The following is a 60,948-nucleotide window of genomic DNA, read 5'->3' as shown; positions in this document are numbered from 1 at the left end:
AAATTTAGTGAAAATCCAATGTTGTAAAAATTTAAATTTCAAACGCTCATAAAAATTTAATTTGAACTTCTGGTGGACATTTTTTTGTGATAAAGATTGACAAACTTGTAAGGAATCTTGTATTACATTTTCAAATCTTAGATCTGAAAAGAAAATTTTTTATGAATTTCTAGCTTAAAATAATTTGCGAATTTTTGTGATTTTTACGTATTTTGTCAAAATCCAAACTTTGAATGCTTTAAAAAAAAAAAAAATTGTGATTATTTATTTCCATTTTTTTCAACTGCTATCGTTAAGAGCCCCGTATTAAATGTTCAAGCTCTTCTACCCAACAAATACATTTTATCGATATTAATTTAAAAAATAATAATAATGATCGAAAATTGCTTATGCCTATAAATAATTCAACTTAGTCGAAATTTTCTGAAAATTGCATGGTGGATAGAATATACTTACAAAAACATTCGGTGAAAATGTTTTAAAGTTACATCAAAAACAAAAATCGATCTTGTCGAAAATTGATTGTGCGTAAAAATTCTCGTTTTACCTATACTTTATTTTTAATGTCACCCCTATATGTTGCTATAGAGTGGCTCACGCATACATTTAATTTAAATTTCTGCAAATTAAATATATTTTGTTTATTTAAGTGGTAGACTTTGGTTATAGACAGCTAGACAGGTAAAAAAATAGTTAGCTTTTATATTATGATTGGTATTGGTAATAACTTATAATGTTCTGTATTGTATTAACTATATTTTATCATTTAAGCAAATACACTATATAGCCATTAAACATTATATACATTACATTATGTGTAACTACATTTGAGTAACAACTATTAAAATTATAACGTGGGTTTATACGTATTTTCATAGGTATTCATTCTGGTTGGTTGTACGATAATATGCCAAGTGAGATATAAAATTTGTTTCATAGAATTAGGTTCACTCAAATTCTCTATTGATTTTACCGAAATTCTTTTACGGAATAGATTAAAATAAAATGGGTGTTATTTAGCGTTATCATTTTCCGTGAAATACAAATTGTACTTAGGTATTATATTATACAAGTCAATTTTAAATTTTTATCATCTATTTTAAAGTTACATAGGTAGGTGTCTGTATTTGTTAGTGCGATTTACCTAGGTATAGGCTATACCTAATACCTATGTATAATGTACAGCGGTTTATAATAAATTATATTGGACGCGCACCAAATATTGACATTTAATGCTGAACAGTGAACATATTAAAAATGTTAATATTTACCCTATTTAACCTATAATACACATTAACACGTTGGTGTATTACGTGCGTGATGCCGGGTGTGATTTTGAAAACACTAAACAAACTGCAGTATGACAAGCGACCGTGTAGGTTATAGAACCCGATTAGAGGCTACAATAACATAGTCATATTATAATATTATATACTAGAAATAACATACCTACACCATCAAGTCTATAATCGATCCTACTCACAGAAGTTTACATGTAACAATGGTTAGGTAGATTTATATAATATAATAATATATTATATACAACTCCGGTCTCCGGGCTCCGTGGCATTGTACAACTCTCGCGTGTGATCAATCACAACAAATTATCAACAAAATTTAAATTTCAAAGTATAGGGAGGACGTGTAGCCTTGTGCCCTTGTGTAGTATAATACATTACATATACAAGGTGTTTCAGAAAGATTCGACAAAAAAAAAAAATTAAGCTAATTAAACGTATGACGAAAAAATTGTTAATATGAAGAGTATAAATAATTTAAGAAATATACTCATTATATTAGCAAATTTTCAAAAATCATATTTTTTAAAAAGTTATTACGTTCCAAATTAATTTAACAAAAAAAAATATTTAATTTAAAAAAAAAATCTAACAAATAAACCAGTTGATTTAGATAAATCTTTTTTTCATCAAAATTGTTCTTGTAATCAGATTCACAAATAGGCTATTTTGAATTTATCCAAACAATTTTTTATCAATTTTTAAGTTTTTTATTTTCAGCATAGAAAATAAAAAATTATACTAAAAATGTAGTGCAAGTGTCTATAATGAATTATATACAAAAAAATAAATACTTTATAATATTGAATACAATAAAAATTATTCCATAATATGTCAGAAAATCGTGAGACACTCTGTATGCCCGTGTCAAACGCATATAAAAGGTAGGTAGGTAGTAGGTACTCAACGATGACGTAAAAAATATTTAACCTTTTAATTTAACTTTATTATACTGTCATTGGCATGTGGTAAATATATTTTAGATATATTTTATTATACATATAAACCTAACTACCTATGTTAAGTAGGTAGGTAAATAAAAAAAAATTGGACATTGTCACATTCACTATAGTTAAATAGTTAATATTTTAATCTTTAAGTGCCCGGTGCCAGTTCAGAAATAAGTACTAACAATTTTTAAATTAAATTTTATTTATTAGTTTCCATCTTACTATAATTACCTACCATCAAGTTTCCATTAATCTACTGTTCAATACATATTTCTGGAATATTTATCAAAAAAAAAAAAAAAAAAAAAAATGACTTTACAAGAAAAATACTCAGCCTCTCTGGCCCTGTAGATTTTGAAAAACTATTTTTGTCTTAAAGAATAAGAATTCCTATTTCTTACATATGCCTCATTAGTCATTAAATTCAGATTTTTTACATTAGTTCAAATAATGGTAAATTGGTAAACAATAATTTGTAAAAAAAAAAAGGTTAAAATATTCTCTTATTTTTAAAGACGATAACTATGGGTATTATAAAAGTTTGAAATTAAAATATTAAAAAACGGAGTTCAATGTGCCCTGTAGATATAGATTATTAGGTAGGTTAGCCTACCCGTCCTACCCTCTATTAGTTTATTGTCAAATTTAAATCATATTCATTGAACCATTGAAGTATATACTGTTAATACATTTTATAGTATTCTCATCAATACAATTTAGTTATGGCACAATGTGTAGGTAATGATGGATGTTGATAAACATCACAAACGATCATAATAATAATATAATTTATTTAAATAATAAAATTCAGTTTAATATTTTTGATTTGTTAATAAGACCACAGAATAATAAATAATAATTATTCTATTAATAATAGTTATTCTGTGATAGATAGTGATATTAGTGATAAGAATAATTGATAATTGTCGGAAGGCTTACTTTATGATTTTATAACTTATTTTTAAAAAAAAATAGTAAATTAAGTTATTTGTTATTTAATATTTAGATTCAATTCTCGAGTACCTACGATTAAATCTTTGTTGTGATTCAGCATACAATGTGGATTTTCAGATTGGTAGAAGAATTTTATCATTGCAGTGTATAAATATATCTTTAAAAGTATAAACTAGTTAATTATTTTATAATTTGATTTTTTAAAGTAAACTTTAAACATTATCATGGCCGTCGCTGAAGAAGCAATATCTAAAAGGGTTACCAGTGTACTAGAGACACATTTAGAAAGTGACAAGGTAATCATTTTTTTTGATATATATCAAAATAAAGTTCAACTGAATTTTGTTAAAGGGACATACCAAAAAGGAATAGGTATACTTTGTAGTCCTTAACATTATAATTTAATATGTATGTGGTGTAAAGACATAATATTAAAATAAATAGGTATAATATAATATACTTCAGCATATCACTAGTATAAATATGACCTGAGAGGTAAAATATGCAAGGACAACATTATATTTTGTTATTTAACACAGCCTCTTTGTGGAGTTTTATACAAAAGAGTGTGATTGATGGTCATACATAGAGATGCGAACAGCTACAATACGAACATCATTACCTCAATGAGATAGTAGTTTATGTTTGTTTTGAACATAGTACCCATTAAAGTTTTTTCCACCTTAAATTATGTAAAACTATTTTGGCAATCGTTTGACGTTATACATTCATGACTGAACTATGATTGATTTATTAACATGTTTACTACTGCCATATGTATATTAGTTTGTGCACGGTCAAATTAATCATCAAATATTGGTATTTTTTGTATGCTTGTCGCACAAAAATTGGTTAAAATAAAAAGTAGATTATTATAGGAACAAGTCATTCAATGAGTTCGCTAAAAATACAGAATTAGTCTTAGGGATCACAAGATTCATATTCCTATCGAAAATCAATATTACAATGTCAGGATTTTGTACTCAGAGATGATGAGTTCAAAAATTTCAATGTACAAAAAATGTACATATAGCATCTGGGTAAGTTATGAAAAAAGTTAACATGTTAATATGGTCAATGAAGTCTAAAATGAATAGTTACAAGACAATAAAAGTACCAAGTCACCGTTCCTCGCCTGAATAATGTTGGCCAAATTTCATTTTGGATAGATTGATTAACCTTAAGTGTACCGTGGTAAGACGTTGGATTTAATGTGTGTCACTTAATATAACTACATGTAATACTACATAATGTAATAAATTAAATTTTTCAGTTATAGATAATGTTTATTTTTACAAAATCTTAAACATGAGGCATCAGATTTTAAAAGTGTATATTTGCACCACTTTATTATAGTTCAAAAAAAAAAAATCATATTTGAGGCATAAGGCATACTATTTTCTTTTAACTATAATATGTTTACAATATAGTACCATTTATATATATATTTTTTTTAATGACACCTGGGAACATTATAATTTTTATACCCACTTTAAATACTTTCTTCATTATAGCTGAAACATTTTTGAAATTTTTGAATGAGAATCCATACACTGTTTTATGTAATATTGTACATAATACTAACTGATATAAACAAATTTATAAATTTCATTATTATTTTTAAATGTTTTAGGATGCTCTAGAAGCTTTAAAAGAGATTTCAGAGTTTTATACTGAAAATACCTTAGAGTGTAGAAGAGGCTTAAGAACTAAAATAGAAAAAAGAAGTCTTGCATTGAATGAAGTAAGTTTTTTTGATTAAATATTGTACACAAAATATGTAATTCGTATATTTACTTCAATTATATAATATAACATAATAGATATATTACTATACATATTAAAAGATGTAATGCCATTATTAAGACTGGTTAGGCAACCCTTGGTTTTACACATATAACTTATAAGTATATTATATTATTATGTTTACCTATTACCTATTTTTTTTTCTATATAAGATAATACTATAATTTACTATAAATGATTACTTATAAAATGTACTTGTGCAATGTATTTATTAAATTATTACTTGTACACTTAAACTGTTATTATTATACTTGCTATTTTCTTAATTTTTTATTATTTTTAGAATTTTTTGGCATCTTTTGAAAAAGTGAAAAATGCTGTTAATGCTTTACATGACAATGTGAATTCTTTAAACACATCAGTCATGTCGATGTCATCACAATTGAAAGATACTAAAACAGACACTCAGAACTTGATTGAACTCACAAAACGATTGCAACTTGAAAGGTAAATCACATGGAAAAATCAATATTTGTATTGGTATTTAGTTATTTATTTATTTTTAACAAGAAATATTATTAAAACATTATTTCATTTTTTTGGTGACTAGGAAAAGTGTGGCCAACCAACAATTATTGGCAGACGCATATGTGAAAACATTCCAGTTGAGTTCTTCAGAAGTGGCTTGTCTGCGATCTAACAATGTCACTCCTGAATTTTTTACAGCTCTAAGGAAAACTCAGAATATTAGTAATAATTGTAAAGTGCTTATGCAAGCTGGCCATCAAACATCAGCTCTTAGTTTGATGGAACAGATTTCTACCTACCAGGTAATATTTATTTTTGATTAACTATTACCATAAACTAAGACTTGATTTTGTCTTGGGTTGATGACAGTAGCAGCTTGAAATTTATTTTTCCTATGAAACAACAACCTTAAATAAGTATCCACCAATTTTTACACACTCTACTTTTCATTCATTTTAAATGCTGGACATACGTGTAGAGTGTAGACTATGTGAGTACAAATTATAAACTAGTTTAGCCGTCTAGGTCTTGAAGGCTGAAAATCATTGGGATACCATGGCCACTTCATTAAATAGTTATTCACGCTGTCACTGGTTGATGGTAGAGATTTACTGACTAAATGTAACTTAAGAGGACTCGCACCCGCATATGTTTTCTCCGTATTGCACTATTGCACACATAGATATAGACTAAACAAATTTACGCAGACTGAGTAGGACTCGCTCAATTTTGGTCGAAAAAATATTTATTGCAAAATTGAATTGTGATAATATTTCTCAGGGCAAGACTGTGTGTTTTTCAAAAGTATTTAAATTTTATATATAGGTCATTTAAAATTTTTGCTATTTTTAAACGATATAATGAATGCTATATTAAGAATTATGGAAAAAAGTAAAAACTGACGTATTGCTCTCAGAAATATTATCACAATTCAATTTTCTAATAAGTATTTTTACCTCGATTTTTACTCTAGAACCAAATTTGAGCCAATCCTACTCAGAATGTGTAAATGATTTTAGTCTATGTTTTACATGTGAAGACAGAGAAAAGCCATACAGGTATAATGTCCTTTCAACTCTTAAGAATTTATGTAACAAGAAATGTAAATACATTATTTTAATATTAGATCAAAAAGAAACAATACATTTAATACACCATCTTATATTTATATTTTCACTCGATAAATGTTGTATTAATTGTAGCAAATGGCAATGGAAGTATTATATAGATGGAGTCAGTTGTATTGTAAAGACATCGAGTCCACAGTTACTGGTCCTTTACTTGTATTTGCCATGGAAGTTTTGCAAGACCGACCCGTATTATTTAAGTAAGCCTTAACCCTGAATCCTGCCTACTAATTCTCTCAAGTAATATGATTTATTACAATTGTATCAGTTTCCATTAAAATAGCCTTTAATTTTTTCTTTGCAACAATATTAAAGTACTATTATTACTCATTAATTGTTTCATGACGTATAATTTTGTTTATGAATTAACTGAAGTATTCTTATTTAGGTATGTATTAGAAGAGTATTGTACAGTTAGACAATCTGTAGTCGCACAAAGATTCATAGATGCTCTGGCAGCAAACAGTTCAAATGATACATCATTGAAAACTTTTTCAAAAGACATACGTCAGTACATTAACAACATGTTATCATGGTTAATTGATCATGTTCCAATTGAAAGGAAGTATCTCGCATATCTGTTGAAAAACTGTGATAAATTAAGTAAGAATACTGCTATGCTTTCCTTGCTATATTTCTATTCAATTTTATTATTGATATAGATGTGGATGAAGAAATAACTTTATGTATGAGTAGCATAACTGAAGGATTGTGCAGTCCTTTAGTATCACGTGTAGAGAATATACTGCATATGAATGAAAACCCAATTGACCTCTACGGTGTTGCTAGTTCACTGAAATTTTATCTCCAAATAGTAATCAAAGTAAGTTTATAAAAAAACCATACTTAATGACAAGTAAGTTTCTGTAATTCATAAATCTAAATAACAAATGGCATGACGGATTTGGCTTGAAAAAAAATTGGAGGTCTTTCCTGATTAGTCTTAGTCTGGGCCTTTTTATAAATAATTTGTTTGGAATGTGCAATGGAATAATAATGTTTGGTATGTACATAAGTAGCATATAAAATTTGTCTTACTAAAAAAATAATTTAAACATTTTTATTGAAAGCCCACTTAGATTTTTTAGTAAATTTCCCTGGGTGGAAAAAATATTATCTATGTTTACATTAGGTATTTAATAATGTTTCATGGTTTGTATTTTTTAATTTAATTCTATACAAATGTATGTATTATGTTCTAAGTATTATAGGAACTGGTTAGTGGTCTCTAATCGTAAAAATTTAAAAGCCTATTTGTGCTTGATAGTATGATAATAGACCAGTTCCGGATTAAATTTTTCTTTGATTTCATTTGAGCCATACAATTTTGTTGATCAAATAAAAATGTTGGTTTCAGACAGTACCTTCTGGACAACTGTGTCAAACAATTGAAGAATTACATAAAACTATGGAATGTGTATTTTTAAACAAACTTCAAAACTTAGTAAGGGATACTCTTTTGGAACGTATTGAAGCACCACCATTAGATTTATCCCCATCACCTGGTATTGGATATTTATTAAATATCCTCAGGCAAGTATTGTCAGTGGCTGCAGTTACTGAAGACAAACAAGAAGACACGTCCATGGTGTGATGAATAAAAATCAATAATATGAATTCTGTTTAACTTATTATTTTGTTTGTAGATAGTATCTTGTGTCTTGGAACCATTACTTCAAGCAATTAATTTGAGTGCCTCTCGCCTAACCCCATTAGACATGGCTGTATATCATCTCAATTGTTTGAATGACATACATGAGACACTGAGGCAGTACCAGTATGTTGAGGATAAACTTGAAAAATTGCAGGTGTGTTAACTTACAATAGGTAGATCTACACATCTTCAAAGTAGCACAACATTAATCTAATATTGTTAATCATGCTTCAAGGCTCAAATGGCCGTACAAATAGAAATTGTTTCTTCTGAACAATCAAACTATCTTGTCACACATTTAAATCTACAGGAAATCCAAACCATTTTACAAGGTCATGGAGCAAATATTCCACTTTCTCAGATTCAAGGAATGGAAGCTGAAAATTTGATTAATTTTTTGGTAATTGCATATGAATGGTTATCAACTGATATTATGTAGTTTATTTAACTCTAAATATATAATGGAGATTATATTCAATAATTAAGTATAACAACTATAACAAGACACATTAAGCTGGGTCCACTTAGAAACAACATGGGTTTTAAAATAAATTTAAATATTCCTGCTCTAATAGGAAAGTTGAGTTTTTTTTTTTATTATTAACTTTGATAGCAGAGTATCACATAAGGATTATGGGATTAGCATATACATATATATATTATCATTCATAATCTCCTTTATAAATTGAGAATTCCACAACTATATTAGTTGTCTGTTTAATTTTTATATTAAATATTGTGTTACAGAGTAAACTGGAAAGCATGCTAGTTATGCCTCATACTGTAGCAGTACCACAAATTGGTTGTCTAAAAAATCCTTTACATTTAAGTAAGGTCAGACAGCAATCAAATGAAGTGATATCTGCTGTTTATAAACAACTTTACGAGCATGTACATAATCCCATTAATGAATATGATAATCCATCAGCATTAATGTCTAGAACGCCAGATCTCGTGTATCAGTTATTGGTCAATGACAAAAATCCATTGTAAAATCAGATTGTGAATTATTTCATCTTAAAATAAAATAAAACTTTAATTATGAGTCAATATTTTTTTTATTTACAAATAACAGAGTAATATTAGAGTATTAAATTTATAAAAAATAAAATTCCAATATCATTTCTCTAGCAATGTACCACGAACATGTCTTTTTATATCTAATGCAATTTCTGGCTCTACAAAATCTGCTGTTTTACGTTTGTTCATGCCTTTCCTCTCTAGCTGCTTTTCAATTATACGGGCATTGTTTGCATATGAATCTGCTACTTCCCTCTATTTAAATAATAATATTAATAGCATCACACATCGCAATATAATATTAAAATGTAAGATGCACAATGACTTACCGCTTCAATTTCATCTTCTTCTTCGTCAATAGTAGATACTGTTACCGAACTGAACTTGCCCATGTTCTTAGTGTGTTTGGTGACCATAACTTTCTTTGGTTTTTCAACTGCTACTTGATTATATATGTCCATTTTAGGGCCTTCGCCAGTACATTTGACCAAAGCACCACGTACAATAAAGTAAACATTATTAGCCTGGTGTTTATAGTACAAAAATAAACCGCATCTGTAAAAAAACATCTACTAGGTAAGTATTGAAATACTCGAGATGATTAAAGTTGACTAACTTTTTACACTTTAATCTATGTTGTTTTTCGACGCCTTCTTGTCTTTTCAAGTACACAGTTTCATCTTGATCATAGGTCATTTTATTGGCATGCTTAGAGCCATCAATTACTCGGGCCCCATCCCGTTTACGTAAAGGTAGTTTTTCCAAAGCACAATCTGAAATCAGTAAACATTAACATTTAGTATCATTGTGCAAACATAATTCATATTGATGAAGTATATTATACGGTGATCACTTTAAAACGTAGAAAAACTGATTATAATTGTGTTGGACCTAAAACAATTAACTGTTTGGAATGATTTCAAACCTCAATAAAAATTATAATTTTTAACTATCACTCACCCAAAATTAACGTCATCTGACCACACAAACAGTAATAAGAGTGCAGCGGCTTCTCCTCATTATATTCTTCTTGGTCTTTGGTGTCCGTACACACTATACTGCGAGAAACCACTTTTGGCATTTTCAAATATTAAACTAATGCCACTTATCCGATACATATAATATTATAAATTATAATTCTACTCAATTCCTTTAATAAAATAACAAGTTTAAGTTTTAACGTCTAACTACTCTAACTTTAATACTGACTGACTGAGCTGAGCGAGTAGCGACCATAAATAAAAGAAAAGAATAGTAGAGCCTAGTGAAGTAGTGACTACTTGTCTGAAGTACTGACTACTTGTCTGAAGTACTGAGTACTGACTAGAGAGTAGTGACTACAACTGACTACCATGATAAAATACCAAATCTCTTATCACAAATCTAAATAACCTTAAGATATATCTTATAAAAAAAAATAGTCCGTGGTATGAACCATAGATAATATAAGAATGGATAGGACACGTCTATACCAGTTTCATATGGGGCCGTGTGCTTCTTATATTATCTATGGTATGAACACAGAACAGTATTTGAGATAATGAGATGATAATAGTATCTGTATCCGTTGAGAAAAATACAGGCAATATAGCCATAAAGGTACCTATCAAGAATATTCTGTGACAATACTACAACTTATTAAGTAACTTATTTAAGTCATTAATTTTAATATTTGTTATCAGTACTTCAGTAGCTACTAAGCTTGACTGGCTTGAGTCCTTCACTCAACTTCACGTCTTCACGGTTCGCAATATTCATAATAGTAAATTTAAATTCTATAAAATGCCAAGTAGAATTTTAGTTTCATTCTTTTTTTAAGTCATTCGTTTCTATTTACTCAAGATTTAAAATGGCTGTGTTACAAAACCACATAAATGACAAAAACATACCGGATCACATTTTAGTGTTAAATAGAATTGACATTAAAAATATAGTTAATTTACCTCTAAAAGCTACACAAAGAATAAAAGTCAGTGACACAAAATATTGTGTGATTCATTTTTTTTAAATTTCTCTCCTGTTTTAGTATACTTGTTTTGAAGTATCACAGAACTTTATCATTCTTGGAGCTTCTAGTGGTGGATTGTATGTATTTCGCAGACAACCTTGTGAATTTATACAACTGCTTCCAAATAAAGTGAGTTATCATATTATTACCAAGAGTATAAAAATCCAATGATAAAATATATTTTATATTTAATTGTATAAAATGCACCTTAAAAAGGTAGTTAGTGCTTTTCAAACTGGTTTCTTAGGTATTAAAACGTAATTTAGGTACTTTTATTGTTCAAAAAAAATTTTAAAGAGTTTTTAAATTCTCCTTTTATAATAAATAATATATTATGTTTTTTTTTTATTCATTAATTATTAATTTACGTATACGCCTTTGTTAATTTTTTACTTAAATAAAACAAATACCTAGTTATAATTATTTAGTTAATAAGTATTAATATTTCATTCAATGTATCATTCACTTTTACTTTTTTGTGTTGAATTGTAGATAATCATATGTAGGTATATATTTATTTAAAAGTTAATATAAATTTATAAATTAATGTACCTAAAGGAAGGATCTGTGACTCAAATTGCTGTATCTAAAGATGAAGATCTTATTGCATTTGGTACACAAAAAGGCATTGTTTGTATATTACAAAGAAATGAAAATGGGGTTGGTGCAAAGTTAATAAATAAGTCCACTGAACATTTAGGACATGAAATCACTGCTATGAAATGGACTTCAAAGAATCAAATATACTTCGGCGATTGCAATGGAAAAGTCACTTCAATATATGTATCATTATTTGTTGTAAGTATAAATTCTTGTAATAATTTTAGTTATTTTATTATTTATATGACTGAATGCAACTATATAATTCAAAATACAGTGTAGTACATTTTCTATTTTTTCCTCACTTTGTTTAAAAAAATTTTCAGCGGAAAGCCATTTTCCAAACCCCGCCATTTACTATGATTGAACTGGATTCAAAAGTTATTCAAATAGATAGTGCTGATGATATATTAGTGATCTCAACATTGACTAGATGTTATGTTTGTGATATGTCTCAAGAGCAATTTAAACAAATTGGAAAAAAACCTAGGGATGGAGATTATGGTTGCTGTATTGTCGCATGGAATGAAAAGAAAATATTTTCTGCACGACCAGGTTCAAGAATTTGGGAAGCAGAGATAAACGGCATTGTAAAAAGTACACATCAACTAAAATACTGTTTAGCTATTCCGCCAACACTTAATCTTTGTGCACAAAAACCATTTGATTTATCAAAGATTTCTGGGAAAAATTGGCCACCACAGTCTTTGAATTTTAAAAAACTGTATTCAATTTGGGAAAATTGCTTACTTACATATACATCAAATAGTATTTTTATACTAGATATGTTAAAAGTTAATGTTCTTTTATGGTGTGACGGATATAATAATATACAAAATGTCAAGTATATTGAAGATACTGTATATATATGGTCTTCAAATGGTGAGCTTATTGCTGAAAAAATCACTCCTCTTCAAAATTATTTGGTTAATTGTTATGAGTTTGAAGATTACAATACCTGCATTTCATTGATAGAACATTATTATGATAGAATAGTAAATACAAGATGCATTATTGATGAGTTATATCCACTTGTTAACATAGATCAAAAAATAGACTTGCCAGTTAATACAAACAATTTGATCTCAAAAATTAAAAAGACTTATTATTTAAAACAGCAATTTTTTAAGATGCCATCTGGAATTTACTCATTGAAGAATTATGTATATGTCAAAAAAAGTTATAAATTAAAAAGAAGTTTTAGTTTACTTTCCATTAAGTCTGATAAACCGGTATTACGTTATAAGTCTATGCTAAATATACATATAAATCTAGAAAAAGTAAAAAAGTCTGAACAGTATCCATTTAGTGACTATTCTAAATTAAACAATAAACAAGTTTTTGATCAGATTTATATGGAGTTAAATATTCCTTCAATTCCATTTGTTTCGTTGGCTACTTCTGAGGTATTTCATGATACTTTAATGGAAATAGGGTCAAATGTTACTGATAAAATTGCTAAGAGTAGTAAAACTCTCAAAGATACATTAAATAATCTTACTGCTAGTACAGGTAAAAATGATTTAGTGCCATATGAAATATCAAATACTATTAATCGACCAGATCCACCACCTGTTGATGAAAGTGAAGTAGATGTTTCAAATTATAAATTGGACCTTGAACATCGTGAAAAGCTTAATTTACTTCCTATTTTAAAAACATGTAAAAAACTTCAAAATGGATATAAATTAGATGTTGACTGTTTACAACAGTTATGTAATGGTGTATGTGAAGTGAAATCTAATTTGGAAAATGTTGTACAAGTTAAACAGCCAATGTTTCCATTTCAACAATATTTGAAAGACAAAGATTTTAATACTATTAAAATAGCAATAAATGATAGTTTTATTTGTAATTTAGTAGGAAAATGGGCTGATATACAAACCAAATATATTTTGATTTCAAATAAATTTAATTACCCAGAATTTTTAACTTACTATTTGGATGAAAATGATTTTAAAAAAGATACTGAAGTCAGTGAGTTAATCACATTATTTGGTCAAGTTATGGAAGTAGGTAGTATATTTCATTTTATGCTGAGTGGTAATTTAAAATGTTCTTATGCAATATTTTGTAAGATTTTAAAAATGAGTTCCAATAATGATGAAAAGACCGAAGAACCATTATTAATGTATTTAAATTCAATGTATGTGTTTTTGAGGTTGGACCAAATTGAATCATTTCGTTTACTTGGATACAAAAGAAACATCAAACCAATATATGTATTTTATTTATTAATGAAATTTTCAGTACATTTAGAGTCAAACAATCGTGAAAAATGTAATTCAATATTTCTGTCCTATATATCACACTTTGATGAAAGTATTTTTACTGATTATAACATTCTATATTATGCTGTTTATAGTTTTGTAATGCTAAATAATCAGAAAACCCGTTTATGCACATGTGGATTTCCATTGGAAAGTGTTGATGGTAAATTTAAAAAGCTTGGAAAAATACTAATTGATTATTTATCTAGTGCAGATATAAATTTGGAGCAGTTACATATAATTTTGCATAAATTTGTAAAATGTGATGTGACTACGAATTCTCTAGAAGATGTAATAAAATGTTTTTGTAAACAAGTGCCTCATTTTTGGCCTATTGTTTTAAAATCAGACTTAAATCTTAAAAGTTCAAAGCATTTAAAAATTATGCTTGCTATTCATTTGGGTTTGGTGGATCAATTAGATGTGCATTTGACTAACAAAAATGAATTATTGTTTGACAAACTTTTCACATTAAATCATTACTTTAAAAATGGCCTTTGTTTGAATTGTGGGAATATTGGTGAAAAAAATCAAGGAATTGCGTGGACTGATTTAACATCTTTGGCATTTCTATATTTAAATCATGAAGAAATTAGAAATTTACTCTTTAAACACAGATACTATATACCATGCGGGGATATTGACAATTGGTAATTATTAATAATATTCAGTTCTTGAAAATGTCTTTTAGAAAAGGAATTAGTGCAATATTTATCTTGTTAAAAAGGAACTTAATAGTTTCTCGTTCCTAGCTCAGACAAAATTCCTTTGCTCATTCCTAGTTAAAGAACAATTTTCATTCCTCAACAATTCAAAAATTGTATTAATATAATTTGTAAAAATTAACTATTTAATTAGGTAGTTGTTTTATTTTTAATTTAACAAGATCATTGAAACACATTCCTCACAGCTCTGATAATATGTTATATTGAAATAGACATAATATAACCAGCTTTTATTATTTTAAGGTTTTATCAAAGTTTTATTTTGACTGAGTTGATTGGTTTAAACTCAAAGAAGATTTTGATCAATACACTACAACATCATAATAATATTTCAATGATAAGCACAGAGGTAAGGGTCAACATTTTCCTAAAAATCCTTCAACATTTATTTTTTATTTCATAGTTTGTTTCTTAATAGAATTGTACAACTACATTTACAACTTTGGAAGAAGAAATTGGTAGAACTATACAGTTCAAAAATCAATATTCAAAAAAATCACATTGGGGTATACAAATTGATTTAAAGAATGGTTATTGTATTTGGTGTTCATTACCATTGAATTCTGATCCTTTAATTCGAGGTAAAAATAATGGACTTGTATCGTTTAGATGTGGACACTCTTTTCATACAGTATGTATTCGTCATCAAACTGATTATATTCAGTGTGTCATATGTCGGAGAAAATGTTAATATGTATAAGAGTAAGAAAAAATTTGGTTTTTATATAACTTTAAAATACTTTTATATGTTATATGAATATCGCTTGTTTATGAAATTATTAAGTTTTGGAAATAAAATGTTTAAATATTTAGTATACGTTATTTCTAAGTGAATTAATTTGGTTCATAATTATAATAACATTTTTATAATTTATTTTAACATAAAAAATATCTTAGGCTTTAAAAAAAATGTGATTATTATTTTTATTAGGTACTTAATAAAATATTATGTTATAATTATCTATCTCTAATGTTAAAACAGTGTAATATTTTTTTTTTTTATTAATCTATTTTTGTTACAATCATATCAAATCAACTGTCAAGTCATCGAATCACACCAATATGTTATTTAGTTTTTTTAATATTGATTATACTTTTATCTGTCAGCTCTAGTAAATATTTACTTGGTTTCACTATTTAATATTGTATTGTATTAAACTTACTATATAAATATGTATTTAATTGTTGAAAATTGCATACACCCCACAAAATCAAGGATTTCAGTTTACAAGAAGGTTATGGGAGCAGTAAAACATGGAATCTTTTTTTTTTTATTGTCAAAGGTAATATATAAATATATAATTTTATTATAAAATAGTAAATTGTCTATGTATTATTATTTATTATTATATACTTATAGGTACCTATTACTCATAAGTAGGGCAGAAGACTTAAAGCTTTTGCATATTTATTTTGCATAGTCACAAAAATAGCAGAGTACGACACAAATACATTTCATGCTTTCACAAAGCTAGTTTTGAAATTTTATTGTGCATATAAATGCATATTTTGCCTTTTTTTTAGTTTAGACTGTAGCCTTCTCGATTCTATCTTAATAAAAACAGTTTTGCTATGTTTAACTTTTGTTAGACACTTAGACGGAGACAACATATTATGTGGGTGTAGCTTCCTTTTATAATAAGAATGAATATAAGATGCGATAGTTCTGCCACCGAGAACCAGTGGCTGCCTGGCCAGGTCGGCGAGTCGACGATCGCCGACTGGGCCTTTGGCTAAATGGGCCCTTACAGCCATTACCCGATTGAGATTATATTATTTTAAATGTTCATAAATAACTTAGTTTGTAGATATTATCTTAAATCGTGTTAGATAGTCGTATTAGCCAAAGGGGTAAAGTTAATTGAAACCTAAATAAGGTACTTACAAAAATAGTTACATATTATACATTTTTTTGGAAGAGGGGGGTAGTAGAACTTCAAAATGATTAGGTATCTTTAAAAATGTAAAACAAATAACGTTTTCATTAAACAATTATGTCTTAGAATATTTTTTTGAGTATTTCAATATCAATACATAAAATCGAATTTAGGATAAAAGTATACCTATGAGTTACCTATAACTTATTATAAGTATTAAAAATTTAGATGAGCGATATAGTGGACCTAAATTTTGAGGGATAATCAACTAATCAAGAACCACTTGAATTCAATCACCTTTACTTTAAATACTTATAAGTTATAACTTACAAATTACTAATCCTAAACACGATTTTTAAGCAGATATCAAAACCGGTTACAATCGTGGTTTTTCATTCTTGAACACCGTAACCGGAAACGACACCAAAAGCCTCAAAACACTGGTTAAAAAACTATAACTGAAATCTAAGGTCTTTAAAAAACAGTTTATAAAACCCCTAACCGATACCATAGAATTGAAAAACCGATTAAAATTTAAAACTACCTAATGTCGGTTTCTTCGAATTTTATTATTATATATTTTTTTTATCTTCATACGAAGAAAATACCTAGTATAATGTTCGAATTTATTAATCAAACTCCCGATGCTATTAGCTACTCAGTATTACAAAATATTAATTGATAATACGAACATTGTTCAATTTATATTTTATATTATAAATTTATAACTATACTTATATTGGTTCAAAATTAAAATACAAATATCACAGTTATTGTTCTGTTGTACGCCCCTATTCGGCTATGCACGTCTGTATTGTTTCCATTTGTTAGTAATAGCTTATGACTTATATAAGTTATGACCTAGAAAAAGTATTAAATAAAATGTTATGTTTGTAAATGTCCAAAAGGAATAAAGGAGGATGAATCTAAACTGCTAAATTCATACATTGCATGAGACCATTATAAGGAAGCTATAGTTTAACATTTTAAATTTAAATTCTGCATATTTTTAGTTACACATTTTTTATGAAAACCAGACAAAAGACATAATGACACAAATAAAGAAGATACTTCATAATATAATAATACTTATATTATGTAAATGTATTCCCATTTCTTACTGTGTTCTAACTGGTAATAAAAACGAAAAATGCAACCTCATCAACTAATTCTGACTCAGCCAATGTAAATACAATTAATAGGTAATTGTACTGTAAATATGTAATAGTTTTTTCTTATATCTTTTTTTTCTTCTCAATTATATACACATTTAAATATCAAATTTGTTTTTATTTAAAAAAAAAAAAATGTTGCCTATAACCTTAGCAGTAAACTTTTTTTTTTTTTAAAACGAAAAATATTATTTAAAAAAAAAATATAAATTTTTTACTATTTCTTGGCCTAAAATAGTGTGTGCCTTTAAGTTAATACCTATATAATTAGTTTATACAAATTTAACCTACAGTTGTTAGATACAGGAGTATAAAATCAAAATTTTCAAAAACCGTTATTCAAACCGACAAATTTAAAACACCTTTTTGAAACTGAAACCAAAATCAAAAAAATTAAAAAATCTATCTTAAAACCAAAACCAAAAAATGTAGAAAACCATTATCAAAAACCGAAACCATAACCGTTAAAATTTGAAACGTTTTCGATCCCTGTTTGTGTGTATCAAAATACTCAGAAAAATATTCTGCTTTCGAAGATGAAATTATAAATATTTATATTCAATTCATAAAAGTTAAAAAAGTTAAAAAGTTATGAGATTAAAAATAATAAAATAAACATATATATATTTCGCATCTACTAAGTGAAATCGCTCAATGTATCCATTTAGTGAAAATGACGTTTACTACACTATATGAACATTTTTTTTACCTTTTCATGAAGAGGATCAAGTAAATTTTATCTACATTGTGTAGAGGAAAGTGGTTTAATATGACATAATAAGGTGAAATAAATTTTATCCAATTCATGAAAAAGTAAAAAAAATTGGCCTTATAGTGTAGTAAAACGTCTTTTTCAATAAACGGATACATTTCATTAAATGGGCACGACCTTTATATGTATTAAAATATTGTTTATTAAAGATTAGAATACTTTATGCAATAATTTCTATTTTATGAAATAATAAGTGTTCAATTATTAAAGGATCACCCAGTATTGATGATCAACTCCGCGCACATAAACAATTCTAGGGGATACCATAATCTTCAGGCTTGAAATTTAAAAAAACATATACAGTTCAAAAGAAATTTTAATGGATGATTAATTTTGTGTAATTTTTATATACATATTTAATAAATGTAGTAAAGAAAAAAACTGTTCACAGATTCTTGCTGTGGATTTGAATACTTCTACAAATTCAATACAGTTAAATGGAAAAAATGGAGGAGTACCTAACTCTTGGACTAGTCAGCCTTACTCAGTTTCTCAAATACCGACAAGTTCTTACAATCCATTAATTCCTTACCCTCAAGAAAGTACTTATATGAATAATAATGGCAATCAACAACACATTAATTATGATCAATACTCGCCGATGGCTCAAACGTATAATAAGCAACACAACATAAATTCGCCACAACAATTCATACCTCAGAAACAATATTATTCGCAACCAATCCCTCCAGGTCCATTCAACTCCAACAGAGAATCAGTGAATCAACAGTTAACTAATATGCAATATTCACATCAGGATGTGAACACCAAGCTTCAACAGCCAGTAATAAATCAGAAAAATGAAAATTACCAGTTACAAATACCACATTCGTATAATTTATATCCACCATCACAGAGTAAACAAGAAGCATCACAATCTTTTGGAACAGCTAAACCTCCGCTGCCAAAAGAATACCAGACACAATCACCTACAAGATTCGATCACCCAATAACTGAAAAGGAATTACAAGATGCTAGAGAATTGCTAGATTCTGGCGAAGGTAAGACTTACACTAAAAACAATGAAAATAAACCTGAACAAATCTCTACGAAAATAATCCCGCAGTTTTCACAAAAAACAGAATTTAATTCTAAATCAGAACTTCCTGGTACTTATTTTGTCCAATCCAAATCACCTCTTCCATCCGAAAATCAATCACAACTATCTCAAGTTCAACCACAAGGTTCTTTAAAACCATTGAAAAGAGTATCTTCAACAACTAACGAAAATACTAAGAAGATTAAAAATGGAGTATTGATTAATCCTAAACAAGAATTACAGGACAATAAATTTTCTCAAACAACACAAAATAAATTACCACCGTCTCAAATGGCGTCACAATCATCTTTAGAATTATTGAATAAAGGTCCTACAACACCTAATAAAAATACTTTGGTTATTGAAGATTCTAAGCCGTTTGATTCTCAATTACAATATCCAAACGGTTTGTCTCTTCCGCAAACACAAAATGAATTGAATTTACCACAATCTTCACATTCAGCTCCTCTTGTCTCAAATCAATTACCACTATCTCAAATACCATCACATTCGTCTTCGGAGTTATTGAACAAAGAACCTCCATCACTTAATATACATTTTATGCAGAATAAAAATGACAATGTGCCTTTAAATTCCTTATCAGAATTTCCAGATGACACATCAAAGCCATTTACTAGCAATGTTGCACAAAGCGAAAAACATTTGATAGATAGTTTACAAACAGATTTGAAAAAAATTTTAAATCCTGAAATTAATGATAATCTTTTGAAAAAAGATAATTCACAATTAGAATTGAATGATACACCGCCACAATTACTAATGGACAATACGCAAGTAGGAAATGATCCACAACAAGGTGGTTTAATAAAAGGTATCAGTGAAATTCCTCAACCAACGCAAAATAAATTACCACTGTATCAAAAGGCGTCACAATCATCTTTAGAATTATTGAATAAAGGTCCTACAACACCTAATAAAAATACTTTGGTTATTGAAGATTCTAAGCCGTTTGATTCTCAATTACAATATCCAAACGGTTTGTCTCTTCCGCAAACACAAAATGAATTGAATTTACCACAATCTTCACATTCAGCTCCTTTTGTCTCAAATCAATTACCACTATCTCAAATACCATCACATTCGTCTTCGGAGTTATTGAACAAAGAACCTCCATCACTTAATATACATTTTATGCAGAATCAAAATGACAATGTGCCTTTAAATTCCTTATCAGAATTTCCAGATGACACATCAAAGCCATTTACTAGCAATGTTGCACAAAGCGAAAAACATTTGATAGATAGTTTACAAACAGATTTGAAAAAAATTTTAAATCCTGAAATTAATGATAATCTTTTGAAAAAAGATAATTCACAATTAGAATTGAATGATACACCGCCACAATTACTAATGGACAATACGCAAGTAGGAAATGATCCACAACAAGGTGGTTTAATAAAAGGTATCAGTGAAATTCCTCAACCAACGCAAAATAAATTACCACTGTATCAAAAGGCGTCACAATCATCTTTAGAATTATTGAATAAAGGTCCTACAACACCTAATAAAAATACTTTGGTTATTGAAGATTCTAAGCCGTTTGATTCTCAATTACAATATCCAAACGGTTTGTCTCTTCCGCAAACACAAAATGAATTGAATTTACCACAATCTTCACATTCAGCTCCTTTTGTCTCAAATCAATTACCGCTATCTCAAATACCATCACATTCGTCTTCGGAGTTATTGAACAAAGAACCTCCATCACTTAATATACATTTTATGCAGAATCAAAATGACAATGTGCCTTTAAATTCCTTATCAGAATTTCCAGATGACACATCAAAGCCATTTACTAGCAATGTTGCACAAAGCGAAAAACATTTGATAGATAGTTTACAAACAGATTTGAAAAAAATTTTAAATCCTGAAATTAATGATAATCTTTTGAAAAAAGATAATTCACAATTAGAATTGAATGATACACCGCCACAATTACTAATGGACAATACGCAAGTAGGAAATGATCCACAACAAGGTGGTTTAATAAAAGGTATCAGTGAAATTCCTCAACCAACGCAAAATAAATTACCACTGTATCAAAAGGCGTCACAATCATCTTTAGAATTATTGAATAAAGGTCCTACAACACCTAATAAAAATACTTTGGTTATTGAAGATTCTAAGCCGTTTGATTCTCAATTACAATATCTAAACGGTTTGTCTCTTCCGCAAACACAAAATGAATTGAATTTACCACAATCTTCACATTCAGCTCCTTTTGTCTCAAATCAATTACCACTATCTCAAATACCATCACATTCGTCTTCGGAGTTATTGAACAAAGAACCTCCATCACTTAATATACATTTTATGCAGAATCAAAATGACAATGTGCCTTTAAATTCCTTATCAGAATTTCCAGATGACACATCAAAGCCATTTACTAGCAATGTTGCACAAAGCGAAAAACATTTGATAGATAGTTTACAAACAGATTTGAAAAAAATTTTAAATCCTGAAATTAATGATAATCTTTTGAAAAAAGATAATTCACAATTAGAATTGAATGATACACCGCCACAATTACTAATGGACAATACGCAAGTAGGAAATGATCCACAACAAGGTGGTTTAATAAAAGGTATCAGTGAAATTCCTCAACCAACGCAAAATAAATTACCACTGTATCAAAAGGCGTCACAATCATCTTTAGAATTATTGAATAAAGGTCCTACAACACCTAATAAAAATACTTTGGTTATTGAAGATTCTAAGCCGTTTGATTCTCAATTACAATATCCAAACGGTTTGTCTCTTCCGCAAACACAAAATGAATTGAATTTACCACAATCTTCACATTCAGCTCCTTTTGTCTCAAATCAATTACCGCTATCTCAAATACCATCACATTCGTCTTCGGAGTTATTGAACAAAGAACCTCCATCACTTAATATACATTTTATGCAGAATCAAAATGACAATGTGCCTTTAAATTCCTTATCAGAATTTCCAGATGACACATCAAAGCCATTTACTAGCAATGTTGCACAAAGCGAAAAACATTTGATAGATAGTTTACAAACAGATTTGAAAAAAATTTTAAATCCTGAAATTAATGATAATCTTTTGAAAAAAGATAATTCACAATTAGAATTGAATGATACACCGCCACAATTACTAATGGACAATACGCAAGTAGGAAATGATCCACAACAAGGTGGTTTAATAAAAGGTATCAGTGAAATTCCTCAACCAACGCAAAATAAATTACCACTGTATCAAAAGGCGTCACAATCATCTTTAGAATTATTGAATAAAGGTCCTACAACACCTAATAAAAATACTTTGGTTATTGAAGATTCTAAGCCGTTTGATTCTCAATTACAATATCTAAACGGTTTGTCTCTTCCGCAAACACAAAATGAATTGAATTTACCACAATCTTCACATTCAGCTCCTTTTGTCTCAAATCAATTACCACTATCTCAAATACCATCACATTCGTCTTCGGAGTTATTGAACAAAGAACCTCCATCACTTAATATACATTTTATGCAGAATCAAAATGACAATGTGCCTTTAAATTCCTTATCAGAATTTCCAGATGACACATCAAAGCCATTTACTAGCAATGTTGCACAAAGCGAAAAACATTTGATAGATAGTTTACAAACAGATTTGAAAAAAATTTTAAATCCTGAAATTAATGATAATCTTTTGAAAAAAGATAATTCACAATTAGAATTGAATGATACACCGCCACAATTACTAATGGACAATACGCAAGTAGGAAATGATCCACAACAAGGTGGTTTAATAAAAGGTATCAGTGAAATTCCTCAACCAACGCAAAATAAATTACCACTGTATCAAAAGGCGTCACAATCATCTTTAGAATTATTGAATAAAGGTCCTACAACACCTAATAAAAATACTTTGGTTATTGAAGATTCTAAGCCGTTTGATTCTCAATTACAATATCCAAACGGTTTGTCTCTTCCGCAAACACAAAATGAATTGAATTTACCACAATCTTCACATTCAGCTCCTTTTGTCTCAAATCAATTACCACTATCTCAAATACCATCACATTCGTCTTCGGAGTTATTGAACAAAGAACCTCCATCACTTAATATACATTTTATGCAGAATCAAAATGACAATGTGCCTTTAAATTCCTTATCAGAATTTCCAGATGACACATCAAAGCCATTTACTAGCAATGTTGCACAAAGCGAAAAACATTTGATAGATAGTTTACAAACAGATTTGAAAAAAATTTTAAATCCTGAAATTAATGATAATCTTTTGAAAAAAGATAATTCACAATTAGAATTGAATGATACACCGCCACAATTACTAATGGACAATACGCAAGTAGGAAATGATCCACAACAAGGTGGTTTAATAAAAGGTATCGGTTTATATGGCGATACTCAAAAGTCACAAATTCCATTACATGAAAGTCCATTGCCTGTAAGTGCTACAGATACACAGTTAAATGAAGAATTGGAAAAAGCAGTGTCTGAATCACCAGTTTTTCTATTGAATAAAGACAATGAAGAAAATTATTCATTTAATTCATTGGAAGATTTAGTATTTGACGAATCACTAGAGAATGGACTATCTAAATACGCTAAATCAGATATTGGGAGCACAGAAAATCTTAAAATTGCGAATCAAGACAAAGCTAAAATATCTGTGTTAGCCAATCCTAATGATATTCATACCCTTAAAATATCTCCTATACATCCACCAACTAGTGATAACAATTATTCAAAAACTAATTATTTATTAAATTCGCCTCCAGCTTATGTACCATGGTATAAACCCTCATTTCCAAATACAGTTAATTATATTCAACAACCTGATTTGAATGCCAATAATCAACTTTTAAGTTCATTATTAAATGCTCATCAATATCCGTTATTTTATAGTCAAATTCCAATGTATCCGCCAATTAAAAATTATTATAATCAACAAGACGCTTATTCTGCTGTTGTTCAAAATCAGATTACACCTGATATACATTTGCCTGGTTTTTCCCGAAATTCCAATCAACCAAGTTTTAAGGATAATACTGGAAGTATTTACAAGAAAGTAGATTTAAGGAACCCTCCTAAAGATAGTTCTAATTCGTGGTCATTATTAAATAAAGATTACACAAGAAATTCAAACCAAGATAATGGATTTACAAGTTATGATGGTAAAACACGTACAAGTACCATCGGAACGCCATTGACATCTTACCAAAATAATATTCAGGAAATTTCAAGTTTATCTTCAAACGATATGTTTGTACAAAATATGATGCCCATGAATTCTTTTTATGTACCGTTGGCTGGAACTAAAGAAATATTTGACGTTACACGCGCGAATTTCCCACGTGCTCCATTGAGTCATATTATTCGTTTAACAAATTCTATCGTACAATCCGTGATGCGCAGTCTTCAGCAGACTTTGAATACAGTTATGAACTCTTCATACGTAAGTTGCTCACCAAATTTGAGTATGAAATCATAATTTTATTTTTACATGTGTTATATTTTAAAAATATTTAGGGTTATCGTTCTAAACGAGATGTCAATCCTTATGAGGCATTACATAATTTACCAGGTGCTCTGATTGACAAATACTCCCAGAAATCTACCATTACCCCGACATCAAAATATTATAAGAATAAACCATATTATACGCAACCGGATTCAACAGGTATTTTCACAAAATATCAATACAATCTATATCTACCTACAATTGTATTTCCAAACAAGCAAACTATTATAGTTTTTTTCATAGGCAAACAGCTGATAGAATATGATGCAAGTCAACCAATCGAAAGTACGCTACAGCAACAGCAACGGCAGATGTACTACGGTGGCGTAACCAACATGAATTACTACGGAGCACGAGATAATAATAACATGAACATCTTGCCGCAACCAGTGAACATTCAAAATCACGTTTTAAATTCTATAGTTGACGCAATCATACCTGCAATACGTTCAAATATGCCATATCCTTACTTAACCGACACCCCGGAGGTAAAAGAATATACCCAACAAGTAATCGTGACCGTTGGAAAAGTTTTCGAAAATCAGGTAAATCGAAAAAATGTATCCAACATTAATTTTTGAACATTTTTCATTAATTGTATACCTGCAATCCTGTGAAACCATACATACCTACTTAAACAATATAATATAAGTCATATATTGCACGATTCCGTCATTGGAAAATATGCTAAACAGCAGTTATCATTGACGTACGCAGAAAAAAATTTTGGGGTGTGTTTTGAAAAATCAGTTATTGAAAAGTAGAACTTTTTTATTAACATATGAATTTTTTTATGAATATTAGTTTTAATTCTTTTTTTAAATATAAACATTTATATAGGTTAAAAAAAAATTACAATACTAAATCTAATTTTTGTGAGTTTCTTGCCATTATTAATATCTTTGCAATCAACTTCTATGTTATATTATTAATTTTAATTTGTTTGTACCTATTACATTTTTATTTTGCTTTAGCTGGTTTTTCATAAATACAATGTAATATTATAATACCTATTACCTGTCTCTTAAGTCATTAAGAGGACGTGATACCAGCATGGGTTGTCTCTGTCTTACAAATGCGTAACATATATAATATTACCTACGCTCAGCAAATCACGTTCAGCTCCGTTAATATAAAAATTAGTGAATTTACCTCTATTAAAATTTGAAGTTAAGAATATAATTTGAATGATCTCATGGACTATATTTTAATTTTGAAGTGAGTTACAAGTATTTTAAGATGTATGAAAAATTTATAATTTTGAAATACTTATAACTAGCTTCAAAATTAAAGTATAGTAAAAAGCCCACGAGGTCGTCTAAATAATAAACTTACCTTTACAGTTAATATTTAATAAGAGGTCAATTCATTGTAATTTTTAAAATAACAAACGATGATCTGATAAGCCTACGTTACGCATTAATTGTAAGACGAAGACAACACATCGGGTATCACGCGCCCTCTTACAGTATAATATGACAATTAAGTATTAACGTTAAAATATGATAACTACCTAAACAACCATACAAAAACCAAAATATTTCGGGGGATGTTTGAACACTCAAAGTCTCAAAACACCCACTATGTACAAGCCATAGATAATAGATTTATCCATTTATCTCTTTATTATTTATAATCATGGTACGTGCTTGGTATCCATATAATATTATTAGGGATAGGATTTTAATTTAAATAAATATTTTTATGTAGTAATAGCATCGAATATATGTATACGTTTCATTTAATTTCAAGTAATCTGATGCTAATTTAATTTGAAATAAATATACGAATTCTGTATTTAAATATATTATTGAAGAATTTTCGTTTTTATTTTTTTTTTTTTATTTTTTACGATACGATTAGGTCTCTGTACTATACGCCTTTGACTTTGACTTCAAACGACAACGATTCGATATCTTATCTAAGTAGTGTAGGTATAGGTAGTAATAATTGCAGTATTCGTATGAGTGTTATTCGATCACGTTATTTTCGTGTTGTGTCCGTTTGTGTAGTAATATGTCGTTTCTAACTGTTTCCCACATGATGATTCAGAATAAATTGTAAATTTTTTAATTTTTTAATAATTTTATCTTATTTTCAATTTAAATATTTAAATATTATGCATTTATAAATAAATATTTATTAAGTAATAAACAAATATATATTTAAATATTTTTGATTCTATATTAAATTAAAATCCGTTCCCTAAATATTATACATATAGGAGACTGCCCCTATTCACTCATCAACGGCCAGACCAAACCGTTGGATCTAGAGTCTTAAAATTTTGTACGGAAATTCCTTTAGCAATGTAAGGGCGCACTAAGAAAGGATTTTTCAAAATTCGACCTCTAAGAGTATAAAAGTGGTAAAAATGAAAATAATAACTTAGCCTGAACCACTGAAGATAAGAATATGGAATTGTGTCAGTAAGTTCATTTTATAATGTGAAAACTCCCTAATATAAAATGTTTCAAAATTCGACCCATACAGAGATTAATAGGGTTGTTAATATAAAGAAGAAAAATTATTCATTTGATGATGGAACTATTTAATTGATTTTAAAATGTTTTACCATCAGAAAAGTACACCATCCCATGAATTTAATTGCAAGTTTGACATTTTTTATAGAAATAATAATGATATTAAATAGATTTTTGTGTAGTATATGGTTGCTATTGGTTATACAATTTAGAATGGAAGAATAATAAATTTTCAATCCGTTTTTAGGTATCAATTTTAAAAATTGTTTTACCTTTACAAAGCTAAACATTCAATAAAAAAAAATATTAAGATTGAATATTTGATCATGACTAGCCGAGTATAAACGATGAATCAATCAAAAATTTTGAATCATATTATAGAGTCGGCATTTTTAACGGGTAACGATGTGCACGGGGAATAGTTAGTTTAAGAAAAAAGTAATAAATCAAAAATATGTTGAACTTCTTAATTTCTATAAAAAATTTTAAATTTCATTAAATCCAAAAATAGAACAAAATAGAATCCAATTTAGAAGCAATTTAAAGATAAATTTTTAGCAGAGAACTGCTAAATTTAAAAAAAACAATGGCAACTGTTATGTATTATTAGCATAAATAATAACATAAACGTATTAACGTATAGACATTTATTGTTAACAGTATAAATCGTAATGACGTAAATTATAGTTCTATTCGCTAATAACCGATGAACAGTCCCCAATATCATAATATTATTGTGAGTATAAACAGTATACGTGTAAAATATCATATAATATAAATGTTGGATAATATGCAACAGCAACCAATTATCAATAAAAACCAATTTCTATTAATTGTTTCTCCTATAACCAATAGCAACCATTTACAAATAAAAATGTTCACCGAAAACCTCAAAACCCCCGTTTGAGCACCTCTCCAGTCTCCACATTACCAGGGTTTCTTTGCTATATCATGCATGTTATATACATATAAACTTTCCTCTTGAATCACTCTATTAATTAAAAAACCCGCATCAAAATCCGTTGCGTAGTTTTAGAGATTTTAGCATATACAGACAGACAGTGGGAAGCGATTTTGTTTTATACTATGTAGTGAAGTCCTTATTTTATATACCTATATATTATATATATATATGTAAAAAAATTAGATAATTGTATGATATTGACTGATTGCTGGTTTCGCCCGTTTGAAGATTTTTTCTGTGGAAAATCCTATTTATAGGTAGTATACATACCTATAGGTACACTATAAATATAAATGTGTATCTCAGTTTTACTGTGCTCAGATTACGAACATATTGGCGACTGGCGTTAGTGCACCTAGCCTTATGAAATAAATATAATAAAATGGACAATCGCAATTCGTGGATTAGATTTAGCACTTGTCTTGGAATATTTTTTAACGTAGTTTAAACTACTTAACTATACTCTTTGAACATTTCCGACATCTCAAAAAACAATCTCTGGGATTTTAGTCAAATTCAATATTAAGTAGTTTTTGAGTATATATAAGCTATACACAATGGTACATTTGGTTTTAAAATATATAGTTTCTTTGTTTGATTAAAAAATGTTTAGTTAAAAACTAAATTATCGCAAATGATCATATACAAACATAGATAATGTTCTTAACATCAAGTTTCATATTAGGTCAATCTACTCTAATTTTCAAACTAATGAAGCTAAACTAAACCTGTCAAACGTGATTTGCTTAGCGTAAATTTAGTACCTATAAGTCACCTACGAAAATTTAAGACGTATCAACAACGGAGACAACAATATATGAATGAGCATTAGGTAGGTTAGGTACCTATGCATGTGTAGCGTACTCTTAAAATTGCCAGTTGACTGCCTCTTTAAAATGCGAATATCAGAAAATCTTTTCTTAAAGCACAAATTTAGTTATATAGATTATTAGAGGTATTCTAAATTTAAATTTAAATTTCGTACCTACTTTTTTTTTGGTTTTTGAAATGAAGCGATGAATGAGTGAGTGAGTGTTGACTGTTGAGTGGTATTTGGCTTATATAGTTAGGTAGATTGTAAAACATTAAAAGAAAGTATTGATTTTACAATGAGTCACTTTTTGACCAAATACGGCTTTGATTTTTAATTTTGAAGGTGATTTCAACTTTTTGTAGGAAATGGGATCTAGTTGATTTTTTGGAAGTCAAAAGTAATAAACTAACAGTAATTTAATAATGATTGGGAAAAACATTTAAAAAAAAAAAATATTGAGAAAAATAAGAATTTTTACGCAAAACCAGTACGAGCTTTAATAATTTTGATTTAAATTTATTTCATTTTAATAATTTAAATTTTAATAGAAGTTCTAAAAAAGTTTTTACCTAAGCAATTTAATAATATCAAAGATACCTACATATTATTATCCACAATTTTTGTTTATAAACATTTGAAAATATGAAAATTGTAAAACATTTTGTTGTTAAAAATATATATAGAATGTTCAGTTTATATAGCTTAGGATTGAAAAATTAAAACAGAGTTTACTGTAGCTCACACAGTAATATAATGAATATTAAAACATCGTATATTTATTTTATTTTAGATATTTTAATTATAGCTAGGTTAACTATATAATATTATTATATTTCATACATGCAGTTTAAATTCACCTACACCCACCCATAATGTTTTCGGTAATAAATTAAAATGTATTCAACTAACTGTATTAGGTACTAATAGTAGGTTAGGTACATAGGTACTGATATATATGTTACGGTAAAAGTACGACCTTAGATTAGGTTAAACCTAAGATTTACCGGTAAATCCTAAGTTTCGCAGACTATGTACTGTTGGTAAATGTGCGAAATTCGGACATTTACGAATTGATTTTGGTTAAACCTAGGAAACACAAAATGATTTGTTCAAACCCCCAATGATTTTTTTAGATTGGATTTTTGCAAACGGGATTAAACAATCAGTGTAAGTGAAAATCTGAAATTTTTTATTGATAATTACTATTTTTGAAGTATTTACTACATTAATGACTAGTATTTTAGATACTCACATTTATATTATTATTATAGGTACCTACATATTATTACTGCAGTGTTAATATATTATGATTATTATGGGTACTATCTAGGTACATTAATTACTAGTATATTATTTTTATTATAATTAAATTAATTGTATTATTATTTATTTAATTATTTATTTGTGCAGGCTTGGCTACTAGCTGTGGCATCTTGAGTTGCACAATACATTTTTGATCGCACTTACCTACATCTGTTTTTTATACATTTTTTCAAGCAATGACACTTTGTTAATCCTTATTCACCAGTCAAAGACAGTTGCGATATTAAATAGAAACTACTTTTATCACATAGGTAACCTTTTGGCTAATTAAAGTCGAAATAAAAATTACCAAACTCAATACTTAAATAATAATACATTTTAATAAAAATGGTTTAAGTATTAAGTAATCGCAGTAAAATATCACTTATTGCATAAATTCAATTTTTTCAGTAATATGTAAACTAATATAATGATAATAATAATAAAATAATTTATTAACACTGCTAGGAGATTTCAATGCCCAAGTGGGAAATGAGACAATGTACAAACCTACGGTTGTACGGTTGGTGGAGAAAGTGCTCATGATATTAGTAATGGAAACGGAATGAGACTTATTGAGTATGTTATCGCTAAGGACCTGATAATAACTAGCAATTTTTTTCCCAGAAAGCTTATACATAAGCACACTTGGACAGCTCCAAATAACGTTTAAAGCCAGATAGACCATGTTTTGATAAACAAAAATCATAGATCTTGTATTAGCAATATTAGATCACACAGAGGAGCTGATGGGGATTCTGACCACTTTTTAGTTCTAATCTGTTATAAAAAGTCAGTAACACACAAAGTCGAATAATAAGAATACCTGTAGGTACAATATTGATAAATTATATGATAATGCGACTATAGAACAATATCAAAAAGGTATTGATAAGCAACTAAATCAGTATAATCCAAATTTGGATGAAAACATTGATGACGCATGGAAGCGAATTAAAAACTCTATATTAAATGTGGCGGACGAAACTATACAACGTCAGCGCAAAGATAAAATAAAACCTTGGTTTAATCAAAAGTGTGAAGATATAATTAAAAAACGAAATCAGGCGAGGTTGAAAATGTTACATTTCTCGCAAGCTAATATTGAGATATATGAGTTAAAAAAGAAAGAGGCCACAAAAATTATAAGACAGCAAAAAAGAACAGCTGAAAAGGAAAAAATAAAAGAAATGGAAAAATATAAATACAGCCCAAAAGAATTTTTCTGACGATGTAAAAGTTTGAAGAATGGCTACAGACCTACGATTTGTTCTTTAACAAATGAGAAGGGAGATCTGATCATGAATAGCGAAGACATTTTCGGAACCTTTTATAGTTAAATACGGCCTTAGACAAGGAGACGCCCTCTCGCCGGTATTGTTCAACCTTGCTTTGGAAGAAATCATAAGGAGTGTACCTAGAGGACAAAGAATGGAAGTGAATGAGGGGTATACATGCCTAGCTTATGCAGATGACCTGGTTCTTCTTGGAGACACTAGACAAGATGTAATTCAGACACTAATTGATCTAATGAAGGCTAGTAAGCAGATGGGTCTGTCAGTTATCTATCAGAAGTATCAGCATACTACAGGCACGTATCCAGGGGGGGGGGGGTCCATGGGGTCTGGACCCCCCCCCCCCCCCCCCCCCCCCCCCGAAATTTTTGTGCACCGGCACATAAAATCATTAGGGCTCAGCAAAAGGTTTTATATATCAATTAAGTATAAAAATTGTACTAACAATTTATTTCGACCCCCCCCCCAAAAAAAAAAAAATAAAATCCTGGCTACGTGCCTGGCATACTTTGCTATATGTTGTCATTGTTTAAATCTAGGTTACTATCTAGAAAGACCAAACAGAAACTGTACACAATATATCTAAGACCAATTGCTACTTATGGTTATAATACATGGGCCACAGCTGGAGGGGACTACAAAAAGCTCCTCGTATTTGAGAGAAAAATGTATGGACCTGTTTTCGATGACATTGAGCAAAAATGGCTAATCAGGTCAAATGAGGATCTGAAGAATCTATATTCGAAAGAGGACATAGTACAGTTCGTAAGGAGTTCAAGACTTGCTTGGGCTGGGCATGCGTGGAGAGCTGATGGGTCCCTCATAAAGATGGTTTATGGTGAATCAAATAGATCTGAAAAGACCTAGGGGACGCCCAAGGCAAAGATGGCTAGATGCAGTACGAACTTAGAAGAGATATAGAGGAGTTGAAGCCGGACTGGAATGGAAACTTAGATTTATTTTTTTATAGCCTATGCAAGAGATGTATAGGGAGAGCTGGTTTTAGAATCAAAGAGCCTAAATCGCTGGTAAAAGCTAAAAAAAATTAACTATGTAATAATAATTGTATAAATTTGTTATAATAATATAAATGTGTGTATCTAATACTATACACTAGTGACTAGTCATTTATGAAGTATCTAATGAACTTCAACAATAATAATTATTTTTACTTGACACTGATTGTTTATCTTAAGATTTACCAAATCTCGTTTGTAATAGCCCAAACTACAAAAATCATTCGGCGTTTGACCGAAAAATTTTGTGTTTCCTAGGTTTAACCGAAATTAATTGGTAAATATCCGAATTTTGCACGTTTACCAACAGTCGTCGGCGAAACCTAGGATTTACCGCTAAATTCTTTACTACTGTTCGGGCCGTACGGCGATTTGATTTTATTTAAATTTATTGAACGCACGGAAATTAGAACTTTAAATTATATATACAAAAAAAAAACTAACGCTTTTGTTTAACCAAACAAAATTATTATATATTTTTTGTTATTTAATATCTTTTTTATTGAGATAATTTAATACAATAATTTTTAATTACGTGTAATTTTAATTTTAATACTATTTTTGGTCTCATTTAACGCACCTAGGATTGGCGATAGACAGTGCATCGATCGCAGATTCGCAGCTGTCACAAGACTAAAAAAGTAAAAACCGGCCTTTTGACCGGTTGAGCCGATAGCCCGTTATTATCTCTTATCTTACGCCGACGACCGCGATCGACCACTATCGATTGTCAATAGTGAAGAACTACGGTACTTTTACCGCAACATATATAATATTACACTGACTTACCCCTCAGGTGATCAGGTACAATCTATTCCTACTTTGGCTACTTTACTGGAGACTCCAGTCTGGACTTCTGGAGTACAGCAGATCGGTTACATACTTCCTAACTTTTTAGGTTTTAACATTAATAATACAAAATTACTTTATTGCTGTAGCTAGATTTTTTTTTGTGAGAGGGGGAGGGCACGGGACGCTTAATTTTTGATAATGCAGGGTGCAGCGGGTAAAACAGAGACCGGCTGTTGACGTCGCGATGTGACCACTAGCCACACGCTTAAAACATCTATAATGCCCTTTAAAACCAAGAATAATTGTTCTTAAAAAATTCTGAATATTTTGTTTTTAATCCATTCTTTAAATTTTCTTGCATATTTTTTATATTTTATACCTACAAAATAATTTCAATGTTTCACATCAGCCAGGCTCACTTTTGAACTAGAATGCTTATCACTTGTTACTTTCTAACACTATTGTTCATAAAAAAAATTGAGGAAGGGGGTACTTGCCATCAGTACCTCTCTCCCTGGTTACGGACTTAGGGTACTGCATATATCTCTGTTTGGAAACATAATAATTTCCATTTTCTTACTTTTCAATAACAAATAATGATCAAGTTAATGCCGTGAAAAATGTTTTAAATTATATTCAAGCATTTAAGAGCATACACTTTAGTCGTACTATTAGATACGTTTTAGTTTTGCTTTACAAGCATTTGATACAATGATACCTACTTATTAAGTAGGTCGACACGTATATATCTGGCAGTAGTTTACTCTTTTTTACGTTTCAAATTGACAACAGTAAGTATTATTGATGACGTGATGTAAACCTGCCCGACAGATGACAGCTCAGATTGCTTTACAGAAGTGTAAATACACGTGAAACTAGAAAATAGTAAATAAAAATGAATTTTTAACACAATATGTTATTGTAATTTTTGTTAACATACTTCACGATTTGATCTATTTCATCGATCACACATTATGAATCAACTCCTAAAAATCTATATTTTAACAAAAAAATATTAGGATTCTTATTATTATAGAAATTAGAACATTTTTACCCATGGAACATTAGTACATTATGATACATTATCTACTTGCAGTTAGGGTGTAAATAAATAGTGACTCTCAGGAGCTGAGTGTAGTGTAGATTTTGCAATAATATTTTTTCATTTTATTTTATCATAATAGACAGCAAAATAAATGCTAATCAAAATCATTTCATTGAGATATAATTTATAATATATTTTTCTTATTTAATTTCAGATTGATAACCTACTTTATGGACGTCCGCCAACAATGAATGTATAATAAAAATAATAAACCAAATAAATAATGTGGTTTTACTTGAATATTTTTATTTATTTTATAATTGAAAAAATACATAAACATGATGCTGTATAATTTTAAAAGAAAAGGTACAATTATTAAGTAAAGTAAGGCACAAGTATAAGGCACTTTTGTTTGTTTACACAATAAATAATTAGTAAAATATATAGAGTAAGATAAAATATATCATATATATACATCTTTATCCATGGTCTAATATAAACTATAGTCTATAGTTGGTAAATCAGTGCACAATAGATATATGATACTATTTTGCTAAAGTGATATGAGAACAATTATAAAACTTAAACGTAACAAAATTATTAATTAATCAAAATAAAATATTAATTTAACTGCCATAATTTACATACATTAAATTTTAAATATAACCAATACAAAGTTTTATAAAAGTAAAAACAAATATTCAGAAATTATATTAAGTACATTCTAAGAAGGTAACATAATAATAATTTAAATTTGACTTGGGAAAATTATAATACTTAAGTATTTTATTTAATATAATATATATAATATAATGATTGAGTATACAAAGACTAGTAAAAGACTAATTTATCCTCCATTATTTTAAAGTTCTAACCAGCCAAAAATACATTTAAAAATACCATTAAAATAAGTTTTGTGATTAAATTAATAAGTTAACACGAACCAATTAACAACATAACAAAATGTCAGTTTCTGTAATTAACAGATTTACTGTAACAATAACATCAAGAGGTGTTTATTATTTATAATTTATCTCCTATATGAGATTTAAAATCATTAAAAGATGAAATTAATAATTTTAATGCAAAATAAAAACTTAATATTCATATCGATTTCTTTATCCAACACATACAATAATTTTCGCTAGTAAATATTAAAATAAAAAAACTTTTCAGCTCATCATTTTAATGTTATTAATGGCAGTGTTCTAAAAATCAATGTAAATAATCATAATAATTGTTTCATTAAATAATATAATTACTTTATGGCATTCATTTGACATTTTAAATTTAATTTTAACATATAAAAAATACTAAATAGTAATATATAATAAATAAAGACTAGAACAAATTGAAATTTTTGGTGCAATAATACAAATATAAATAAATAGGTGAAAGGAAATTAAAAAAATATAGTTAACTAAAATCATTTAGTATGAGATATTTAAAGTTAAAACTTGTTTTTTAAGGACTTTCCAGTTGAAATCAAATATATTTTAGCTACTCACAAGCTAATTTGCTATCAAAACTACTAAGAGTGATAGCAAATGCTTGCATTGCACACAATGGATATCTGTAATCCATTGTAAAGAGATCATCTGAAATTCGGCCGAATTGCAGGACAATGTAATCAACTGAAAAAATAATCAAATACAATAAAATAAATACAGTTTAGACAGATAAAAACAGTTTTTTTTTATACAATAGCTTATTATTTTTTGGATAGTGTAATTCTCATTAGAAAATCTTAATATTACTATTTTAGTGGTTCACAAGATATAATAATAAACTATAATCTGTTGTTTCTCAAATTCCATATGAGCAATCTCAGCCTGCGACCAATTTTCCAACCAAAACTATTGATGAAATAAGTTTTTATACTCATTTATTGCTACAATAATTGGCCGTAGCCAAAATTTCACAACCATTTGAATCTAAGCAAAATGTATTAATCTAAGCTATGCAAATGTTGTGATAATTAAGTGATGCTCTTGAAAACACACCAAATGTGCACTTTAGTCTCACTCAATTCATGCTGTAGTACAATGAAACATGTTCCCGAGGTTATTTAAAAACCTATGAGACTGAGAATAATATCAAAAATGTGTTTTAATGTTTTAAATTTAATATTTAACTAATAAATATGATCTCATTTATAGTAATTTAGTAATACCATTGATTATAAATACTACAGATTGCTCACTAGCTAGTTTTTTGGTGACATACAATATAAATACCGATAGATGGCTAGATGACGTAACAACTAGTTATTAAAAAGGTCTTACTAACCATACATCCACTTATGATAGAAACTGTGGGTACATGGTTAGTAAAATTGAGTATTGTAATCACAAGTAGTTACATTGTCTCATCATCCACAGGAAGTAATATTATACACCACTATATAAAAAACCAGCCAGTGTACAATCTAATAGTATTTATAATCAATGGTAATACATATTAATTTTTAAAATATACTTTGTCAATGGATTAAGTATAATAATTTTTGCTACTAAAAATAACTACAAAATAATCTAATAACTCAGTTTCATTTATTAAGAAAAATAACATTGACAACAATTGGAATTCCCTTGAAATAATAATCAATGCAAAAGAAATTAGTATCTTGAACTTTTTTTGTTTTCCTTTCTCAGTTTCAACTTAATGAGAGTTTACTGTATTATAATTATTAATGTATTTAAGTATACTAAAAACTACAATAATTTTATAGAAATTAACTCACCATCATTATCGTGAACAATTTGAAAATTTTTGACTGACGCTTGTGTGACTCTACCGTGAAAATTAAGAACATACGATTGGGTTTCTTCATTCCACTGTGGTGTTTTGTTATGTAACTCTATCAGGTCATCCATATTTTTTGTTCGATAATATTCTACACATATTTGTTTTTTATTATATAACATTTAAAGGAGAACACACAACACAAAAAATAAGTTTTTTTATTTGAAGGAATATTAAATTCTAAGAATAATGCTATAGGCTTTACGTTTCTATTCACATTATTCAATAAGTTATGATCAATTGAAAAAACACGTGATGTGACTGGGCCCTACTCACCTTAATCGCCTATCTTCTACATGTAAAAGTTGCTCGCATCCTCACTACGATTTATCAACCTAAACATTTAGTTTTTGAAATTTAATTTATATATAAATACAAGCCTGGGCATAAACGCGTTAAAAAGTTAAAAGTTAAGTTAATTTTAACTTTTAATTAAACTTTTTAAAATTTATTTTCCATAAACTTAATTTTTAACTTAACTTATTTTAATTGATAAAAACTTAATAAATAACAAGTTACTTTTAATCAAATTCAAGTTAAGATAATTTATAAATAATTAAATAATAAATATAATGAAGTATAAATTTGGCTATATTCTCTAACAGTTTAAGACTTATAGTTTCCTGAAAAAGTATTCTTAGTACATTCTTAAATACCATGTTATTTTTATTTAATAATTTAAAAAAAAAATTTATAATACTTGTCTGTATTAGTGTATTAATAAATCAAAAGATTGTATTTGTTTCGGCATTTTCAATTTTGTATTTTTTTCATACCTACTACATAATTCTATTAATTCAATACCTATGTATAGAAAAGCTATTGACTATTTCCTATGGGCAATAATATTTATGATTTTTATTATTTATATAGATATTATAAAAAAAAAATTTAACTTAACTTAAGTTAATAAGTTAATTGAAAATGTTCATACTTAACTTAACTGAGTTAAAAAAAGAATTAGGTTAACTTTAAACTTTTTAAAATGTTTTCCATTAACTAAACTTAACTCAGTTAAAAATGATCATTAACTTGCCCAGGCTTGTATAAATATATGGTTTTATGTGCTTAAGATGATGCAAATATCAGAATTTCAATAAGACATTTAGTTTTTAAAATATTAAACATTTTAAAAGAGACATTTTTGTTAAATGGCACGTTATTAGATAGTGACAGCTGGCAAACTAGTTGTTCGGATCCCGCTTGCCATGATGAGCCATTTAACAAAAGTGTCTCTTTTAAGATTTTTAAGATTTTAAAAAATAAATGTCATATTGAAATTCTGATACTTGCATCGTCTTTTAACACATAAAACCACACATTTAGATGTAAATTAAATTTCAAAAATTAAATGTTTAGGTTGGTAAATCATTGTGAGAAGCAAGGAACTTTTACACATATAAGATAAGCGATTATAGTGAGTAGAGCCCAATCATTTTATATAGCTATAGCTACAATGACTTAACATTGAAAAAAAAATTTAAAGAATTATGCCATGATTAAATTATTACCTAATAGTGAACTATAGTTATCAGTTGTGGCGACTTTGACTCGTTGGTGACTTTTATTCATGCCTGGTATTATTACAGTCATCTTACGTGGTCCCTTGAATCCTAATACATTTGTTTCCTAAAAATTATATATTTATGAGACATATATGTATATATATATATATATAAAAATTTGTTTACTTTATAAATTGGTTTTTAGTAGAGGGCCTTATTATATGAGAAATTCTAAATACACGTGTATTTAAAATAAATTTATTTTTATTAAAATGTTAGTTTAAGTTAAAGTATATAATGCAATAATACTGGAGTATGATATACTTTAACTAACCTAACTGAAACTAAAATCTTCAACAAAAATGATTTTATTTTAAATACACGTTTAAAATCACGGGCACTAGTTTTTTAGTAAACAATATAATATTATTGATTATTTATTAACTTACATATACTACAGCTGCTAATTCTTGTCGTTCTTGAACTCCTTCTATAGATGACTTATATGGTGATGTACCATTATCATAAACAGTGAATTGAGTACCAATTAAATTTGATCTTAGCTTTCCAACATACGATTCACCTCCTCTAGACAAATCAGTTGGATCTGTTGATATTAGATAATTTGATGTTCTACTTTTTTTACGTTTACGAGCAGCCAATAAAAAAATCTATTGGGTAAAAACAAAACATTAACAAAAAAGTGTTTATAATCCAAAATTTAACATTTTGTAATTAGTTTACTTTTGATCCATTTCCTTTGTCTAAATGTAAATAATATGTAGGATATAATCCTCGATCCATGCCTTTTTTGTCTCTTGTTATACGACATTTATAATGAACACCTTGGGCAGCCGGTTCCAGGACAAATGTTTCTAAATTTCCATATACATCGCCTTCCAATTCATTTGTCTATAACATAAAAAGATAAAATAATACCATAATATTTAGATACTTAGGTAACTTACATCAGTAATTGTTGAAGAAGGATAAATAAAGGGACTATTCTCTTTTATATGTATTGAACTTAAATTTTTAACTGGAGAAATGGAACAAGATTCTTCATCTTCAGTATCTAGAGATGCTCTATGTTCCTCAACTGTCATTTCAGCTACTTCTTTTCTCATATCTAAAAATTACAAACATACAAATTACAATAGTCATTTATTTACAATGCAGACAATTTGCAATATATTGTAGATTCTGAAAAATCGGTATCATCTAACTTAAAACCTAACCCAGTGAATACATACATTTTTTTTAGCATTTATATTTCATCCAGATAATAAACTCCAATGAACCGAATATGTTTGTGTGGGGGCCCATATAAACGCATTATTAATTAATTATACAATTATAGACGCATTTAAAGTACACAAAGTATAGTATTGTTAATAATAATTCTCAGAGTAAGGTTGTAAGATAGTTAATTCATGAAAGAACACTGGCCATTCAAATAGATTGATTGACCCACCCCTTCAAACAACTAAGAAACAGCCTTAACTAATTATATATACATAATTTAATGATTTTCTTGTATTTAATAAAATTATAATATCAAGGCTAGGAAGTATATTTTATTATTATACCAACCCATCCAATTTTGAAGATAGTTCAATTGATCTACCTGAAGTATGTATACAAGCAAGGTGGGCATTAATAAATTAAAAGTTAAGTTAATTTTAACTTATTAACTTAACTTACTAGTTTGCTGGTTTAATTAACTTAACTTTAACTTTTTTTATCTACGTTAACTTAAAATCAACTTCTACTTTTTAATATTACCAATTAGGTTAATTTTGAATTTTTATTTTATCTAGAATATATTTTAGTCTGTAACGGTTCGTCAATTTAAAATTTGTAGAATAATAGAAAATATTATTGGAAAAAAAGAAGATATTTTCGTAATTATTTTTATAAATAACAACTAATATGTCATATTAATTAAGTATGTACTAATAAAATAATAATAATAATTTATAATATAGAGATAACATTGTAACAATGTGACATTTAGTTGTTCGTATGACCATAATATTATTATATAAGATATATCAATAGCTACAAGCTCACGAAGTCACGTTCAATAAAACCAGACTAGTTAGGTACTCATTAATTATTATTATTATTATTATCATTACTTAATATTTAGTAATATCCTATTTTTTAATTTTTATGGTTGTCAATTATCTTGAATTGTGACCATTTTATTACAAAAATACCTATGTACCAACCTATAAATAGTGGTGTATTATAATTTGTGATTTTCACTTATTTTAAAACCTTTTCAATGATTTTTCTTTATTAACTTAACTTATTAATTGAAGTTAACTTAAGTTAACAAAATTTGTTAACTTAACTTTAAATTTAATTGATGTATTAAAAAATATATTAACTTAACTTTTAATTTAATTGAACAAAAAATATTTAACTTAACTGAGTTAAAAAAAAAATATTAAATTGCCCAGCTTTGTGTACATTGTGATTGAGTATCATAAATCTAACTTACATCAAGATTCCCTCAAAGATTACTTTTAAGCAGAATACATTTTAATTGAAAATAGGTATAACTTTACAAACCTTCAATAATATCATGATTAATAGAATGTCTTGATACACCTAATACATCACTGGAGTCTGGACTACAATTCATCATTGCATATGTTAATGGACCATCATAACCTAATAATAATGCAACATGAATTAAATACACAATATAATAATTATTAATAAATACTCTGTGAGTGTAGAATATTATTTTGATTAGCAAACAGAAAATTAAAATTAGAATTAAGTATGTTAAAAGTATATCCAAACATATAATATAATGCAATGTTTTAGTCATATTAATAAAATTCTTCTAAAACTAGAACCAACTAATTAAGAGGACAACTCATCAAAATATGTATGCAAAAAATTTCCTTTAAAAATATGTTTTCCCGGTAAAAGAATACAGGTTATTGAGTGGTTTTATAGATGTTTTACCTAGGAACAAAATTAAAGAGGGGATTAAAATCTGGTTCCATGAGAAGCTTGATTTTTGATTTTTTAAATTTTAAGTCCTAAAAAAGGCGAAACACAGGAATCATTAAACATGAAGTATTATACGAAGTTTTGCAATCAAAAATTGAATTGTTATAGAACCAGATATGAATCACTTCTACAATTTTGTTCATAGGTGTTTTTACAATAAAACCACTCTGTAACCCATATTTTTTGAAAGCGTAAAGTATGTTTTATAAGAAAAATGTATAAAATAACGGATTGTTGTGACGGCCGCTATATAGTGAGTATATGGCTAATAATACTATCTCTTGAGCGATATATGTCTACACATTTCTGTGAGACATCCTCTTAGACTAGAGGCAAGTTATAAGCTTAACTAATAACTATTGTTATCTATTGAAGTTTAGTATATTAGTATATTGCATGATATGAATAACTAGCTATAGAAATAAAAATATGGTTACAACCTAGTGATGTGCAACCAAATAAAATTTTAAACAGATATTAAACATTCAATATCCAAAGATCCAAATACTTAATATAAATGTTTTAAGTGCTTATATCAGTTTGAATTTAATTTAAACAATATTAGTTTGCAAGTAGAAATTGAAAACAAAAATCAATACATTTTTTCATTCAATTAACAATACTTACAATTCATCTCTAGTGGCCTAGCAGATTTTGGCCGTATTCTTGCACTTGGCATGACGTTGTCTGATGATTTAATAATCTGCGGATTTTGTCTGACCTGTCTCATTTTCATTTCCAACAGTTGTTTCTAAGAAGAGAAATAATTAATGATGAAATGAATCAAGTACATTTGTTTCAGAAATAAATCATTAGGTAGATAGATACTTGTTGTTCCAGCGTTTGGTGACGGATGTTCCTAGTAGTAGCGGACATAATTGCATGTAAATCACAAATGTAGACCACTAAAAAGTTACTAAAAGCAGTAAGATGTCACACGTCCAACAAAAATCAAAATCCGATCACGAAAAAAATAATTTAAAATAACGTAAATCTGAAAACACTATGTTCTAATAATCTTCATTAAGATCTTTATTATTTTGATCACATTAATGATTAATATTAATTAAATTTTTAATACAAGATACAACCATATCACTACCCACTGGTCCCACTGTGCATATTTGGATTAGAACTAATATTATATTATATATTTATATTGTAAATTGTGATGTTTGGTAATCTAAGCAACATGTCAAAGAACAAACGTAATAGAATAATAATATTATAATATATTGTCAAGGACTACTTATAAATAATATTGTTGTTATCACAGATATAGATAATAAACTTGTTATTTTTTTTTTTTAATATAGTGATTAGCACAGAATACAAGTATCTTTAATACAAATCAGAATTCAAAAAACATTAGGATCACCCATAGTAAAGTTCATAATATACTTTACATTTTATATGATCTAAGGGACCACCAAATACTATATACGATAATACAGGACACAGTGTCCTGGACACTACTAAAATAGTGATGAACAAACTTAATTATTGTTATCATTACCCCACGAGATGTTATAACGTTGCCTATTTTACTCCTTAATCTAGTATAAATTACAGCTTTTTTGACTATCTGTTAATATTATGAATTATGATTCATGGATTCATGAGTCCTGAGTTCATGACAAATTAGATAGGTACCTATCATCATAGTTTTTTGATACGCATTCTCCGCTCTTCTTCTAATTCACCTATATCGTTGTCCACTACTTCTTATTGGCTGTCAATCATATACATACATTAATCATTATTAATTTTCTCAGTTAATTGCAATCTGTAATTTTTAGATCCTTATAATGGAAAACTATTCTAAATAATTAATTCATAAAAGAACCATAAAAGGTGCACTTAGTGGTGTATTTTCAATAATTTATTGGGGTGGTGGAGGTTAAAGGTCTAATTATCATAAAACCGGTAATAAAATATTGATTTAACATTGAGTAATTTTTTTTTTCTCTGAGGGGAGAGGGGTTTGAGCTCAGGAACTCCTTGTAAATACGCCATTATGATAACCAGCTTACAATGTTTTTTAAGAATGCATACTAAAAAAAATCAACTTAAGTTCAAATTTTGAAAAAAAAATGAAAAGGAAAGACCTGCATGGTAACCAAAGATATACACATTTCAAGAACCAAAAAAAAAAAAAATGTAGAAACAATTATTGATCATGAATAAACACAGTCCGTAATCTTTAAAATCTTAATTAAAAAAAAATCCTAATTATAAGTTAATCATACAACTGTTACTTAGAGGGCAGAAGGTTAGTAGATAATATGTAAAAAGCTCGAGTAGGTACTTACGATTAAAAGAGTAAAAATAAAAAAATGAGAAGGAGCAAAAAAATTCGTATATTATATTTTATTTTATGTAATAAACGATGGCGACGCTGTTGACGTAATGCGCAAGTTCCGGCAGTGTCGTCGATATCACAAAAAAAAAAGAAAAAAAAGGTTAGGTTAAACTAATTAAACCCATTTTAATCAAACCAAACATTTCGTATACCTCGGCTATAGTTAGGTGGCTCACCGCTCGTGGCTGTTAAATGCTGTCTACTACAACAATCAATCAAAAGTGTATACTTGGGATTTATGATTTAAAGTACAATATAAATAACAAACAATTAATATTAGGTATTTTAAATAAACTCAAATTTTGAAAACATTCATCACTAATCACTATACCTAGGTAGATTGTGATGAGTTGTGTGTCACTATTATAAGTCAAAATTATTATATCAATAAGTTAGATGACCTTGTATGTCAGAAACACTTTAATTTAATAATATAAAAAAATAAAAAAATAAGTCAAAAATTAAGTTCTAAAAGTTAAGGTTGTAATAATTCCGATTTTGTTTCATATTAGTAGACTGAATGGATTCCCATCCACCTCTGATTATATAATTTATAGGTACATAGTAGGTATAGATACCGATGATACCGTACTTCAATAATTTTAAGATCAATTAAATAATGTTAAACATTCGGGTGGTTCCAGAGACTTCCGCAAACCCACACATTTTTTTTAGGATTTTAGGACATTTCATTATTTTATATAGTTAGAGTGATATTATTGGTAGGTTATTTCAGAATAAATCAATAGGTTACCTAAATCTTTTATCACATAATATTTTTATAATTGTATTTATATTCCGGTAGGTAATCGAGTTTAAGACTAGGTGTAGTATATAACTTATAATTTAGATTGTTATTTTTGTGAAAAATATATTAATTATCCAACACTGTGTAATGTGTATAAGGGCATTTAGAAGGAGAAATAATTTGAAAAACGTTTAAAAAATTGTGGACTAGTTTATATATGATTAAATTTGGTATGAACTCGCATATTTTGGTACGTTGAGGTTATTTTCATAAAATTATATTTCGATGCTTTCAAGTTCAGAGCGGTATGAAGACTGACGAAGATACTAGATAGTTGTTTCATCGACTGTAGAATACTGCACTTCGGCACTCTAAATATTTTTTTTTCGTATGGCGCTATGTCCGGGAGTAGGCCCGAAGGCCTAGTTCGGACGCCTGTTTGGCAGAATTTCTATTGGGGCTCCCGTAGGTTTCTGCCATGCCCCGGAATGGGGGATGGCGGCACTTATTCTCCGGACACCGTGACTTGCCCAGAGAAAAATGCCACCCGATGGTCGAGGATCGAACCCGGTCCGGCTGAGCCACAGCCGACGCGTTAGACCACTCGGCCACCTCGTCCCCCACTCTAGATATGACACAGCAAGGTATCACCAGAAGAGTCGATTTTCACGAATCACGAGTAAGTTCGTTTTCATATTATTTTAAGGATTACATTTACTTTTTAGACTCAAATTAAATACCTATTTATTGACGCAGAAAATCTGCTAAATGATGGGTGACGTATTATTATGAGGATATATAAACGAAAATGATCAGACCATAGCGTTAATAAACGGTTCGAGCATAATCAATACACCAAAACTCAACAAATAAGTCTTGACTACGGCGCCGACAACAGTACGGATTCGGACTGTATAACCATTTTGTGCAAATACAAGTGCTCAAGTTTTTCGCGCTTAAAACGTCGAACATTCTAATAGGGGAAAGGGGACATTTTGGAATTGAATACGGGACAAATAAAACATTGTGATCCTATATAACCATTACGACTATGATGACCGTGAATTCAATGATTTGCCGTTCGAAGTATCCGAAAGTGTTCGGGAGACGTAATGGCTTGTAATAACGCTTAGACGAATAATCCGCTCAACTTGTTAAAGCGATTCACGCGAAAAGAAATCTCCAACCCCGAAATCGTCTCTTATTGGTAGCGACGAACGACAGATTTTTTCAGCTTTAGATGCGTGTTCCGGGATAAATATAATATTACGCGCAAAACGCAAACATGAAACATCCGTACAATATATCGCAACCATCATCCAGGAATAACGTCGTTCGACTATATAGTCTATATGTCACCGATCCACACGATAAAACAATGTACGATTTAGTATGTAGCTAGCCAAAAACAATTTCGAAGCTTTTTGTATAGTATACCTAACGGTGAATCAATGTTTGGTGGCGACGCCTTGTCATTGTTGAGCATAGTACAAGTAGAAAAGTAAACGAACTCGGAATAACGTATCGGATGAATGGAACAGTCAATTCTGCATAATTTCATATTATCTTCTTCACGACAGCTTTTATTACGATCGAGCCAGCTCCTGATAGGACAACAACTATAGTAGAATGTTTGTCGTGCGTTACTGTTCCGTCGCCGACCGCACACCAGAAATCGACTCGTCTATCGTTAACTTTTTGTGTGTGTACCTATTGTGTATTGACTATATAGACGTGTATTGCGGTTACATACGGTCCCTTACTATTTATTATCGTTATACGTAATAATAGTGTGAATTATGTATTATTTATAATATTGTATTAAACCAGCAATTCAATACCAAATGTTCGCCTTATTATAAATCCTTTCATTCATTAACTTCAAGTACACGCCTACATAATTTATACACACTACCCGCAGGCCGCATACTAGCACTCCAAGTTTTGATCGGCGAACCCGTTCACTTCTCCTGAGTCGCACATATACGTCATATAACATACACACATACAAACAGATCGGTCAGTGTGTCAGTGTGTATACCGAATCTTAACAATATTCGTGTTTTTACCGAGTCGTCTGCGGCGTATAAGCGTATTTTTCAATGTAATTTCGCAGTCGCTGCCAGCGTCGTCTGTCGTCAGTGTACACGGACACTGATTTGGCCGATACTATGACTCAGTTCTACTACCTGCAATATCGATGTCATCACTATCGGTATCGGAAAATGTCGCTGCGCCTCTTCTGGTCCTGCGCGATTTTGGCTGTTGACAGCCTGTCTACGCATAGCTCAGCGTTGTAAACGCTCAACCGAAATTGATAGTTGACTGTCCACAGCTATTCCAACTCGTTGATAAGCTGTGTCGAATTGTTTAATGTAATCACGGCGGCTATGTTGCTGTTGTTATTAAACTTGTCAAAAATATTGTTACCACAATCGTACCATTGACCATGGCGGGTGCCCTGGTTCCGCGTGACGCTCTGATTCGAAGCATTCGTAGCGGTGAAGCTGATGATGCGGACGAAGGCGATCGCAAAACTCCACAGGTAACAATACGGTCCGACGGCATTCCATATCACGATCATGTTTATTATCAGCTAAAAATTATTAATTACGATTATTATACAAAACACTTAATACAAAATTATATTAAAATTTTATAAATTCGATGTCATAATGTACCGGATAGGGCATTGAACGATTAATTCACATATATTGCAGTCGAGCCGACAACGTCCGTGATCTAACATTTATGTGTAAAATGAGACTTATCAATAGATAGTGTATGATAATAGTGTTTTAATATTGTTATTATTATTGCTTAGATATTACTTGTAAATAATGCATAATTTTTAAGTTGATAAAATATTTTAAATGACATTATATGAAATATTCTACTTTAATGCTAGGTATTAAACTATTACATTACTGAGTACTAATAGTATCTAAGTTGAATACAAAATAAAATGTTGTGTGTTAATTTAATCATTTTTAACCATTTTTGGTAGTTTATGGATTCATTTTTTAGACAGACATTTTTCTTCTTGGTGATTTTTATTTTTATTTTTATGAGTTTTTTAGTCTGCAAGTAAGGTAATGTAGGATTCTTATCCATAGTTTTGATTGTATCATATTTTATTTGTATAAATGGACATAATATAATGTGTTGTGTACTTGTGCTGGAAAAAAATTTACATAATGGTAATTTCATCAATTTAGCTTTTTAGACGTAAGAATTGCCGTGGCTATATTTTTTGTGCTGTCTGAATTTCTTGTGGTAGTAGTAGGTGTTTTTGTAGTACCTACTGCCGTAGTGTCTTGGGAGTAAATTCATTTTTCTGGACTTTTGTAGCTCTAAATCCATGAAGTAGGAGTTTTTAATCTTTGTGGGTTTTTTATTTCTCTAAGAGTTGGTCCAAAACCATACCATTCTGAATCAAGACGTAATGCTGCAAGAAAGTACCTATTAATGCAATCAATTTAGGCGCCGTGATTTTGTAGAATATTTGTTTTTGATGGCATAAAATACGTTCTGTTATTAAGCGTAACTGGTAATTCATTATAACATGTAGTTTTTTTGTGCATATTTTACGTCATCAACTGGTTTACATTTTACTAAGTAAATTATTTACCCTGATTTGTTTGCTATGTTTCTCGGACCTTGTTCCATAGCATATGCAAATTCATCTAGACTGTAGGTGGCTAATGATATTATAAATTCTATAGTATTTATAATCAACTGTATTACTTAGTTTTGAGGAGTGAGCGAGTAGCTATCATTACACTCTTATTTACCAGTAGGTAAATACTAAATATGTATAAGTAATTATATAATCTACCCATCCCGTTGGCCGTTAATGTATAGGCTGGATCCGTGCTTATTGTAAGTATATTTCGAACCGCATGGCTGACAGCATGTTCCAATGTATATAATTAAGTTTACCATATATTATTATTATATAATACAATGTGCACTTGAAATATATTTATTATATATCGAAAAAAATAACTGGAATATGTAAAAATTCACAACTATACAATGACAATGACGCGTCCACATTGTCCACAAAAACACGATCGGATCGTATGAGCCAGTAGATATTAATAATCTAATACCGGTTCTTATACAATGTCCGTTGACATTAACCGGACATTGTAAAAACGACCCTAAGAACTGGCCTAAATGTTTAAATAATACATAACTGATTGTATAATATTTTTATTATATTATTATTACAATATATTGTAATATACCTACTACAAAGAAGATACGCAATCTTGCATTAGTTATCGAGACGATGGTATAAATATATCGTAGTCTATTTCGAAATCTGAATATTTCGGATATTTGGATGTTTGATCACTTTTTAAATAAATAACGGTGACGCTTTTGATTTTCGAAGTATCAAACACGTTAATAGTTCCGGCATTGACACGGCGTGTATTTGGCAAAGTTATTAATCAGCGATTTGATTGTATAACACTATAAGTCATAACATAATACATACAATATACTCAATATAGTAATTTCAGTTAAATATTGGTCGTGATGTTGCATTCCGCGAACACTTTGTCGGAATATTGTCTATTAGTAATGTCCGGACGTACAGTGGTCAGTGACACAGTGTAGACAGCTGACAGATGGATGAGTGACATACACCAGCCATCCTTATCAATCGTTCCGTAACGATTGTAATCTATTTTACGGATGTACCATGTATATTCGTTATGCAAGTAATATTTACCTCGCAACGCACAACTGAATCTTAACAAACCATTAAGAAGAGGCGTGTGTGGGGATGAAGAAATCATTTCGCTTGTGTTATTCCATAAAACGGTGAGTGAGTGATTGATCTGAGCGTTATTACACAATACACACCGTCGCCGTGTTTCCCATAGGTCTTCCGAACAATTTCGGCTAACTCGAACGACAAATAATTGAATTCACGTCATCATCATCACCATGAACTAGATAATAATCTTAGTTCGTGATCGTCACGGTGGTTATAGGATTGTGATCCTTCGTCCCAATTTACAATACCTATTTGTGTGCGTTTTAAAGTGTTCATATAAAAATCGACGACGCGTTTGAAACGCGAAAAGTTCGAGCACCATCATTTGCACAACACACACACTCATATCTTTACAACCCCCGCCCACACACTACTCCTTCGTATACTGCAGTACTAATGCGTGTCTGTATCTTCATCATCGGCATAGATTAGTATATATTATATATATACGTATATATATAAAAGTGACAGGCCTAAATATCATTCAATCGAATATTTGAATTGTCTGACTTTTCTCGATAAAACGAATAAAATTACATAATGATAAACTAAATTGAATACTTATCGTTGTAAGATTATTACTCAATATATTTTAACCGTTATATATATATATATAATATATGTATAAAAATATACTGCTAGCATAATAACAAAAAACAAATTCAGAACTTGCAGTAAACAAAAAAAAGAAACCATCACAGAAATCATCAAAAGTCAATTCTACGACCTCAAAAATAAGTATTTAGGACAAGACATATATACCGACGTATCCAAAAGCGAACAAGGAGTAGGAATAGCAATCATAATCGACAAAGAAATAATAACATATAAACTGCAAAAGAAATGCTCAATCTATACCGTCGAAGCCATCGCCATAATATCAGCTCTTAAACATATTGAAAACTACCCTCAAAAAAACTTCAATATATTCACAGACTCCCAAGCTCCATCAATAGCCTCCAAAATATATTCCAAACCAACGACATTGTCGCCTACATTAGAAATCAAATCGATAATTGTCTTATTCTGTGATACTGCTAGCATAATAACAAAAAACAAATTTAACATACAGTTTGGGACATATAAGAAGCAGGATTTGTAACGGGCTACGAAGTGCACGGGTTCAGCTAGCATGTATATATATATAATATATACTATATATAGTGTCTACAGATAGTGTCCTATGGAGATCTAACAAATGAAATAACTTTTATTCTAATCAATATTTTTAAATACAATTCATAGACACCTGCACTACATCTAAATTTAATAAAGAAATTCCGAAACATTCAATAAAGCCAATTTTTAAATCTTATTTGGTAAAAAAATGTATTTGAGTAAAATGGTTGATTTTTTAATTGTTTTTAACTATCAATATTCTCATTAAGTAAATTATAATCGTTTATGTTACATACATTATAATTTCAAAAATATTTAAATTTACCTAGGTGCATATGGTATTTAAAAATGTTCATATAAAATAGTTTTAAAAAAAATGATATTTTTATGTTTCTATAACATAAAATATATCGTAATTTACTTAACGAGAATATTGATATTTGAAAAAAAAATTTAAAAAATCAGTCATTCGACTTTAATAATTTTTTTGATACTTGCTTGTTATCGCCCTGTCAGTACACCGTATACAATTTATCTCCCCGCCACTCTTGTTTGTAAGTTTGTTATCGCTCCGCCATATAGTTATCATGTTTAGCTCGTGATAGATGATCTATTTTGGGAAATATTTTAAGAAATAACTACACTTTGCGAGACATTTTTATATCATACTAATATAATATCAAATAATATATTAGTACCTACGTTGATGGCTTTTGACGCTTTTGTTATTATAATATTACCTATTTCGTTCAGACCAATATTAAATTACAATAATAAAATTAATTTTAGTGAATTACTTATGATTGTTTTCAACAGTTATACAGGAATTCAATTTTTACAAAAAAATAAAAGTGAGTGAAACTTGTGAAAACGGCCATATAATGATTATTCAGGGATCGCGATGGCGGTGTCAGAAAAGAAGTTGCCGGAAGGAAAAGGGTTTTAAGAGTTGGTAATTGACTAACTGGTTGTAAACTACCAATACACACAATTGTCCATTTCATATACTACTGAGCCCGAGAAATGTCTTCAGTAACATTTTGTAAACATGAACCTTATTATAATGAGGAAAAATGCTGTGGTCGACTGAAATAATTATCTACGCGAGGTATGTGTATGGAAGTTAGAAAATAATCAAAATAAAGAAATTGGTGGTCTAATCTTTTTGCCGAAATAGATGAAAGTTTATTTGTGCGTAGGAAAAATAATGCTGGACGTATTCTGTCACAGCAATGGATTATCGATGGGTTATGTCGGGAAACAAAGCGTGCTTTATAGTTAGTGTACCTGATCAATCAGAGAAAACATTGCTACCTATAATACAAAAATATATAAGACCAGGCTCAATAATTATGTCAGATTGTTGGAAAGCTTTTAATATTTTGCAGCAAGCGGGATTCCAACATAATACTGTTAATCACACCTATAATTTTGTTGATCCGGATATAGGGGCGCACAACCAAATCATTGAGTGGTTGTGGGGATCTGATAAATTGGGAAATAAAAAGCGTCGTGGAACTAATAGAAAATTATCTGGAAACATAATTGGCAGAATTTATGTGGAGAACACGTCTCGGAAAAAACGACGCATTTGAAACTATATTAAAAGATATTTCTGAGCTCTGGCCTCCTTTGTAAATTTATATTATTCTTTTTTAAATTTATAATTGTAATACATTTTTAAAATTTTTTTATTGTATTATAATATATATTTTATTTGTGGTAGGGCGATAACAAACAATAGTGGTGGGGAGATAAATTTTATACGGTGTACTGGTGGGTCGTTAACAAACAATAAGTACCTATTTTTTTACCAAAAAATTTTTTTTTAAATAAGATTTACAAATTGGCATATTGAATGTTTCGGAATAATTTTTATCAATTTTTAAATTTTTTATTTTCAGCATTAAAAATAAAAAATGCGTAAAGGTAAAATACCTCAAGAAAGAAGTTTTACATTAAAAAAAAAATACGTTGAAATGATATTAAAATAAGTGATAATGCTTTGAATAGCAATATACCAATGAACATAGGATTTATATATAGATTAAAAAAGGAGTAGTATATCAGTGGATGATATATAGATCGAAATACTCACAAGTCATAAAAATCGTGTGTTAAATGTTATAAACAAGAAGAAATAAGTAATAACTATAATGAGTAAGAATTATGAATTATGAATCGTGGACTCGTAGGTACCTAATAGTTTGATGTCTTTATACGGGTGTTACACTTTTACTACTATATTAATTATTATTATTAGCTAGTACCTAAAATATCTATTACTTTTTATCTTTACAATTTTTTACGAAAATCATAATAAATATTTTTTTTTCTAGTAATAATATTTCCATACAATGAAGTTATTACATTTATAAATAATATGTTTCTGGTTAATATGAAAGTTATCCAGACAATGTTATGAAATTGTGACTTTAATTTAACTATACGAGTATAGCCTATAGGTACACAGAGTTTCGTGTTATGAATTGAGAATTATATAGATTTATTATTTATATATACCACGAATCCTGACAAATTAGAAATTTACATTTTAATATTATAAAATTTAAATTTAATTACAGATTCTAATTTATCATGCTCCGAATATTATTCTGTTTCAGGAAATGAAATAAAAATGTATCGTGTCATCAAATAGGAGACTTGAAAATCGATGACGATGTATTACAGTATCTATCATCCGTGGCAAACGTATAAAATCGCATCGTCGTCGGCATTTGTCGGAGACGATTCACAATTTTTTTTTAATTTCATATTTCATCCTTCTCAAGTTATTTTCATAAAATAACTCGATACTTTCAGTTCAGAGTGAAATGAAAACAGATGAAGCGGAGAACAGTTCCTTGATATAGCGTCTGAACTCTAGAAATCACTCAGCTATATATAACCCGAAGATTCGATTTATGCGTAAGTTTGATAACCTATTCTTTTTGGGCTTAAATATTTTACTTTTTAGTATTAAAATTAATATTTGTTAATCGGTCAATCTGGATAATATAGTCACGTATTTAATTCCCTGCGCGCAACGCATAAACGACGACGACACATCCAGATCATATAGAATCATAATATATTTTAAAAATTGAATAGGTATTGTAAAAATATGAATGTGTGTGTTGATGGAAATGACGGTGCTCGAACTTTTGGCGTTTCAAACGGGTCGTCCATTTTTATATGAACACTTTAAAATTGGATCCAGACATAGGTACAAATACGTATTGTAAATTGGGACAAAGGATCACAATCCTATGACCACCGTTACGATCACGAACTAAGATTATTTTTTAGTTCGTGGTGATGATGATGACGTAAATTCAGTAATTTGTCGTTCGAGTTAGCTAAAATTGTTCGGAAGACCTATTGATTAATTCTTAATTTTTTTTTAATATCAATATTCGCGTTATGTAAATTACGATCTAGTTTATGTTAGAAACATAAAAATATCAAAAAATATAAATTTACCTAGGTGCATATTATGATATTTAAAAATGTTCATATAAAATATTTTTTTGAAATAATAATGATTCAAACGTAAACAACTAGATAGTAATTTACTTACGAGAATATTGATATTTAAAATTTTTTTTAAAAATCAGCTATTTGTGTTAAATACATTTTTTTACCATTCAAAATTTTCCAAATAATACTTTCAATAATTACTAGATTAAAGTGAACAATATTAAAATATATTAATTTATATTAATAACCACATACCATACTTAAAATATAATCATTAAGAAAACACCAAAACTATGAGTTATACACTGCATCTTAGTGCGTCTCATATATCTTCACTGTAATGCTCCGATCTCTGTAAAAATGCTGGGAAAATTTATATTTACATTTTTAGGAAGATTTGAGTTTTACATTATTGTATTTTCTTAACAAACTATCATAGAATGATAATTTTAATGCCAAAAGATTGGTCTTGCTTAAAACATATATAATATAAGCATTAAAGTACCATTCAAATTCGCAGGTCTGATTTCATAAATGACTACTTCATATAGGTACCCTTAAAAAGAGAATCTTTAACCATATATATTTTTTCATTAAGAACTGATTGCTGTAAACATTTAATGTATTATATTTCCCACGATGTACAGTAAAAATGCAGATATATTAGAAAGTAGGTAATAAGTTGAACACAACACACTTGTTGGGGTTAGATGAAAGATAATATTCTAAAGTAAGTATACCTACATGAGATATAGTAAATATAAAATAATGTCCAGATAATAGAAAACAACTTTTGAATTTAGTTAAGTACTCATTGGCGCAATTAGGGTCATTTTTTTTGCAATAAACTCATGTATATTTTGTCTATAAAATTTGCAACATTGAAAATAACTGAAAAATAAATAATAATTTTTGGGGTTAAGCCCCACCTCCTTAGTCCACACTTAGTTACGTCTAAATAAGTATTATATTAATTATTAATGGTGATTTGAGATTAGAAGCAACTTTTATTACCAATTATATTATATTTATTTAAATTTATAATATTGGAAAGAAATTAAATCTAGTGATGGGTGATTTTTTTCATAAAATATACAGTCTCAATTTCAGATATTTAACTTTTCGTCAAATATTATCAATTATAAATTATAATATATAATGTATATATTAATACTAATTAATACAAATAAATACTAATTATATATATATTATATTATTATACTATTATATATAATTATAATTTATAATACTTCTAGTTGGATTGGGAAGGAGTATATTCTACTAAGCAAATTTGTTTATTAAAATAGATAAACGATAGTAATGAAATACAATAACAGAATCAGGTAAATGGTTCTAGACAATATTTTTAAAACTTATATGTTGTTGCCACGTAATTGTATTTATTACTTAATATTTAATATTTTAAGTGACATACGTAATGTAATTATTATAATATTATATTATTATCTATTTATTATTTTTATTTATTTATAATTGAATTACATTAACAAGGTTTTTTACTGGGAATATATTATTAATAATATCTTTAGGGAATAAACTGATGAAATATAAAATTTAAAATATTCATGTATAAATTAAAATAAAATAATTTATAATCGACCTACCCAATAAATGATAATTTATTATATTTAATATTGATTAGGTATTAATTTCGTATTCGGAGAAAATGTTCTACTTGAAATTTTACAAACTAGTCGGTGCGTGCCATGGTCGGTACGGAAATTTGATGTACAAAAAGCAATAGGTAATCACTTTAATTTAAACCGACATTTTTATTTAATTGTTCATAAAAAAGTATATTTTAGGAAAAATATACAAGCGCTTCTAATATTTAAATACCATCTTAATCAATAATCGAATAAATAAATTTTAAAATATAATTAAAATAATACCTAGTATGTACTATTTATAAGTATCTTGTTTTACATAATTGTAAATTAAATCTAAACATTATTTTGGTTTAATTGTTTTATCACATTTCATTACTTCGATGAACAAATTGTAAACACGGTCATCTTTGATATAAAAGTTGTATTATAATATACATCTATGGATTTATTCTATTGAATTAATATAATATAATCTATGGCGATTGCCAAAGCCGTAACAGAAGACGCAGTCGACTAAAAATTCTATTATTTCATTTAGTTAACCAAGCAGACACTAACGAAAAATAAACTTTTCGTATAATTTTTTTTTTTTTCATAAATCACACTATTTTCAGACTTCAATTCAGCAAGCGTCGGAGTGTATACACGTCAAGGACTCCAATGAAGCCCGAAAGAATCGATATTTAAGGTAGATAGGTTTGTTTTCATGTCTATATTATTTTTCCAAGCACCGTAGACGGATATTTTAGTATTTTTGAAACGTATAAAGTATAAAATTCAAATGAAGTATTTTTTTACGGTCACCAGGCGTATATTATAGGATGATTATAATTGTATATCAATTACCTAGGTAGGTTCTTGAAATAGAGATTTCGGTTCAATTAATAGAATTAATGCCTTTTATAAATGATAAGTGATATTTCATATAGTATCACAATTTTATTTTATAATTAATTGTAATATTTTCCAAATCCAACGAAGAGAATAAATTATAATAAATTATAATTAATTATAATACAACATATATTTTATTATTATATTAGGTATATTATAGTTATATCTAACTTATAATGTTCACCATATGTATTGATCGTAGCAATGTTTAACATTGTACAACTAAAAAAAAAGTTCACTGAATGATTAACTGCCTATCTTGAGTCCTGACTAGTACCTAATGATCGACCCGTGTACTCGTTTATGAAAAATATACTAAAATACTTATATAGGTATCTATATAAATAGTAGTAGATACTCACAGGAGTTCTCATTTCTATAATTTATAAATTAAATTCTAAAATTTATTGGAATCGCATTTAATATTTATTTTCTAAAACACAATACCTATATCAAAAAAAAAAAAATAAGCGGGTAAGTCGTGGGTGTCGCTCTGCTGTACAGTAGGTTACTGTAATGGATGGGATTAAATTTGAATGCAATGATAGGTATCATTGTATACGAAAAACGATTCTGAACGGAGATGATTTGTCAGTCTAGGATATATTATATTTAAATATTGTCATATATTCTATTTTGAAACAAATATTTTATTTTTCAATTAAGACGCATTTTGCATAAGGCACGGTTAATTAATTAGTGTAGTTATCATAATTCATAATACCTTATATTATCATAGATATACGATTACCTGGTTTGAGGATAAATCGTTATCATTACGCGATTTCATAAAAATTTAAAACTCAAACGCTCAAAACATTTTTCCTATAATGACACTTCAAATTTTCTCTATAGCTATTTGAAGCAAAACTTATGGAAAACTTGGTGTTAAATTGTATAACCTTAGATATAAATACAAACAATATTATGAATTTTGAACTACAAAATAATTTGCAAATATTCATGGTTTTGACGAATTTTTGTCAATATTTGAAATTCAAATGCTAATAAAAATTTAATTTGAATTTCCGATGGACATTTTTTTTTGTGATAAAGATTGAAAAACTTGTAAGGAGCCTTGTATTAAATTTTCAAATCTTAGGTATAAAAGGAAAATTTTTTATGAATTTATAGAATAAAATAATTTACGAATTTTCGTGATTTTTACGTATGTTGTCAAAATTAAAATTTGAATGCATGTAAAAAAAAAATGTAGCTATATATTTCTTTTATTTTTCAACTGATATTGCAAAAGTATATTATGAGCCTTGTATTAAATTCTCAAATCTTAGAATTAAAAAGAAAAACTTTTATGAATTTCGATCTAAGATGATTTGAACATTGCCGTAATTTTTATGTATTTAGTCAAAATTTGAACTGTAAATGCTTATAAAAAAAATTTGTGACTATATATTTCTTTTATTTTTCAAATGCTATTGTAAAACTATTTTAGGAGCCTTGTATTAAATTATCAAATCTTAGGTATAAAAGGAAAATTTTTTATGAATTTCTAGGATAAAATAATTTACGAATTTTTGTGATTTTTACGTATGTTGTCAAGATTAAAATTTGAATACATGTAAAAAAAAAAAAATTGTGGCTATACATTTATTTTATTTTTCAACTGCTATTGTGAAAATATATTATGAGCCTTGTATTAAATTCTCAAATCTTAGAATTAAAAAGAAAAACTTTTATGAATTTCGATCTAAGATAATTTGAAAATTGCCGTAATTTTTACGTACTAAGTCAATATTTGAACTTCAAATACTAATAAAAATAAATTGTGCCTATGTATTCTTATAATTTTTTTAATCACTATAATAATAACGTATGAGGAACTTTGTATTAAATTTTCAAGTATTTTGATAGGGCCAAAAAATTTTTATCAACACTTTAAAAAAAAATTTTCAGAAAAATTGAAAATTTCAGTCGTCTATAAATATTTCAAAAAAAGTCAAAATATTTTGAAAATTAAATCATGTAAAGAAAATGCCAATCCTAATAACTGGTAAAATTTTCAAGTATCTAGGACTTATACTTTTTGAATAATAACAAATATTTAAAATCGTTTGAGGATAAATCGTTATCGTTACGTTATTTCGTAAAAATTTAAAATTTAAACGCACTTAAAATTTGTCCTATAATGATGCTTCGAGTTGTCTCTATAACTACTTTAAAGGAAAACTTATTGAAAACTTAGTGTTGTATTTTTAATCCTTAGTTAAAAACGCAAAAATTTTTATGATTTTTCAACTTCAAAATTACTTGAAAATTTTCACGTTTTCGACAGATTTCGTAAAATTTTGAATTATAAACGCTTATTAAAAAAAATCGTGACTTACGATTTTTAATTTTTTTTAGCCACAATAAGAACAACTCATAAGGAACCTTGTATTAAATTTTCAAGTTTTTTTGGTTGTCCAACATTTTTTTACCGACACTTCAAAAAAGAATTCTCAAAAAAGTCGAAAATTTCAGTGGTCTATAAATAACTCAAAAAAAGACAAAAATTTTTGAAAATTCAACTGTATATAGATAGCACTACTATAAACATTTGGTGAAAATTTCAAGTATTTACAGTGATTAGTTTTTGAATTACAACCATATAAAAAAATCGATTTGGTCGATAACTGATTTTACGTAAAAATTCCCGTTTTTCTGTCATTTTTTTTTTTTTGTTTATCTCGATTTTTTTTGAAAAATGTTGGAAAATGTTTACTTTTGACCTCTATAATGCACCAAGGATCTTCACTCTTACATCGGAAACCATCCCCAAAGTTTGAAATCGAAGCATTATTTCGACTAGTTATGCTGTACACAGACACAAAACAAAAAAAAAAAAAAAACACACACACATCATTGTAAAATCAATACATTCATCACTTCGTTCAGAATCTAAAATTAGTATACAATAAATTGAAATAATATTTATAAATTATTGAAATAAAATAAATACACCAACTAATAAGCAATTATAATAAATCCTTCTATTATTAAAATACAAATGAACCTATAAGTACCGGAGTTTTAGTAAATATCTAAATTATCGTTGTTAGAGAAAGAATATTAATAATATTATACTCGTATAAAACTATAATACGGTCTTGAATAAAATATTTAAAACATAATTAAACACATAATAATTAGGTAGGCCGTAGGTAGGCAAGTCAAAACTTAAACATTATTCTCTATAAATTGAGAATGATATTTTATTTGCGGGTGAGACACATTCGAATTGCACACATAATTACACAGCATTTTATTAGAAACGGATAAACGTAAAACAGATTATTTACTTATCGTCACCAACGTCTGCACCGGGCAAACAGAAGATGACAACTGATCATTAAACGGGTTATTTTAGCTATATTATATTATTTAACTTTATTAAAATTTCAGATATGGTATTAATTTTCTAACTGAATATCTCATATTCAGCTGTGAAGCCTGTGTGAAATGTGTTGACAATGTTTCAAAGATGACATTTTATAGCAGATATTGATTCAGATATGGGGTGAGTAATTTTTATTTGTCAATAGGTTTCTTTTTATAACAGATGATTTTATATCAATAGTTTGTCTCGGCTTACGAATCTGAAGATTACAGAC

The 60,948-nt window shown here is 28.3% G+C and overlaps 5 protein-coding genes across 8 annotated transcripts; 3 read left to right on the top strand and 2 right to left on the bottom strand.

Annotated features, from left to right (window-relative positions):
• The first annotated feature begins 3,191 nt into the window (after window positions 1-3,191).
• Cog6 (conserved oligomeric Golgi complex subunit 6) lies at window positions 3,192-9,302 on the top strand. Its single transcript, XM_089220338.1, has 12 exons — window positions 3,192-3,323; window positions 3,409-3,498; window positions 4,836-4,946; window positions 5,292-5,455; window positions 5,559-5,778; window positions 6,679-6,803; window positions 6,992-7,206; window positions 7,266-7,426; window positions 7,961-8,191; window positions 8,250-8,411; window positions 8,493-8,657; window positions 9,005-9,302. The coding sequence occupies exons 2-12, from the start codon at window positions 3,427-3,429 to the stop codon at window positions 9,248-9,250; spliced, it is 1,872 nt and encodes a 623-aa protein (XP_089076464.1). The 5' UTR covers window positions 3,192-3,323; window positions 3,409-3,426; the 3' UTR covers window positions 9,251-9,302.
• On the bottom strand, window positions 9,004-10,656 carry LOC107166437 (STING ER exit protein). Its single transcript, XM_015515102.2, has 4 exons — window positions 10,238-10,656; window positions 9,894-10,050; window positions 9,607-9,832; window positions 9,004-9,532 (listed from the first exon to the last, which is right to left on the bottom strand). The coding sequence occupies exons 1-4, from the start codon at window positions 10,356-10,358 to the stop codon at window positions 9,377-9,379; spliced, it is 660 nt and encodes a 219-aa protein (XP_015370588.1). The 5' UTR covers window positions 10,359-10,656; the 3' UTR covers window positions 9,004-9,376.
• A 108-nt stretch (window positions 10,657-10,764) lies between these two features.
• Window positions 10,765-15,986, top strand: LOC107172158 (WD40 repeat domain-containing protein pink). Of its 3 annotated transcripts, XM_089220337.1 has the most exons (8): window positions 10,765-10,876; window positions 10,960-11,039; window positions 11,120-11,246; window positions 11,304-11,414; window positions 11,844-12,083; window positions 12,212-14,805; window positions 15,124-15,229; window positions 15,299-15,986. In XM_089220337.1, the coding sequence occupies exons 3-8, from the start codon at window positions 11,127-11,129 to the stop codon at window positions 15,569-15,571; spliced, it is 3,444 nt and encodes a 1,147-aa protein (XP_089076463.1). In that variant the 5' UTR covers window positions 10,765-10,876; window positions 10,960-11,039; window positions 11,120-11,126; the 3' UTR covers window positions 15,572-15,986. The 3 variants fall into 3 exon arrangements, with proteins under 3 accessions (XP_089076463.1, XP_089076461.1, XP_089076462.1); XM_089220335.1 differs by having other exon boundaries at window positions 10,960-11,246; XM_089220336.1 differs by having other exon boundaries at window positions 10,807-11,039.
• LOC107166435 (uncharacterized) lies at window positions 15,835-35,268 on the top strand. Of its 2 annotated transcripts, none has more exons than XM_089220333.1 (5): window positions 15,835-16,163; window positions 19,093-25,191; window positions 25,266-25,416; window positions 25,489-25,802; window positions 35,183-35,268. In XM_089220333.1, exons 1-5 carry the CDS (start codon window positions 16,053-16,055, stop codon window positions 35,225-35,227), a joined length of 6,720 nt encoding a protein of 2,239 aa, XP_089076459.1. In that variant the 5' UTR covers window positions 15,835-16,052; the 3' UTR covers window positions 35,228-35,268. The 2 variants fall into 2 exon arrangements, with proteins under 2 accessions (XP_089076459.1, XP_089076460.1); XM_089220334.1 differs by having other exon boundaries at window positions 15,842-16,163; window positions 25,501-25,802.
• On the bottom strand, window positions 35,250-43,467 carry ktub (Tub domain-containing protein ktub). Its single transcript, XM_089220339.1, has 9 exons — window positions 43,140-43,467; window positions 42,939-43,062; window positions 41,859-41,960; window positions 40,247-40,407; window positions 40,023-40,190; window positions 39,728-39,949; window positions 39,285-39,402; window positions 37,712-37,864; window positions 35,250-36,602 (listed from the first exon to the last, which is right to left on the bottom strand). Exons 1-9 carry the CDS (start codon window positions 43,185-43,187, stop codon window positions 36,469-36,471), a joined length of 1,230 nt encoding a protein of 409 aa, XP_089076465.1. The 5' UTR covers window positions 43,188-43,467; the 3' UTR covers window positions 35,250-36,468.
• Window positions 43,468-60,948: the final 17,481 nt, after the last annotated feature.

This window comes from Diuraphis noxia, unplaced genomic scaffold, assembly GCF_037042655.1.
Source record: "Diuraphis noxia isolate RWA-SAM2 unplaced genomic scaffold, SU_Dnox_SAM2 contig0002, whole genome shotgun sequence".
NCBI classification, from domain to species: Eukaryota; Metazoa; Arthropoda; class Insecta; order Hemiptera; family Aphididae; genus Diuraphis; species Diuraphis noxia.
The sequence above is the reverse complement of the archived record's forward strand: the minus strand, read 5'-3'. Positions and strand labels throughout refer to the sequence as shown.

What these genes read in the sequence shown, in the direction of transcription:
- Cog6 (XM_089220338.1), top strand. Translation starts at nt 3,427, where the DNA reads ATGGCCGTCGCTGAAGAAGCAATATCTAAAAGGGTTACCAGTGTACTA. An exon ending in GAAGTCTTGCATTGAATGAA is followed by an intron (nt 4,947 to 5,291) that starts GTAAGTTTTTTT and finishes TATTATTTTTAG; the next exon opens with AATTTTTTGGCATCTTTTGA. An exon ending in AAAATTTGATTAATTTTTTG is followed by an intron (nt 8,658 to 9,004) that starts GTAATTGCATAT and finishes ATTGTGTTACAG; the next exon opens with AGTAAACTGGAAAGCATGCT.
- LOC107166437 (XM_015515102.2), bottom strand. Translation starts at nt 10,358, where the DNA reads ATGCCAAAAGTGGTTTCTCGCAGTATAGTGTGTACGGACACCAAAGAC. An exon ending in TCAGATGACGTTAATTTTGG is followed by an intron (nt 10,051 to 10,237) that starts GTGAGTGATAGT and finishes TACTGATTTCAG; the next exon opens with ATTGTGCTTTGGAAAAACTA. An exon ending in AAGAAGATGAAATTGAAGCG is followed by an intron (nt 9,533 to 9,606) that starts GTAAGTCATTGT and finishes TTATTTAAATAG; the next exon opens with AGGGAAGTAGCAGATTCATA.
- LOC107172158 (XM_089220337.1), top strand. Translation starts at nt 11,127, where the DNA reads ATGGCTGTGTTACAAAACCACATAAATGACAAAAACATACCGGATCAC. An exon ending in AAGCTACACAAAGAATAAAA is followed by an intron (nt 11,247 to 11,303) that starts GTCAGTGACACA and finishes CTCCTGTTTTAG; the next exon opens with TATACTTGTTTTGAAGTATC. An exon ending in TTTCAATGATAAGCACAGAG is followed by an intron (nt 15,230 to 15,298) that starts GTAAGGGTCAAC and finishes GTTTCTTAATAG; the next exon opens with AATTGTACAACTACATTTAC.
- LOC107166435 (XM_089220333.1), top strand. Translation starts at nt 16,053, where the DNA reads ATGTATTTAATTGTTGAAAATTGCATACACCCCACAAAATCAAGGATT. An exon ending in CAGTTATGAACTCTTCATAC is followed by an intron (nt 25,192 to 25,265) that starts GTAAGTTGCTCA and finishes AAAAATATTTAG; the next exon opens with GGTTATCGTTCTAAACGAGA. An exon ending in GAAAAGTTTTCGAAAATCAG is followed by an intron (nt 25,803 to 35,182) that starts GTAAATCGAAAA and finishes ATTTAATTTCAG; the next exon opens with ATTGATAACCTACTTTATGG.
- ktub (XM_089220339.1), bottom strand. Translation starts at nt 43,187, where the DNA reads ATGTCCGCTACTACTAGGAACATCCGTCACCAAACGCTGGAACAACAA. An exon ending in ACCAAACGCTGGAACAACAA is followed by an intron (nt 43,063 to 43,139) that starts GTATCTATCTAC and finishes TTCTCTTCTTAG; the next exon opens with AAACAACTGTTGGAAATGAA. An exon ending in AATTGTTCACGATAATGATG is followed by an intron (nt 36,603 to 37,711) that starts GTGAGTTAATTT and finishes TTATTTTTTCAG; the next exon opens with TTGATTACATTGTCCTGCAA.